The sequence below is a fragment of the Coturnix japonica genome, chromosome 2 (genome assembly GCF_001577835.2).
Source record: "Coturnix japonica isolate 7356 chromosome 2, Coturnix japonica 2.1, whole genome shotgun sequence".
Taxonomy (NCBI): domain Eukaryota; kingdom Metazoa; phylum Chordata; class Aves; order Galliformes; family Phasianidae; genus Coturnix; species Coturnix japonica.
The window spans coordinates 34,839,896-34,911,984 of NC_029517.1; the positions used below are offsets into that span (position 1 = coordinate 34,839,896).

The 72,089-nt window shown below is 38.4% G+C and overlaps 2 protein-coding genes across 4 annotated transcripts; one reads left to right on the forward strand and one right to left on the reverse strand.

Annotated features, from left to right (window-relative positions):
• Positions 1-7,840: 7,840 nt before the first annotated feature.
• NGLY1 (N-glycanase 1) lies at positions 7,841-25,686 on the reverse strand. The gene is made up of 12 exons (XM_015853973.2): positions 25,435-25,686; positions 25,097-25,211; positions 22,581-22,823; positions 19,317-19,476; positions 17,171-17,393; positions 16,290-16,411; positions 15,696-15,841; positions 15,354-15,464; positions 12,772-12,936; positions 11,402-11,590; positions 9,699-9,876; positions 7,841-9,191 (listed from the first exon to the last, which is right to left on the reverse strand). Exons 1-12 carry the CDS (start codon positions 25,656-25,658, stop codon positions 9,016-9,018), a joined length of 2,052 nt encoding a protein of 683 aa, XP_015709459.2. The 5' UTR covers positions 25,659-25,686; the 3' UTR covers positions 7,841-9,015.
• A 14-nt stretch (positions 25,687-25,700) lies between these two features.
• On the forward strand, positions 25,701-32,050 carry OXSM (3-oxoacyl-ACP synthase, mitochondrial). Of its 3 annotated transcripts, none has more exons than XM_015853975.1 (3): positions 25,701-25,809; positions 27,383-28,400; positions 31,457-32,050. In XM_015853975.1, exons 2-3 carry the CDS (start codon positions 27,418-27,420, stop codon positions 31,857-31,859), a joined length of 1,386 nt encoding a protein of 461 aa, XP_015709461.1. In that variant the 5' UTR covers positions 25,701-25,809; positions 27,383-27,417; the 3' UTR covers positions 31,860-32,050. The 3 variants fall into 3 exon arrangements, with proteins under 3 accessions (XP_015709461.1, XP_015709462.1, XP_015709463.1); XM_015853976.2 differs by lacking the exon at positions 25,701-25,809 and adding an exon at positions 25,846-25,990; XM_015853977.2 differs by lacking the exon at positions 25,701-25,809 and adding an exon at positions 26,074-26,188.
• Positions 32,051-72,089: the final 40,039 nt, after the last annotated feature.

Genomic DNA, 72,089 nt, shown 5'->3' on the forward strand with positions numbered 1-72,089 from the left:
ACAAAGTATGAAAAAAAGCCTGCATTTCTATTGTTTTACAATAACCACACTCCGCAGTGTTTTAAAACTCATTTAGCAAAGATCTACTTTGTTACATACTGTGTTCTTATATGACAAGAAACAGCTTTTTTCTCCCCCATGTACTATGTCTCATAGTAAACTCGTGCCAAAATTGTTACCATTCTGCTATAGAATTGTAATAGCAACTCACCTTTTGGAGTTAGTTGCTTTCCACTGAGCTTTGTTACCCCACATATGTTCTTCCGCTGAAACCTTTTATGTCAGAAAACCTTTGAAGAGTGGGAGTAGCTCTTTAAATTTATCTGGAAGCAGTGGGGTTTCCTTTTACAATTGGCTGTTGCTGCTCACGTAGGTTTTATTTCATGGTAGTAAATGCTAAGAATTCATCAGATTTTCATGAAAAGGTAAGACATACAACCCATAAATTTCCAACACAGTATCAACTTCTGTTTGTTCACCTTTAACATCTCTTCCAAAGTCAGAAAACACAATTTTCTCAATGTCTTTTCTAACATTTTTGGACACTTTATTTGATGTTGAGTGTCAGAATCCTACTTATCCTGTAGCAAGTTCTAAAAGATTAGCTCTTTACACAAAGGCATAGGTGCTCTTGCAGCTTCCCTGTGTACCTGCACCTTTAGAGACATACCATATACTCAACCGAATACGACATTTTTTTCTGCTGAGATTGTCTCTTCCTTGCAAATCTGAATGGGGAAGCAAGGAAGCTCCTAACATCTTAGTTTATTGAAAAGGTATTTGTTAGTTCCAAAGACATGCACATGGACACCTCAGGTTTGTTGCTTTTTATGTTCCCACTTATTATTTCCGATCACTCCTCTCAAAACGCTCTGAACTGAGTTCTCTGGGATGTAAGCAATGATGCTGGAGGAGCGCATTAACATAAGGACTGAAAAGGACAGCGAAATCACTTGAAGCCACACAGCAGCTAAAGTTTGAGAGATTACTTAGAGGTATTGTTCCTGGTGATATTCAATGCTCAAAATAGAACATAAAACAGTACAACTGTTCCCTGAAATAATTATGTATACGGACATATGGTGAAGCACAGTATAGTAGTAACAGCATCAGTTCTCAGAGCACCATAAAGACAGAGCACAGTTACAAGCATTAGAGACAGGTGTGTTAACCACCCCATGAGAACGCAGCACAAGCTACAACAATCAAACAGAACGCTAGGCACATACTTCAGCTCTCAGTTGCTTCACCAGACCAGTACAGCTGCTTTCAGCCACAAAACCAAATGGCTGTATGGCATAGCACAGCACACAGCCCTCCCAAGCCTCTCATTAGGATAAACACACTCCCACTGAGCACACATGCAAAAACACAGCACTCCCAAGCCTCTCTACAACTTCTGTTTAATGTTTAAATCTTCCCTGCTACTTTATGATTGCTTTTTAAATACTGCATTTCACAAGCAGGACAATCGCAGTATTGTCCTGCTTGTGAAATGCAGTATTTAATAAGTATTGTCATCCTGCCCTTGATCTGTGCTAGTCCCACGTTGTTCACGAGGGGCTGCCACACTATTGGTAAGGTAGGTTTCCCCCCAGGGTTTCTAACTGTGCCAGGACCAGGCCTTGCTTAACAGGTTCTGTAAGAGAGTAACATGAAGATGCAAGCAAGTGAAACTACTTTTTACATTCCCTCTAAATTAGCATGTTAATATGTTGGATGCTGTGCCTTGCATTTTCCCCCTGCAAGTGTTTGCAGTTTATAAAAAGCAGTAGTTAATCCTTCAAAAGGAGAGCAAAAAAAATTTCTTCCCAATTCCTTATGTGCTTGTATCATCCTACAGAGTTAAACTTCCAATTTCACAACATCAATATCCTTACAACAGAATTCCATAGCATAGCACGTAACAACATTCAATCCTCCATTTGGTTCTTTACATTTCTTTTGCAATTTTTACAGCTGTCCTTCCTGTAATTTTTGTATGAGATGCCAAGCAGAATATTCCTCATACAATCTGTTGTTTTAATCCTGTTGGGAATCTCACCGCCATGTTGAATTAAATACATTAACATGCTCAAACATAAGGTTCTTACCTTTCTGATCTTAACATCCTGCCCTTAGAAGGACAGCTGCTTCTCCTTCCTCCTGCCTTGTGGACCCCTTACATCACCTCCCTCACCTCTCAGATTTCTGACATTAGTCAACCTGCTGGTAACAGCAACAATACTAGGAACATCGGAGATAAGAGAGTGAAGGGCAGTTACTGAGGGTGATACTGAAATGGTACTAGCTGAGAATTCAGTTGTTATGTTGTGAATATCCTGTGGGTACAGAAGTGCTGCAGACAAAAAGCTGGACAGTCTCCAGCCACAAGAGTTTGCAAATTTGGAGGGAGACATTAAAAGAAACTCACTCAATAGACTATGTTACACTTATCCTCATGGCTTACTTTCTGATTGCCCAGAGAATAAACAACGGCTCCAAGTGAGCTGAAGAACGCATAGACACATTATGGGGTTGGGGTATCAGCTTGTGATACACAGGGGACGCGAGAGAAAGACAGAACATGGTGCTGGCATCTAAACATATTGTGATTCACTGAAAGTTGCCTTGATCTCTGTTGCAGAAGCTGCTTCCAAGGATGAAACCCGCTGAGTTAGAAGGGAAAGTTAAGAGGATTCTTAATCATGAAGACAGGAAGGGATGACACAGGAGGTAACTGATATCACACACTGATCAAGGAACATCTGAAACTGTGGAAAGGCTAACAGAAGTATTTGGCTAAATCTAAGATAGTCCAAAAGATGACTACACTGTAGGGCAAATTCATCTCACTACTAATGTAACGAATCCTGTGTCACAGAGCTGTTTTGCCTATTCTAATACGCATTAAATACAAAATCCACTGGTCAGTACTGTTAGTGGTGATTTTTGCTTGACTGACAAGTAACTCAGTTACTGGAGTGCCTGTTCCATACAACCTTTTAAGTAAAATGTTCTCTAGTTATGGAATTGATGTTGAATTCTTGGTGTACAACAGGGCCTAGCTGACTTCCACTGAATTCATCATCTACCAGTAACTCTAATCTTTAAATCAGATTCCTTTCTTTCCACATACCCAATCTTTGCATCACTGTTTCACTAGCACACATTCCCTCAATGCTCTGTTGGCAGATGGACTTTGTCTTATTCACTGAATATTTACAAAGAGCTGCATTTCCTCACAAGGTTGGTAATGAGTACAGTATGTGAAGTAAATACAATAAAATACCAAGTTTAGAAAAGCACATATAATCTGGCAAGTGCTGGTTTCTCTTCAGCGTCTGTTTCCTATCATGAATTTTGACTGTGTGAGCCAGAAAAGCATGCAGATCTTCCTGTGTCTTCTGAAGTTTATATATTGGGACTGAATGAACACCCATTCTTCATATCATTCTGTCATCCAAGAATCCATTTTCAGCAATAAACTAATGTACAGATATGAAGTACTGGTGACTAAAATTCTGGTGACAAAACTATGAAGTTGAAGAATATAGCCAGTTGGAGTAGCATCAAATAAACTCGCAGTATCCTATTCACTGAATGCAAACTCTGGGTTTTCATCCTTTTTAAAAAAAGGAAAATAAATGGATTTGTAGTAAAACAAAAAATTCTTCCCCTATCCCTCCCCGAAAAAAGAAAACCACCTCAAATATTGACTGCGAGTGAAAGAAATAACCAGTATCAGTAACAACATTGTCAGGGGCTGAGACAACTTCTTATGAAGGAAGTTCATGCTTAGTTCTGACAGTTGAGCAAAAAAATAATTTAATTAATTTGCATTCGTAAGGTTCCATTTTAAATCTTTTTAGAATGATTTGATTTATAAAGATTGAAACAATTGACTTTGCTTGTTAAGCAAGCATCAAATAAGAAAAATTTGGCATTTGTTTCTCAGCATTAAGTCGATCTTGCGTTTGTCTACCCTCAGGTATGAAACTTAAATCATAGGTCCCAACCCTTCCTGTTTGTACTGCTATATCAACTGCAGACTTTTTATGGAACTCCAGTTTGTTACTTTAATATTATTCTTTTGCCCATTTTCTTTGAAGCCATACTTGCTTATGGAAACCATAAGTATACTTCAGCAGGAACTCCTTACTTAAACAAGGGAACAAAACCACCTGAATCAGAAACAGTTTTTTGACATGCTTCTTACTACAAGAAAACAGAATACCTTCAGAATTCTTAATACAGTCCATCAAGAGGCACTTTCCTTTTGGCCAATGAAATTTTACATCTTTTGGCCAGTGCTGTACTTCATTTTGAATGTATCGTATATTTCACTAATGCTTTGGATAAAAGCAGCTGTATGGATACACACATTCTGTTCTATTACTTCATCTCTTTCTCTTCACAGGGGCAATGTAGAGGGAAGAGGCTGTAACCTCTTTCCATTCTGTACTTTGCTGCTCTTTCCATTAGCTCTAAGAGCCTGTTATCAACTGTTCCACCTACCTTACTAAGATTTTGCTCAAATGTTGTTCTTGGATGCCTTCATTTTCTTTTGCTGCTTTTCTTATAGTTGCTGCACAAGGAAGTCTGTATATTGTTATCTGAAGTGCATGTCTAAAATAATTCTGCTATTTCCTCCTGATTGTATCAATTCAGTTGCTAGCTGATTGTCTATGGGGGGTGGGGGTGGGAGGGAGAGTATGTTCCCCTGATACCAAGACATAGGAGTCGTACATTACATTACCACAACTCTAAAGATATGAAATAGCATATAGAATTTTGCAGTAAAAGGAACAAATTAACAGAATATGCTTTGAAATGCTACACTCAATAAAAAAAAATCATAGAATAACAAACACAGAATGGCCTGGGTTGAAAAGAACCACAAAGATCATCCAGTTTCAAACCCCCCTGATATGTGCAAGGTTGCCATCCAGAACAAGCTGCCCAGAGCCACATCCAGCCTGGCCTTGAATGCCTCCAGGGATGGGGCATCCACAAACTCCTTGGGCAACCTGTTCCAGTGTGTCACCACCCTACATATATGAATATATATGGCAGTACTATCTTCTATCCTTGTATAAGATATTTGGATGGTCATTGGCTATCCAGTGATTAGACCCAGTCCTTCCAGACTACGCCAGACATTCAACCACACTGAAATCTCATGCTCATTAAAAGTCGTGTCCTCTTAAGTGCATTTGTTACAATAGGTCACTAAATAATTTCTAAATACTTCTTTTTCCCCAAAAAGGACCTCACAAAGCATTTTCCATGATAAAAAAAGGAATGAATCTATATCAAGCAGGAGGATGCCGTTGCTAATTTTAAAATGATTTCTACAGCTTAGACTAATAAAAATAAGAAAACATTAAAAATAAATGGATATACCTTAAATCTTTTACTGCTTCTCAGAAATACTGTCCCCTATTCTGAGCACTTTTCTCAGTAACCTAAATATAAATGAGAAAATAGGAAAATGTCTCAGTGAAAAGGGTCACTAGCTTATGAGTAGTCCATTAAATTATTTTTCCTCATTAAATGTTATTAAGCTCTGCCATTTTTGTTGCTTTATGGGCACCATCCATTTTAATGACTATTGCTTTGGGTTTTTTTTTGCTGAGTTTGAGTATCTTTATCCATTTTGTTTCCTTGTAGCATAAAAAAAAATGAAGAAACTAACTTAGTTTTTGCAACTGCATGATAAAATATTGTGACAATCCTCCGAATAAATTAAAATCAAATTAAGATGCATTTTAAATTAGGTAGAAAATGAGTAGAAAAAAGACAGCGCTGCAGAATCTGAAGTAGGCTAATAAATGAAGCTAACAGCTTAACTACAAAACTTAGAAAAGGCAAAGTGCAGGAATCAACATAAAAATCTAAACAAGGGGAAGCAAACAAACAAACAAAATGCCCCTCTTATTCAGACAGAAGTCACATTTATACTTTTTGTTATTTCATAACACCTATACATATTGAACATAGATATTGAGGCTGCTTGACCTCGGTTTGTTATAATAGGAGCAAACCAGAGGTTTGAACCCACAGTGGGTACCAGAAGATTTATTTAAAATGTCTATATTTAATAAATGCTAAATTTTGACAAATACTAAGAATCCACAGTAATTTAACTGGCAGCATACTTTCATTTTTAGCTTAAGCATCTACAGGTAAAGAGACTGTGATAGACTAGAGTAGATAGAAACACAGATAAGAGGACAGAGATCCTGGTATCTCTGGGCACAATCTCTGCTCCCCCTTGGTGTTCCTTTGTTTTGGCTTGTTTTGTTCTAAGCTGCAAGAACTCTGTAAATGGGTGTTCCCAGCTGCTGGCAGCCATATGTGCTGCCTACCATCTGTTTTCATTCCACTGTGCTATGGAGACAAATATACTTTATTTTTAGTGTTCTACATTTCCTGATGTTACACACAGCGTGGTACAGACATAAGACATAATCCCTATTATGTGAAAAATCTGTGCAAAACTGATGAATAAAGGCAGTATCATGCAGGATCAGGTAACTTTCTTTACCTGCATCTTACTACAAATACATAATTTATAATCAAGATTATCTGCTTGATTCTTCTATATAAACCTGAGCTTTTTCCCTACACTGCCTATAAAGGGTTTCTGTAACGTTTTCAACATTTTCTGTCCGCCCTCCCAGCAGGTTCCTTGGTTATAGAAGATTACTCCTAAAATTTCTTGCGTTGCCAGCTAACGTTTGTTATTCTGCACACAGCATTCAGAGTTTGAACAGGATATGGAGAAACAAACATCTGTATGATCAACTGTAGAGAGACAACAGTACAATAAAACACGTTTGTTTAAAAGCTACATATGCCCTGACCAACATCACCCACAACTTAACTGGGATCATAGCATTGCCAGCTTAACTTAATACCCACACTTGTAGAGTACATTGCAGTACAGATCTCTCCACCACACACTATTGCAAATTCAGGATGCTGTAAATAATTAAGCAACTATAGCTGAAAGAAAGCAAAATATCACAGGAATTACCTCTGGTTTCAAAAACTAAAGTTATAATAATACTTCACTTGCAGTAAAATAAATACTAAAAGAAGATCTTACAAGTATGAAAAGTACTTATTGTTTAACTAGATTTATGGAGCTTAGTTTAATAATGAACATTACCTATTCTCCCGTTTGAGTGGATGACTGACTTCAATAAGTTATTTCAAGTTATTTCTCTTCCCCCAAAGATTCTGACCAAAACTGTGAAAAAATTACTTTCATGTTACTATTAAAATTATTCTGCCCTCTGTTTTCAAATTATCAAATGAAGTTAAGCTCCTTTGCAGTTCCTGATAGTCCTCTATTTTAAGAAATAAAATTAAGGAAATAATTTCTCATAATTATGAAACAGAAAGGTGAGAGGTTTTTTCTTACTACTTTCTTCCACTATAGCAGACTGTAATACTTACTTGTTTGGTTCCCAGTCAAAAATTTTCTGAGCTACCATTTAGCTGAGCCTAAAGCAAGAGAAGATCTGAATGGAAATGGGCATTAGTCAAGTATAGACCAACATCCCTCCATACATCCACCTTTCACTCAGTCCTTCTGTGTTAAGGGAGCAAGACTCCCTCTTTATTCCCCCATTAACTGTCAATTTGCATTCCAAAGAAAAGCATATAATCTATTGCCCATCATTCTATCACTCCCGAGCTGTTATAATCTACTATTTTAAGATGTCTACAGCATAACTTCAGTGCCTACATTCACTATGCATGTGCAGTTTTCTAATAGTACCCACACATTTTAATATACTTGATTTGTTTCAACACAAATGATTTTTGAGAATAGTTTCAAGTCAATACAGTGGTTGGAAGGGTCAGATTTAATAACAGAAAGAAATCAAAAAACCTTTAAAATCACACCGACCTTAGGGATATCATCCCTAATTTTCCACTTATTTTAAAATAAAACTATAGCTTAAACTTTGTATTATAGCCTTATAATAGAAGTAATCTTATATCTCCCAGTATCTCTCCTCAAATTCTCGATAAAAACTATCTAATCTGAACATTCACTCCATAGTTTATTCACAGCACTGCTACATCTGAAATCTCCTGGGTGGCAGTTTTATTATCCCCAAAGAAACTTAAACATTGTATACAGTAACAGAAAATCGTATACACTTTTACACCAAATTTGGGAACAGTATTCAAAGCACCTCAAGACAATGGCTTAAAAAACAACTTCAACACCTACACGCTACATAAATCTTTTTAAAGGTGCATAGATTTAAATTTATATTGTAAAACAGTATGTATAATGAATAATCTTTTTCATAGAAAAAAAATCTGATATTCATTTTTAAGTCTCGATTTCATATCACAAGCCAGGACAAAACCTTAGGTACATAATGAACATTTCTTTCAAAATTAGTCTATTATCATAACTCCAAACACTTTTAGGTATTAAACACAAGTTTAATACTTAGATGTATAACAAGATCATTTTAAGATCGCTTTCTTATTTCTCTTAATTTCAGCTAATTGTTACACAAAAACAGATTATTCCTTGAAAATATTTGTCTTCTATTAGTTTTTAAAATATTTTTAAAATCATCACAATGTTTTAATCAGAAAATGGAATTCACATTGTTTTTGCAAGAAGTAAATTTAAAAAAAACCAACAAAACGAATACCCCAATAACTAGTAAGCTAACCACAGAACTCCAAATTAAAACTGCTCTGTGCTCTTATGACCACATTTTGGTTACTAAGAAATGCTTTCCTTTCTTTAGTTAAAGGAAAGAGCATTAATTTAATGGTTCAATCCCTTAATTTTTAAGTTTCGAAGCAAAGAAGGCTTTCATTGTGATGGTTACCTACTCAGTACCCATGCAGTTTCCATTTGGCAAAATGGAAAGACTGAAACAGGAATAAGCTGTCTGCAGGATAGTCATGAACTGCCAACCAAGACCTTGGGTTGTTTCCACAGTACAGAGTCTTCAAGGAATCCAATGAAGTTCACCTTATTTCAGGTTCTCAGAGGTCAGCAAGTTTAATAATAATCTCCAAGCAATTTTCTCCACATCCTGTTAAGCTGTTTCTGAACAGCTGCGTGTGTTGCCATGCAGTTTTACCATCCCCTCCACTTAGAGTTGCTTCCAGTGTAACTTCTGTTGCACCGCAAAAATCCGAATAGGAGGTAAGATTTTTATCTGTTGGAAGAAAAAGATTAACAAAATAAGGGTCCACTCCAAACAGTACACAATGCTAGAACTCATATTAAAGGGGTAATGTGTCATGAATGTTCAAGAATCTGAGTCACCACTGTACAAATCAGTCTATCAGTAGCAGAAAAAAAAACCTAACAGCTGCAGAATTTTACTGTATTTTTCACATTCAGAGGATCTACTCAAGACTGACACCACCACATACAAATCTCTGTCCTTACTTGTAAAACACACAGCTTTTATTCACTGTGTTTTTGCTAATGCCACGAATCTGCAAAGTAGTATTGTGAAGATTACTAAAACTTGCTTTTGTTCCTTTTTCTATACCAATTCTGATTAAACAGCAGTTTTTTTTCACCTTGCTACAAAAGACTAAATTAGAAATATCAACATATGTTTACATTTCATTCTTAACAGTTGCCTAGTGTTCTCCCCATATAAACTACACCTTTGCAATTACACTTTTGCTGCATGATGTAATTTCACACTTACCTCCTACCACAATAACTTCTGCTGCGGGAGAGTAAAGTCTCCACTTGATTCTTCCACTATGAAATGTCTGACTGCTCGTCCTAATTGAAATGTTATCTATTTTTAGACCAACAGATTTGCATTCAAACTTCCAGCTGATGGAAGCAGAGGATGACCCCTCTTTTCTGGCTAAATAAACCTAAATAAAAACAAGACATAGTCACATGAAAAATTGAAATGATCAACACATATTTAATTAATCCCTGCAACAAGGTTATTCAATCTTAAGGATATGCTTTCATTCTTTATTAAGCTTTAAAACTGTTCACATTACTGCTTTTTATATGATTTCTTTCTAAATCATTAAGTCTATTCAGCAGTTAGGTAACTGTACACAATTCATAGCCCTTCACTAGGAACACTACTCTATTTCAACATTTTCATTAAAGCTCATTATTTAAACAAAAGCAGACTTCTGGCTTTTATATAAAACCATAGGTCCACAGTTTCATTTTTGTTGCTCAGTATTCTGGATTCTGCAGATGTGACTCCTTGCCACACGGCACTTCTCCAGTACCTTCAGCCTTTCTTCATAGGAGAGGTGCTCCAGCCCTCTGACCATCTTAGCGGCCCTCCTCTGGACCTGCTCCAAGAGCTCTGTGTCCTTCTTGTACTAGGGGCCCCAGGCCTGGACACAGTACTCCAGATGGGGCCTCACAGTAGCTGTGTAGAGGGGGACAATCACTACCTCCTCCCTGCTGGCCACCCCTCTTTTAATGCAGCCCAGAATAAACTTGGCCTTCTGGGCAGCAAGTGCACACTGCTGGCTCATGTCCAGCTTTTTGTCCACCAGGACCCCAAAAGTCCTTCTCTGTACGGCTGCTCTCAAGAGGTTCTCCTCCCAGTTTGTATAAATATCTGTTGTTATGTATAGACCCAGTACAGAAAACGTTAGAAGAGAATTATGCCTGTTGATCCATTTTTCATTACTAAAAACCAAACTATTCCTTAAGATAGACACACATTTGGCCAAAGACCCTTCAGGCCACTAGGATGAGAGAGGGAACACAACAATAACAAGCTGCAGTAGCTCAGAGGAATGTTCAGTTCACCATTGGTAGCTGTTGCTGAAAAAGCTTGTTAGTAAGTGACCTCTTCCTATTCTACAGGCGTCAACTCTTTTCTTCCTAGATTTAAGGCATATGATTCTTCTGCTGCTCAGTGTCCTAACAGATGGGAAAGAGTCTGGGCAGGGTATATGATAATCTGGCCGATAAGTTTTTTTGTGTTATTGCAGATGGAACCATAATGTTTAGGATGACAACTTCTTCCTTTGGCTGTGCATCAAAGAGATATGATACACACTATAAAGCTATTCCCCAAAGCAAGTGTTTATTTTTGTGGGTTTTTTTTTTTTTTTGAGACAAGTACTGCTTTTCACTAAAGCAGTATCACATGCTTGCCCAGAAGCATAAGAAGGAAACAAGTTTTTAAGATCTGATGCTCTAGCAGGGATTCTAACGCTCTGAAAGGCAAGCTAAATTTATTCACAATTTCTTAAATCATCTGGCAATCTTACCTGAAACTTTCCAGTAATAATTATGAGCATCCACTAAATTCTGTAGGCACCAGAGAGGTTTTGATGCCAAACACAGGCAAGGATTTTCTACTTTACTGAAACTGACATACTTCCATGGTAGATTTAACAGTTGATAAATCCTTACCATCTTCCAATCTGTTTCAACCTTTCTCCAAATAGACTCTGCCTTCCAAACACCTGTTCCCCAGCCACTTATTTGCTCATTATTATTGGAAATCCGTGTATAACTATCTTCCACAACATTGTAGATGAGGTGGAAAAGTTTAGAAGCCTTCTCTTTTTCAGAGGGAATAAAAACCACTTCTTTTCTCTCCTGAAAAAGACATAAAGATGAGCACGTTAATTTCCCAAAACATTTCAAGTAACATGATGTTACGTTTAATTAATGTACCACGTTTTCTCAGTTTTCATGTCAACTGAAAAAAGTCCCAAAAATCACATCATAGTTTTTCAAGAGTTTGCATAGATGCTTTTGTTACAGAAAACAGAGACCTCTGAACTACTTTCCTACAACAGACTTGCCACTTTCCCAGACAGGAGCAAAAATATTATTTTTAAAATAGTCACACAATTACTTTTGCAAGTAAATTATTAAGCAAAGAACATAAAATCTGCAAATTTAAGGGAAAAAAAAGTGTAACATGTTAGGACTAGAAAAAGTATTGAGTATATTTCTATTTCTTGTACAATCAACGACTATACGGTTATTCCAAATATCAAATGTAAAGTCTGTGACTGTCATATTCAGGTGCTTGTACATGTTAATGAATCAATTTCAGAAAAGCTAAGTTACAAACTCCATAACCACATACTTTTTAAAGTCTTCCCAAAAGCTTCCACCTGCCCTAAAACTTCCTAGCTCTGTTGCATCATAACTAATCAAAATGGATTATTTTATTAATTATAAAATGTAATACTTTAGCATGACTCAGTTATTCCCAAACATTGTTTGAATCAATGGACCACCACCAGTCCTCATCTTTCTAGTGTACCACTACTGAATTCTACTTAACTTGTCCCTAATGTTTTTACAGTTTTCACTGTTTGAACATAATTCTTAGTTCACCTACCCCTGACTCACAAAGCTTTATTCCTCTGCAGACTGTAGTCACAGAAATTCTAATTAGCTACCCATATGGGAAACTGTTGATCACAGCCTGAACCTCTGAATGACCACCTGAGGCAAGCAATGAGTCAGCTGCAGGAGTACAGGTGAAGGTAATTCAGCTGTGCTACCAGAAGGGGTGGAGCCTGGTTCCACCTTTCCTAGATCCCATTTTTACCTACTGAGGAAGGATCTCTTTCTCTGGAGATTGCTCCTTTGTGGAGTTTACTGTGAGCCTTCAACATCAGTGAGCATTTCCATTTATTATAGATTATCTTTCCATCATGATAATCTTTCTTAATGAAACATCTGTTTAAACCTCTGTTTACCTATTGATTGTACAACTGTACACTACCTTTAGGATGGTCACCAGTGGAAAAGTTAAATACCTCTGAACCAGTTTCACCTCTGGCTATTCTCCAAGCCATCGAACCTGATGTCCTTCCACCAAATTCTCCAGGTTTAGGTGTTTTAGGAGAAATGAACTCAGCAAGTTCCACAATTGTTCTTTCCAAGAGCTCTTTTTTTCTGCTTTCTGTCAAAGACTGTTGTTTCTGAAAATAAATATAAGAAAGAAATAAAAAGTTCAGAAAGAAACATGCATTCAATACAGCCCTAGAGTGACACCAGCAGGAAAAAAAGAAAAAAAAACAGGCCAACATTTGAAATTCAAAACTTTAATGCATGTGTGCCAGATACAACCAGTTCATCAACCAGTTATAACTATACAGTTATTTGACAACAGTATTTAGTGCTCGTTCTGTAAACTTCCATGAACTATGCAGATTTAATTCAGGCTTATGCTATGTTTGTAATATATTTGCTTGGATGATGAAAAACTTAATGTATTTTAAAGTTATTCATATCTATTCTGTACCTCAGAGAGAAAACAAGCATAGTTATTGGGTCACAATTTTCTAAAGGTGGAGTGATTTGGTTAGCAGTTGTCTTGATTTTGTGATTAAATCCAAACAAAAGATTCAGTTGGTCTGTGAAAGAATTAATTCACAGTGACTGATTCCATCAGAAAAACTATTACATACCTATTTTTGCAGGTATCAGAAAGCTGATTAAAACAAACAAACAAACAAAAAAACATTCTTCCAGGTAGATTAAACAAAATTTAGAGGAAAAGAAAGATAATTTTATAAGGATCTTTGACCACATCGATAAAACTAGGGGTGTCTTCAAACACAATTAAAAAAACCAATCATTAAGAGGCTAGGTTTTAGTCCCCATGGCTCTCACATCAACCATACAGAAATGGCAGGTGAAGCCTTTTTCCTTAACTGCAGGTACATTTGCACAATAATGGGAAGTTAAGTTCAAGACTGAGTACATTACACACGTATTTTCCACTTCAGTGACCATACAAGGCATGCATGCTGAGCCCATTAAGACCTGAAACCTGGTCAATAACTATTCTAGTCATCTCAAAAAGCAGTCCTGAGCCTTGAAATTTTTTGCTATTAGGGAACAGAAAAAAATTCATAGGCCCTCATTCCAGAAAACAGTGTAGAATTGGATGTAAGAATGAAAAGCAGACATAGAGAAATTATGAGAAACAATGCCAGTTACAGGGATTCCAGCTGCCAACCAGCAATTCTAACATAACTAATGAATGATGAGCGGTGACTCCAGAATTCCTTACTGAAACACTACATCTTCCTGAACCTGCCACTTGCCTAGGTATCTGGGTATCTGCTCACTCCAGCTCAAGAGGAAGTTTGATATTGCCTACCCTAAGTTATTAATTCCACTCCACTATTTTCTTTCAGCTGCTTTGAGAGAAGCCCAGTGTCAGGGGTAACCACCACTGATACTGTTGATACCACGGCAAGAATTGGCTGCTGCTTTACAGCTGTCCTAACAGTGTCTGGAAATTGCTGATGAAGAACACTGGTTTTACACAAGCAGGGTGTTTCCAAAGGCAAGCCACATACAACACAAGAATCACAGGAGTCTCTAAGAAGCAAAGTACAAGTATGCTTAATTGTTGTCACCACTCCTTCCTTCCATACTTCCCAACAGACTTTTGCATACAGCTGCTAACAGCAATAAGATACACATAATGCTCAGACTCAGAAATGAACACTGCTTATAACTGGGAAAATCTATAACTAAGTTTCCTATAAATGATGCTGTTGGCAGTACATTTGTGTACTGAAATGGATTCCAGGAACCCCATTATTCATTATCAAGGCTCAAACTTCCTGCTTTTGTTTCTTTTATCCTAAAAAGCTGCTGGGGAAAAAGAAAGCAAGTGGGAGGCAGAGTGCGAGTATCATTTAGCCTGGAGAAAGGGAGAGCAATTTATTCATCAAAATAAGAGCTCATCAAAAATGATTGACAAAGCTGTTCTAGTAGACCGATGAGAAAGCTTTAACAGTACTAGAGAGAAGGAAAGCATGCAGCATAGAAAATCTCAGACCGTTTTTTACTATGTGTGGAAAAGGAAACATAAGAGAAATCCAGGGGTGTTTGGGAAGCACATCTATATTTCTTCCTTGTACTCAGTTCTTAATGAAAATTTTATCTGAAACATCTTTATTGTTCAAAAAATGCACACATCAGCTCATGAGCCGCATCAATATAAACATGGATAGAATAATAAGACCAATAGACCAACATACACAGCACTATCTGTTGGAGATGCCAACACACATCTTTTACTGGAGTTCTCTAGACTTCTGAAAGTGAAACTGTGTAATCTAAGAGTGACATCAACAAGATAAGGAGAAGACCAGGAAATCCAGCCTATGAGACATTTGTACAGAATTTCCTCATTCCAACAATTCCCAGGAAGGAAGTGAGCGACACAAATTAAACAGTTAATGGTACAGGTAACATTATTGTATTTTCCATAAAGCAAGGACATTCCTAACAGGTTACAAAACAAACATCTTTGTTTAAGGATGCCATGATCTGGAAAGACACATTTCACTTGCAGAGGTCTATTTAAGCTACATACCTTTTTATTGATTGCATTAATTGTTTCACGCAGTTTAGCTTCACTGAGTGCTGTCCTTCTAGTGAGTACTTCTGGATGCTTACAGCTGTATCTCCACGTGACATCAACCACCTCAAACAAGACAAAGAAAACAGAGCAATCAAAATTCCCAAATATCTTGATTTAAAGAGCTTAACTATTCAAAGTACTTTCTTAGATCTAATAATTCTGGAAATCACGTTAAGATGGAATACTTCACACACTTGCCCCAGGGCAATGCGTTGGGATTTTTGTGAGGGGAGGGAGCAGGACTGGTTCGGTTTGGGTATTTTTTTGTTTGTTTCTTTAAATCACCACTCCCACCTCATCTTTGGAGAACGCAATTACGTAGGAAAGCTTCTTTCCCCATCCGATTTCATAGAGGAGAGGTTTATCGCAAACATTTTCACAGGGATCACAGTGAAGCCATCTTTTCTGAGACGCAGAATATACTTCAGTCCATACATGATCTATATAACAAAGGCCCAAAGTAGGCAGTGAGTTACAGGAATAGATCCTCTCTAATGGCCCAGAATAATGAAACTTTTCCTTACTTATGAAATAAACATAAAATATGAAATTATTATAATATATGAAATAATCATTAAATATAAAACAACATAAAATAAATAAATCTATATTCAGACAAGTTAGCAGAGCCTTTTCTTTCTGCATTAGGATCACATTCCCTTTGATTCAACAAGAGACTATCACTCTGAAGTCAGACATCTCTCCTTAGTTGCACAACTATATTTCACTTTATCACACAAGAGGGGAAACAGAATTTATATTCCTTTGTTAGCTAAACTACATAATTTTACACAGTGCCCGAAGCACTAACACAACCTTAGAGCCCAAACATTTTGTCTCATTTTGCATACACTTGTATTAAAATAATATGTTCTCTTATACCGTTACCTGTCCAATCCCTGACATATCTTGCTTCAAACCCCATAGCTCTACAACACAGTGTAAAACAGTTTGCCCACTCGCCACAGCGTCCACATCTGGTTTCCAGAAGTTTCTCTGGATTATTATACCTAGCGGAGGGAAAAAAAAAAAAAAAAAAAAAAAAAAAAGTAGAATAAAGGAAAACATATTTCATCTTTCAAAATATTTACATCATGACTGCCTTTGCAATGATTTAAACAGATTTTTGTGCCATTCAGTCCACAGAAGACAATGGAAATGATTGCTGCACTGCACAAAACTAGTATGAGCTGAATGCTACTTTCACTCTGACTCTGATGAATCTATCACCTGTTCATAGCAGCACTGAAATTAATCTGATTTTTTAGTTTTCTAGATTAACTCAGACTTAAGCTTAAAATATGACTATTGTATGGTGGCCCTTTTGATTGTTTGCAAAAGTACCTAGAAATAGAATATTTGCTCTCTTCTGCTACAAAGTCAGCAGAAGGTCTGTTTTTATCTTCTCTGGGAGATCACAAAAAACATGGAATATCATTTCTTGAGATACTTAAAAAAATAATAATATAGCAATATTGACATACTTTGCTTAGAAACTGAAATTATCATATTAACAGTAAAAAAAAAAAAATCAGGCATACATTCAGAACAAAGCCATGTAAATGAAAGCAATTCATTTTCTTTAAAAAAATTCTAAACTGAGAGATGCTGCTGTTTCATTAACCATCTGATCGCGGTACTTATAAAAGCTTTCCAATGTTTGATCCAACAACTTACCACTTATTCATAAGGTGCGTAAATACAAAGCCATTTCACAAAAGAAATGAAAAAAACAAACAAAAAAAACCCCGAGATCTATGTATGCTCACCTTGGAAATCTATTACTGAACTGACACTGGCTGCAGTAATGATTCTCCACTCTATCAGCATTCCACCTTAGATCATCATCAGTTGGTGACAGGTAGTCTCTTTTAATTTCAGTTTGACCACCACACCTGCGGCAAGGCAGGTTATCTACCCAATGAAAGAAGTCATTCTTAAACCAATTCAAGAGCTCCAACAACAAGAAGTCCTCCTGATTCACATGTTCACCTGTAGGATTTACACAAAGTGAGATAAAATGGTTTGCACGTTGCTTAAACACTTGAGAGAGAAAATTTAAGTGAAGACTGAATAATGGCAAACTATATTTCAGGAACAAAAGTCTGCACTCCCAGCTGCATTCCCTAGTTCTCACTACAGCTAGAGTGAGAACTGGGAAATTCTCAGAAGAACAAGTTGAATATACAGTGAAGCCAGGTGAATTTCCTCTCTCTAGGGCTATGGAAGAGTCACTACACTAACTCTTTATCTGCTCCTAAGTATTCTTTTCCTGTTCTTTGCTATTAAATTAGGAATAACAATTGCTTTGGATCTCAATCAGATACCAACAGCAATATAGCCAACCAGGTAAAATATAAGCTGTCTGCAGAATGCCTGTTCAAGTACCATAGAACATGCATACATGTTAGGTAAATAAAGATAAGCTCGTTTATAACCTCAGCAAGTGACAGCTTTGTCAGCTTACTCAAAATGACATGGCATGTCTCTATTTTTCTACTCTGATTCTACCGCATCAGACTCTTCCGTCTCTTTGTCCTGTGCTCACAACAGTGTCTTCTCACATATTGTTGCTCTTCTGTCATTTGGAAATGATCTCACTCTACCTGAAGTTATAAAATTCGGCCTTCTAAAAGAAGAGATCCATCATTTTAACTCTTCAGTCTTTAAATGTATATCCTGCTCTACTGTTCAAAGCACATCCTCTTCCTCCTCAGAATCATAAACATTAAAGCAAGTCTTCCTATTAACTCCACCATCTAGGTGGCCATGCTGCAATCATATATACTAATATGTGATTACTTTATGTACTAGTTTGCTGACAGATCACACTTATGAAGACAAAAAGTATTTGAGAAAAACACAGTTTAAAGAAAGTTGTACCAAATTTGTGCACTCTTCTTTCTCAGGACAGTGAGGAAGGAATAGACGAGATGCATATATTTTATCTAAATTCAATTCATATCTTTTGAAGTACTCTGCCTACCACAGAACACTATGGACTCCTAACTTCATTAAACACACATTGCCAAGAGAAGATCATCTGCTAATCAAAACCAAAAAAACTGAGACTTTGGACTGACTTTAATTAAGTAACAATGGAAATTTTACTACATTACTGCTTTCAAAATGTAGACTTATGTTTTCAAACTTCCCTCTAAGAACAGAAGATTTTGAGTGCAGCCTACATGCTCTTTTCACGGACAGCAAAATATAAGCCAGAATACACCTATGCAAATTCAACCACTATTATATCAGTATTCTTCTCTTTGCCTGTAGATAGGTCCTTCATGAAAAGACCACAAAGAAAGAATGACAAATATGATGTACATGAACAGAGAACAACTCTCTCTGCTGTCCAGCTATTTTCAACTGCATAATTTGAACAATCTCATTCATTTTAGCATTTGCAAGAATAGTGTTTCTTCTCATATCAGATCGTGTTTTGGAAAGGTCAAAAGCAAGATCTCACTACCATGATTTTAAACAGAGAAGCAGTATCTTGGAATTTTTTCTGAATTTGGAATTGTAGGACTGACAGAAAAGCAAAACTGACATTTCAAAATGATAACTATAAATGAGAAAAGGCTCATTTCCCTCTTGTATTTATTTCACTCTCGATGCTCATTCGTCTGCCATAGCTTGCTGCTAATTCAGAAATCAAGACTTCAAATTTTCTACATGCAAGTAGTTAGTAATGGATGGATGAATAAAAGCAATCAGAAAAATAAAATCAGTAGTAAAATATATGAAAAGAACAGAAAATTTGAAAATTAGTAATGAGGAAGAGAGCAATTGTAACACAGAAATATCATTTGGAATCTGCATATATATGACTTGATATCCACACCTAAAGAATGGTAGATGAGTAGAGCAGAAAGAATATTTCTACTTCCATATACATTGCAACATTACCTTTGTCCAGTCTTGTAGCCTGTGCTAGCTTTTTCTGAGCCTTCTCTTTCAATTGCTGGAGAGGAATCAAAGCTAGTGCTTTCTGCTGAAGAGAAGTATTTTCATACGCTAAGATAAGATGCTCACATTTGCTTTGAAGTGTTGTCAAGATATCTGCAGCCTGCAAAAGGATTTTCAGTTACTAAATGTCTTATAAGCCTCCACACCCTTAACCAGAAGAACCAAGCTTCTACATCTAGCTCAAATCAGTCACAATCCTATACTCACAGTTGCATTATTTTTATCCTTAGTACACAATGTAGTCAGAACAAAGAGGAATGTTTAAAAGACAACTCTGCTGACAAATTTCTGAACTTTCTTTAACACATCCTCTCCCTCCCACCCCACTTTGCATACCTTAAAGTGTAAAAATCACAAAACCACAGTTGCAGGGGTTCAAAGGAACCTCAAGAAATTGAGCCCAATCCCCTGCTAAAGCAGTTTCCCTACAATAGGTCACACAGGCAGGTGTCCAGATGGGCCCCGAGTATCTCTCCATAGAAGGAGACTCCACAACCTCTCTGGGCAGCCTGTTCCAGTGCTCTGTCATCCTTTTCAAAAAGAAGTTATTCCACATGTTTGTATGGAAATTCCAATGTTCAAGTTTTAGATCGCTGCTCCTTGTTCTTTCACTGCAAACCACTGCAAATAGCCTGGCCTCATCCATTTGCTTCCAACCTCCCTTTAGATATTTATAAACATCAATCGTATCCCCACCCCACAACCCCACCCTCAGTTTTCTTTTCCCCAGGCTGAACTGACCCAAGTTACTCAGCCTCTCCCATTCTCTAGCAACAGATCATACTTCAGCCTTTAGTTTTATTAACCTTATTAACTAGCTTCTTTGCGTCATCAAAAATTCCATTATCTCTTGAGATACAATATAGCAAGAATCCCATGAATCACAGGTGCAACACATAAGAAATAAAAATGCTTTCACTAAAAAGATTGTTCTAAATCTCTAATATCAGACAAAATTGCATACAATAATATAACAGCTCACTGAAAAAACAAAACACCTCTTCCTGTGCACACAAAAATCACCAAGGCAAAGCCAGAAGGTATCTTGCAGACTTCATTCTACATAGCACAGCATATAGATCAAAACTGAACAGGCTCAGAGCGTTATTATTATAAGCCCTTGAAAAAAAACTCAGCAGTAATACAGATTTCTAATGGAGTACAACTGTTGTACCACTTATCTCTGAACTGCAATGCGTTTTGGTCCCACAGCTCATGCTGAATCACAAGAAACCCAGAAAAAAGCACTGACTACAGCAAGTCTCTCCAGAAGTTTCATAAAATTTTCCTACCACTATTACAAAATTGGATAAAGTAGTAAACATAAGAAGCAGAAGTGAAATACCAAAAGTAAAGTACATCCAATCATTCTATCTACTTATTTGAATCCATGTGGTATCATTTCCCTGCCACAAATCTTTAGATAGGTAAGAAACAGCATGTCACAGTTCAGCGTCCAACAACATACTAATAATTTCATTTAAAATAGACACACTCTGCTTTGAAGGATGCTTTAGAAGTAAGCTTATGGAAGAATTCATCTTGCACCAACTTATTTAAGAACAACGTCACAATGGTTCTAAGGGAGGAAGCTTCAGAGTTAAACCAAAGCACCCTTCAACATTCAAACAGTATAACTGCTTCATTTTCTAAAGTAATGGGAGGTCTTAAGAGTCACAGAATCACAGAATGATCCGGGTTGGAAGGGACCTCAAGGATCATGTAGTTCCAACCCCCCTGCCTGGCAGGGCCACCAAACATACACATTTACTAGATCAGGTTTCCCAGGGCCCCATCCAACCTGGTCTTGAACACCTCCAAGGACGGGGCATCCACAACCTCCCTGGGCAGCCTGTTCTAGGGCCTAACCACTCTCCTAGTGAAGAACTTCCTCCTAACATCCAACCTAAATCTTCCCTCTTAAGGGAAGACTCTTAAGAGTCTTCTCCCTTCAGGCCAAGATAACTTCAGCTGAAAGGAGGACTCTGCCTCTTCATCACCAGAGAACTTCATCTCAGCTTAACTAAATATAAAATGTATTTGCCTTGCTAAATTACTGTCTCTCCCTTACAGCCTACACACGCAGGTCATGATGTGTGAACTGAGATGTCAACAATAATAAACATATGCTGTAGTTTAACTCAGCAGGTGGCTGAGAACCACCCAGATCTCCCTTCCCAGTAGGATGCAGGTGAGAATTGAAATAAAAAAAACAAACAACAAAGCACAATTTGTGAGTTGAGATAAAACCATTCACTAAGATCGAGAAAAAGAAAAGGATAATTATGACAAACACGTGTGTGTATATATATGTGTGTGTCATATATGTCATACATATATATATAAGCATATATAAGAAGTGATACACAAGCAATAGTTCACCACTGACTGACACCCAACTAGCCCCCCAAGCTGTGGAAGAGTGAGATGAACCCTCACCCCCTTCAAAACTCTCTTTCTTCATTATATCACATGGCATATAATATCCTTTTGGCCAGTTTTAAGCCAGCTGCCCTGATTCTGCACCCTCCCAGTCCATTGATATTATGAGCTGAGAAATTGGAACAGCTTGGCTCTGTACAACACTGCTTAGCAAAACCTAAAAACACTGATGTGCTATCAACATTGTTTTTCTCCGCAAACCGAAACACAGCATCACATCAGACACTCCAAAGGAAACAGTCCCAGATAAAATGGAGAAAACATGCAAATTAGTTCTTTTGTTGGCTTCCACACAAATACCACAGATTTAGCCTCCCTATGCCTCTTTGCTCCCCCGTATTGCTCTTTCCAATACAAATCAGCTACTTCTCATGATGACGTGATCAATATTGTATAGTCCAATTGGGGTTGGACTCGATCTCTAGAGGTCTCTTCCAACCCCTACAATTCCGTGATTCTGTGTAATAAAACACGCCTATGTACATATTCAACAAAATCTTTTGCTAATGTTCTATTTATGGCATGCCTCGTGTTAAAGATTTAAAAGAACAACCAACCAACCACTAACCTAACCTCCTTCTCAAAGCAATGTTAGCTATGAGGTCAGACCAATTTGCTCAAGGCTTTTATCCAGTCAGTTCATGATAAAAAAAATCACATTTTTGGAGACTATACAACCTGAGCAATCTGTTCCAATAGTTGACTCCTTTAATCTTTACATTCAAAACTGGTGCTTCTCTAAAGTATTCAGGCAGTAATTACCATTTTGAGAGACTGCAGAAGTGATGTTTCTGGCTGCTGACGGTCAGGGGCAGGAACAGGGCCAGCAGGTCTTGAAGGCTGACGTGCACTTGTCTGAGCACTGGCTACAGTTTCAGAAGATCCTGATCTGTGGACTTGATTCGATTCGTTCAGCCTGCTACTCCTCTCTACAGCAATTAAATCTCTGATTTTACGTAGTTGCTCCATCGATGCCTCCTTAGGGAAAACCATGTGAGTTTCTCCCTGAAATTTGGGCAAATTAATACAGCAGTTAACACGGGTCTAAGCATCCAACAGATACAGATACCAGTGACTAACAGCTATATCATTTAAAAGAAGTTAGCCTACTAAGGCTCCACAGGACTCCACCTTCAGAATGGGTTCCTTACAGCAGAAACTTGTAGATCCTTCAAAGCAGAAGCTATAAAATCAAGTACCTACAGTCACCCTAAAGGAAAAGCAGTCACAATAACACTGTGTTATATTTCACTTAAATAAGCAACTTATTTTGCAAACTAACACACAGACAACAAAAGCACAGTCTGGCAGAGCAAGCAGCAACAGAAATAAAAAGAAAACCAAACAGTTCTCACAGCACAGCAGTGAAATGCCACACAACACAAGAGGACAGCCTACGTTTGGAGAAGCAGCCCTGTATAATTATCTTCTATACTCATATTTAAGTTTTCAGATGGGAAATATTTTTCTTATTAGAGCTGTACTCAGCTGGAGGGCTGGGTTCCTATCTTTGATTGCAACGTGATTACTGCTAACTATAACCAAAAAAAGCCAACAGTAATTAGGATGGAATCGGTAGCAGTACACTTAACATGTACTAATAGGTTACTAAAAACAAAAAGACCCTGAAACGCTCATAGTTTTAAAAGTTTCGGTTTCTGAGGCTACAGCACTTCTATTTGTTAAGCCAAGTAACATTTTTACCAACACTGTTACCTTAGGTCACCCATCACTGTAGATGCAGCGCTTTACTTTAAGGCACAGAATCACCACAAAACTAAATGGATGGTACCAACCCAGAAGTCCTCTTTTATCTTTCCCCTTTTAATTAAGTTAGCTCACCAGACAGACAAAAGAAGGAACAATTGTAGCTATTGAAGTTGAAGAAAAGTTTGTTAACTCCAGCCTTAGCTGGCACTATAACCAGAATACTGAGCCAATACACTCTTAAAGATCTGACAGAAGAGGAAGTAGCATTTTACAACAGGCCTGAAAATGACTAAGCTATTACTTCTTGAGTGCTTCACTCCCTGCTTGCCTAAAACACCTTGTTTCAGAGTAATCTCCCATGAATCAGTCTGCAAATAAACCTACAGACCATTTCTTCCTCTGAAGTCACTAATTATTTCCGCAAGCATTTATTTAGTTCCTAAAATTAGGATAAATAATGGACTTCACCAGCATTGAAGACAGAGGTGTCTCACGATAACCGGACCTACATCACAATGTATGTTACCCACACACCATTGCAGCATGACACAAACAAAATAAAGCAAAGCTAGAGCAAGATCCTTGCACCATTAAGCAAATGTTGTTTCTTTCCCCCCAGCACTGCTGTAAATACAAAGCTTGATATTGGCTCAACAAGCTTTGGCATTAAAATATATTACGACAAAGACCATTCCAACATGCAAACCAATCTTTGAAATGCATCTTTAGGACTGCAACAGAATCAATATTCACTTGAGACAACATTAAGAAGCAGTTTCACAGTCATTTAACCATGTAAGTCCCACCATCCCGCTACTTTAATAATCTGCTGCCCTTCGCAGCTGTCACAACAACACTAGTTCTTGTGCAGCTGCACTGTGAACTGGCTACAAACTAACCCCCCTTCCAGAACAACGTAACAGAATCACAGAATGACCCGGGTTGGAAGGGACTTCAAGGATCATGTAGTTCCAACCCCTTTGCCTGACAGGGCCACCAAACATACACGTTTACTAGATCAGGTTGCCCAGGGCCCCGTCCAACCTGGTCTTGAACACCTCCAAGGACGGGGCATCCACAACCTCCCTGGGCAGCCTGTTCTAGGGCCTAACCACTCTCCTAGTGAAGAACTTCCCCCTAACATCCAACCTAAATCTCCCCTCTTTTAACTTAAAACCATTTCCCCGTGTCCTGCTATTGTCAGCCCTTTCGAAGAGTTTACTCCCCTCCTGGGAGTAAGTTCCCTTCAGGTATTGAAAGGCTGCAATGCGGTCACCCCGCAACCTTCTCTTCTCCAGGCTGAACAAGCCCAACTCCCTCAGCCTGTCCTCATAGGGGAGGTGCTCCAGCCCCCTGATCATCTTTGTGGCCCTCCTCTGGACCCTTTCCAAAATCTCTATGTCTTTTTTACACTCCACACCTGGACACAGTACTCCAGATGGGGCCTCACAAGAGCTGAGTAGAGAAGGACAATCACCTATTGTCTATAAATTACTACAGGCACAAACAACTTTAAATCTTATTTCACAAAGCAATGGAGGAGCCAGAAATGAGCAGGTTCCACTCACCTCTTGAAATCCCATTTCGAACAAACACTCAACTGCTCCCCTGACGGGCAACAACCTCGTGGAAAACGCTGGATTTCCATTTCGAATCGACCTGTATTTTTCTTCATAAGGATTCCTGAAGAAACCGAAAGCTTTAATTGAGTTTGCAAATCACAGAAGCACTGAGAAGCGGGCACCTACACTACGCGGCGTTAGTCGTTTGCAAGCTACTTTATAAAGCGTTTAGTTTCATCCACACCCTATAGGCGACATACGACAGAATTTAGACACCAGTGACGGCCCCCACCGCGACAGGGCGCTTATGGGGGATGGGGGGAAGAGGACGGGACGCCGCTCACCGCAAGATATTGTCCGCGTAGGTGAGGAGCAGCCGAGAGGCCTCCAGGAAGGTGTCCCGTGCGTTCTTGCACAGCTCTCTGACGGCAGGGGAGCTCGGCGATGAGGACAGACCCGCAGAGCCCGCCATGGCTCCAGCTCCTGCCCTGAGCTGCACCAGGCGAGCGCCGCAATGCGCCGGCGCAATCCCAGCGGTGAAGTCGTGGCCTGGTGGGAGGGGACACATCAGTGGCAGCACATCGTCGAGTCACCGATTAGCTCCTTCCGCCGATCGTGACGTTGGGGATCGACTAGGAAGCCGGCACACGTCCTCCCCCCTGTCCCTCCATAGTGGAACGGGGGAGGGAGGAGGAGCCAAGCATAGCTGAGCGGCCGAGGTACCGCGAGGGATCGGCGGGAGGGAGGGAGGGAGGGCGTTTCGCTGACCTAAATCCCACGTCGAATATTGGAAATGGGCAGGGGTGTAAAGAGCGCTTTGGCTGGAGACAAGTCATTACTTCTGAAGAGAGTCAAATCCCTTCTGCTTCCTTGTGTTGGATGCATGTAACTGGGACCAAGGTGGGCACAGCGCTGCCTCGTGCTGCTCAGCCTGCTCCTTGCACCCAGTGTGTCCTGCACTGAAGTGAAGTGCTGCTCTCACTTGGCATCACGGGCAGTTCCCGTGGTGTTACATCCAGGGGAGCTGGGAGTGCTGCAGGCCGTGTGTTACCTGGCTTCTGACAGCAGTCAGTCCATAGCCAGACTGCAGGGTATGGCGTAAGTGCTATGGCAGTGTTGAAAAGCAGAGCAGTGTTAGTATGTCATTTGTCTGCATAATCGTTATGTTTCTATGAGATTATAAGTGTAAACCTCACAAGGTAGGCATGTCAGTCTGCACAACTGAAAAATGATTGCAATCGAAAATGATGTTGTTATATTTTTTTTCCCCTTCAGTTTACAGGCCTTTCAAAGCGCTGCTGTGGTACACCCATTAGAAGTACTGTTCCCACCCTACTCTAAATACCCTTAGGCTGATGAAGCGTGGGTGGACATAGGGTGGTGAGGAGACCTGTCCAAGGTGCCTGGTTGTGTTAGTGTCAGGAAGAGATCCAGCCCCTAACCTGTGGCCTAACAGTGCTGTTACGTTGTTTCCTATCCAACTCTGGCTGACATAAGGGTTAATACTATGGCATCCTTAGCACGATAATGCTGGGACATTTTCAGGTCTCTCTGAGAAGGATGAAGTAGTGTATATTTATTCTTGGTATCTCCAGACAGCTGGTAGTTAAAGCTCTGAGGCAAGTTTGCAGCAAAACCAGTGAGAGCCTTGCAGCCCACAGAGGTGACATGTACTACTCCTGATGACAGACACAGGAATTACGTCCCTTCCTGCAGTGTTCACACTAGGGTGCTGTGTAAAGAGCGGCTTATTAACTCGGCAAGATCAGACTTGGTGTGTGTTGTAGTTTGAAGAGTTAATCATGAGATACTTCTCCCTCACCTCAGGAGAAGAGGAGGGAAGGAAGAGTGCAAAAACGTGATTGAGATAGAATAAAGTAATTTATTAAAAGAAATAAGAGATAATACAGAATAATTAAGCAAATCGAAATGAATAAAACATAGAATCAGAAGAAAGCGAGCAAGACCAACTTTTTATAGGCAGACTCTCCACTGGATACCTACTGGAAAAAACAAGAGATCTTTTCTCCCATCACTCAGAATCAGAAAATTGTGTGGAGGATCCTGAGAAATGTGGTACATCCAGTGTGTCTTCTTCTTGGAGAGTTAAAATTCACATGAGGCTGCTAGAGAAACCAGGAAACACAGCTCCACAGTGCACTGTGCCTCTGCACCCAACAGCCTGTTGCATGATGTCATGATATGGAATACTGATAAAACCAGGACAGAACGTTTCTCACATTGTCTGTTCTATTGTTTTGTTTGTGTCTTGTTTCTTTCTCCCCCCTGCAGCTACAGGAATGTGCACGGATTGATTGGTTCCCACCATGTTCTCACAGTGCTCGCAGGAACTGTTGAAGACTGCAAATCTTCATCTCCGGAGTCTGAATCTGAATCTGCTTTTAAGAAATCACAAGAGAGCTTTCAGCAAGTCACTGCCTGCATGTCGAAGGAAAGTAGTTGTTACGGGTATTGGCCTGGTGTCTCCTCTTGGTGTGGGGACTCAGCTTGTGTGGAAGCGCCTTCTCCAAGGAGACAGTGGGATTGCATCACTAGATGGGGAAGAATATTCAGGCATCCCATGTAGAGTGGCTGCCTGTGTGCCACGGGGAGATGAGGAGGGCCATTTCAAAGAAGAGAGCTTTGTTTCAAAGTCAGAAATCAAGTCTATGAGTTCTGCTACTGTCATGGCCATCGGTGCAGCAGAACTAGCAATAAAGGACTCTGGCTGGTCTCCACAGTCTGAACAGGACCATTTAAGAGCTGGTGTGGCAATTGGAATGGGAATGGTTCCACTGGAAGAGATTTCTGATACAGCTTCTTTATTTAAAACCAAGGGTTATAGCAAAGTCAGTCCGTTCTTTGTCCCAAAGATTTTAGTCAATATGGCAGCAGGTCAGATCAGCATTAAATACCAACTGAAAGGGCCAAATCATGCAGTGTCAACTGCTTGTACAACAGGTGCGCATGCTATTGGAGACTCCTTTCGATTTATCGCCTTGGGTGATGCTGATATCATGTTGGCTGGAGGGACTGAGGCTTGCATTAGTCCTTTGTCCTTGGCTGGATTTGCAAGAGCTCGGGCACTAAGCACTGGTTTTAATGCAAGCCCTAAAATGGCGTGTCGGCCATTTGATTCAAAGAGAGAAGGGTTTGTAATGGGAGAGGGTGCTGCAGTGCTGATCTTGGAGGAGTATGGACATGCTGTACAGAGAGATGCTAGGATCTATGCAGAAGTTTTAGGTTATGGACTGTCGGGTGATGCTTGCCACATAACAGCACCTAATCCGGAGGGAGATGGTGCATTCAGGTAAGATCTATATGTTGATTACAACAGCTGCCTCATGTATTAATTATAAAGGCTACATATATTTCTCTTGCTTTATACATTTCCTAGAGAAATGCTGTTCAGTATTGAATTAATATTCCAAAAGCTGAGAAAATGAATTTTACCAGGTCTTAGTAAAGTGTTCCACAATGTTCCTTTTTTAAAAGAAATTGGATGAAGGTCAGTTCTTGCGAGAATCAACCTTTTTGTTGATGCAAGTCTTCTCTATGTGGAAACATTTTATATTTGGTGCCTTCAGCTATTCACATAAATGAGTCCCAATGGAAACCTTTTGTTTATCACAAGACCTTGTGAAACTACAGAAAGTTTTGAGGTTCTCCTTCACCCTTTGTTGTAGAGAAAAGAAACCTCACTGCAAAAGTAGGCCACATCATTTGTTACGTTCTTGAAGGGGAATAACATTCCTTAAGAAATACCACGTGATAAGAGCACTTGGAGGATCTAATTTATTATAATATGCTTGGAAGATTTTACTAGAGTAATTACTGTTAATGTTTGTAGCATTAATTGTGATTATTGGAGTTTAGGAAAGTCTGTGACTTTTGGTAGGGAAAGTATTTAGACTGTATGGCTCTGCTACAGTCATGATTGAATACTTAATTCTGGTTAAGTGTTGGTGAAACTGCATAGCAGAAAGGCATGATTTGGTAAGATGGTAAAGCTTCATTAGTGTTAATCTCATGAGAAGTAGTTAACAAGTAGATAGTAGTTTACTCACCCTTATCACTGGACTAATTATCAGTTGAGTTAGATATACATGTATTGTTTGCAAGCTTTATGTAGGCCAGATGTTACTGCACGTTTGGGAATATGCAGTAGTTTGTGTTTCTCTGGATGTACGTGAATATTCAATAACAAAATTCCATCACTCACTGTGCAAATAGATCAAGCAGAAGCTTATGTATTATCTATTGTAAAGCTGACTTTGTATCTTTATTAGATAAACAAATTTTTCGGGAGGTGTAATATACCAGATTTCCCTCTGTACTATTTGATTCATAGCTTATTGTTCTACACACTTCAGTGGGAATTGAGTAATCATGAGTTTCTTACCTGTGATTTTCAGACTTGTGTTTACCCTTGAGATGATACAGCAATATTTTGTAATAGACTTTTTGCATATTTTATGATTGCAATAGCATATAAATTGAATTCACAGTGGGAAGTAGCTGAAAGTTAATCTTACTATCTCCAAAATATGGTGCATTTCTACCCTTGAGATGAGATAATATATTTTAATACAATTTCCATTCTGATATTTGGTTTTTGCAGCTGTGTGCGAATCAAATCTGAAATGTACATGCATTTGATTTGCCGTGTCAGAAAATTTCAGGGGATTGTGTATTTTGTCCTCTTCTAATAGCTGCTTCAGTTGGAGATTAAGACATGTTGGAATGAACCTAACAGGACAGGAAAAGCAAGGCCAGACTCAGAAGTGTGTCTATGAAGTGTGTTCTACACAATAATCTGTTATCTCCTTGAGTAATTATGTTCCTTGCAGCTTTAATGTATCTTTTCCCTCAGTGTAGATCAGTAATCGTTTTTGTCTGAATGTTGGCTTACTGTCTAGTGACAGTGAGAATCACCGAACTGCAGCCTAAGATAACATGGATGCTTTTGGGAGTTGAAGGCTATAATGGAAAGATTTCCATTTCTCTGGGAGCTTTTGCTGTCTTTTGTCTTGATCTTCCATTTTACTTTCTTAGTTTTCATGAGTTTCAAGTGCTAGTGATCCTTTGCAAGGAGGGTTATGTGATTGGTCACCTTTCGGTGACAAACTGTGGTAAAAATCCACTATGGAGCTGTATCTTCCTATAGATTTAATAAAATAGCATAGTTTATCCAGGCAATTCTAGTACACAGGTAATTAGGAGCTAGAATGGGACATGTGGAATTGGAGTGCACGAGTGTGATATTCAGTAACTACCATTTTGATATACAGGAATTAGACTATCACCTTGCTACTCTAGGGAAAGAAAGTGGATGATACCTTCTCACCTCTAAAAAGCATGCAGAAGTAACTCACAAGGAGTACAACTTTATTTCTTTCATCTCCAAATATTTTCTTTGGATAGAGCGTTTTCATTCCAATTCCCTTTATTCTAAATATAATAGAATCATAGAATTACTCAGGTTGGAAAAGACCTCGAAGATCATCAAGTCCAACCGCAGCCTAACCATAGTACCCTAACTCTAACAACCCTCTGCTAAATCACATCCCTGAGCAACACATCCAAAGGGCTCTTAAACACATCCAGGCATGGCGACTCAACCACCTGCCTGGGGAGCCTATTCCAGTACTTGACTACCCTTTCTGTAAAGAAGTGTTTCCTAACGTCCAACCTAAACTTACCTTGGTGCAGCTTGAGGCCGTTTCCCCTTGTCATGTCACTTGCCACCAATGAGAATAGACTTGACCCGCTCTCACTGTAAGCACCTTTCAGATACTGGAAGAGGGCAATAAGGTCTCCCCTCAGCCTCCTTTTCCCCAGACTAATGATAAATAAAAGGTCAAAACTGGGGAATCTTCCTTAACAGAGCTGAATGCTTCATTAGTATCAGCTACACTAGAGAAACTTCACTGAAAGGAATCTTTATTTTTGTAATAATTTCAGATAGTTATTCCTTTCAAATGTTTCACAGTTTTGCTTTGAAGAGGAACCTTGACCTACTAATGCCATCTGCAGAGATGGTTTTGTCTTCTTTCTTTCAGCTTGTATTTTTCTCAACTGTAGAATTTAACCAAGTAAGTTTTAGTAGGAAATCTGATTGTGTAGTGGGCCTCACCACTGTTGTCTTTCTCAAATGGCTAGATGCAGATGTTCGTTTAGTTAGGTGAACCCCATCTCTTCTCACATCTGTAGTAAAGTATGTCATGCAGATTTATACATCTGCTAAACAGCTTCCAACAGTCTGTACTTTTGCTTTTGGTTTGAACGCATGACAAAAACATAATGGGAAATTCAGCATTCTGGTGTTGTTTTTTTTTTGTTTGTTTGTTTGCTTTTTTTCCTTAGGTGTATGTCTGCAGCAATAAAAGATTCTGGAATCAAGCCTGAAGATATAACATATGTCAATGCACATGCAACTTCTACTCCTTTAGGAGATGCTGCTGAGAATCAAGCAATCAAGAAACTTTTTAAAAATCACTCACGTAATATTGCAGTTTCCTCTACTAAAGGAGCAACGGGACATCTTTTGGGAGCCGCAGGAGCTATTGAAGCAGCTTTTACTGCGCTGTCCTGTTACCATGCAATTTTGCCACCTACTTTAAACTTAGAAAAAACAGAGCCAGAGTTTGATCTTAATTATGTTCCATTAAAAGCTCAGGAGTGGAAAACTGAAAAACGGCGTGTTGCGCTTACAAATTCATTTGGCTTTGGTGGTACTAATGCAACTTTGTGCTTTGCAAGTGTTTAACTTGTGCTGTGCATCTTGTGAGGAACGGCATTCAATTTTCTGTACCGCCATCTTTGCTATATAGTATAATCATTTCTCAGCTTTGAGACTTGATATGTAACTTTATTCGCTCCAACATTTACATCAATAATTCCTTCAAAAAGAGGGAATTTCTTTTACTCGTTTTAATAAAAATAAAGATCTACTTTTCATGTGGTAAAGAAGTTTTTATTTCTGCTCAAAAAGAAGACTTGTAGCAAGTAATCTGAATAGCACTGTTTTGTGAGGAGGAAAGTGATAAATTCCATATTTCAGTGTAATGATACATTTATAATTACCGAGTCTTCACTAGTCTCCATCACTTTTGAGGCCAAATGATTATCCTCTTGTGAACTCTGACTTGACTTGCTTATTGACTGAAAGGCAGGTTTTTTTCTTCATGTCTTCTCCTTCTGTTTGTCTAAATTTGTTTCCTGTGATATTCTTTCCAGCACTCAGGATGGTATGCCATCTGGCTGTGCATATGGACATGAGTTCTATGTAGTAAAGGGAAAAAGTGGACATTCATGCCTTTGGCAGGCTCTTATATCTCATCTTGTCTTACCTTGTCCAATCTCACATAATTTTGAATAGATTTTGAATAAATTAATTGTGAATGCAGAAGTGCAGTTATGCCAGTTCTCTTTGAAGATGAGACATTTCAGTCTTCCATCTCCCTGCTCACTTTCCCACTGGCTAGTGATATCACCTTAGTGCTTTTACCAGCCTTTGTGTTGTGATGGAGGGAAAAAAAATGATACAAGTATATAAAAGTCATTGAAATGCAGGTTAAATAGTGGAGTTTGATAATTAAGCTGGATAGGAAAATTATGACTGCTGTTTCTTAACCAGCTTATTTTTTTGGTATTAAAAAAAAAAAAAACGAAAGAAAAGTATTTTGATACTCTTTTCTTCTTTAATTACACAGAATTCAAGTTATCATCACCCAATTTCTAAGTTTGTTAACCTCTGCAATAGATGAAATATATGCACAATTAAGGGAGAACCTACTGTGTGTCAACCTCATAAAGTGTTCATTTAGAAAACAAGTAAAAAAGCCTACTACTGAAACAACGAGGCACATACATGTGATGATTAAGAGGTCTCTAATAAAGAAGTTGCATTTTACTGAAAGTTTTATAAGCATACTGTAATCTATGCAACTGTAGCAATCCATTGATCAACTGCTTGATCAATGGATCAAATTTTACTTAATTAGAATGGATTTTTTTTTTTTTTCCCTAAAATTTGGTACAGAAATTACTTGGAAACATTTACACAAAAGGAGTGTTGCCTAACAAGTTAGGACCATACAGCTGTTACTTGATGACTTACTGTATAGTGGTAAAAGATTTATGACATTGCTCCCATTATCTGTTGCATTTCTAATTCTGTTTTTTCCACCATCAAAAGGCATTTCAAATATTGTAGACTTGCACACATTCTTCCACATAGGTGATACTCAGGAGATTGTAACATAGGTTGATAAGATTTCTCACAGTGGATCATTTCTTATTTGATTTTTGTTTTCATTTCCATGTGTTGAATTGCTTCACAAGTGATGTTGAGCAACAATAGGAGTGAGTGGAAAATGTTAAGTCACTGCTTGAACCAGAGACTGAGCACCTGGTAAGAAGGCATGGCCAACCCAGGGGAGTTCAGGTACAAGCAGTGCACCTGAGTGACCAGAAGGGGTGGATCCTGGCTGCACCCCCTCCCAGACCTCATTTAAGGGTTGGCAGTGGAGGTAAGGGTGTTTTATCTGGAGACCCCTGACTACCTGAGGATCTTCTGGGCCTTCAGAAGGTAAGTAGTTTCTTATTTTAGTGCCTGCTGCTGTTGTATCTGAGCAGATCCTCACTTGCTGTAGCCTGGGGTCTTGCTGCTCTGCTATCTTCTAATGCAATGGGAAGAACAAGTAAATGTAACACGTGGCCTGTGTATCTTCCATGCGCTATGAGGACAAAAATAATAGATGACAATGTATTTTGTTATAAAATTTTACACAAAGATAGTGAGATAGATATTCAAGTATTTTAGTACGTGTTTAAAAATAATTACACGGCAAAGATTCTTGAGCAATATAGTTGTTCTACTAAAATAGCAAAATAGAGCTAACTAGAATAATAATCAAACTTACTGATGGTCGTTTAGGTTATCTAATGTAAAGAAAACGTAAAGATGGATTTGATTGTTCCTTGTAGCGCCAGTCAGCATCTTAGTCAGATACTGTCTTGATAGCGCAAATATATGTGAAGTTGACATCCTTATAGCTGTTTGACTTTATTAAAAGAATTTTCATGAGTGTTATGTTAGCCTTAAACCCTTATGTGGGGAAGCAGATTGGCTTGCTGGATTTAAATGGCACATAAAGTAGCTATATCACAGGTAAATTTCATTCTGGACAGAGATTGCTAATGGGCTATTATGAGGTTTAGCTATACTCTAAAACCTCATTATTTATAGTAATGGTCTTGATGATGTGAAACAGCATAAATTTAGCATTTGCTGTCTTCACTGGGTAGAAGGAGAATGATGAGAAAAATACAGACAGAAAACAATTAAGACTTTCAGAAGCTGAGCTGGCACAGGGCAATGCAGTTCAAACCAGATTGATGTGAAATAAGCCTGAAAAAAAAAATGTTACCGAAGGGAAAATGAAAAAGCATACTGCCAGGAGAGCTGGGGAGTTTGCTGTGGGGAAAAGCATCTAGAAAACCTCTCAGCTTACGGTAATTAATAGCAGCGGTACAGTGAATGAAAATCTGGATTGTATGCAATATTAAAAGGCACAATATAAAATTCATTGTTACTCTCTGCAAATTACATGCAAAAAGAAATTAATTTAAGGAAGTCAGCCTCTAAGAGCAAGCTAGCAACAGGATTGTGAATTTGGAGGAAATCATGTAGTTTCTTCTGGAGATGATATTTTTTTCAGGCTTCTGTAAGCAGGGGTGGAATTTGGGAAGACTAAACACTGCTGCATTAGTGAGGACCTGAAGTGCAGTCTAGCTAAATGTCTACTCTTGCTACATAGCTACAGATCTGTAATTAGTATTGTGACAGAGAGAAATGCTTCACTTTCCCTCAGCTAGCAGAGATCATGGCCTCAGGAGTACTGGATGTGAACACTTGTGTGCCAGCCACAGAAAGACAGATGATACTACTGCTTAGAAAAATAAAACAAATTGGAATGACTAGAAGGATGATCTTTCACCACACTTAATCTCATTGCAATTTAATTATTTGCTGGAGGTAACCTTTGAAATATGAAAGCTCTGTGGTGATAGTTATCTTTCATAGTCTGACCATGGATAATTTTAAGAAGCCTAGGTGAAATGGCAGTGTGCCTTCTAATCAAGATTGAATAAAAAAAAATGTAAGTCCCAAAGTTGAATCCTGTCAGTCTGAATTTTGTACAAGTTTCATTTTTAAGTACTTTTTTGGAGTAGTCTCTTTTTTTTCCACGTATCCCGCTGAGCTGAGCAGGGACTATTTACTGCTAATTACTGCTTTATTATGATAGCTACCCACATAAGAGGAAAATAGATCTGTCTCTGTTGCTGAACTATGAAACAGGCAAATTGAATAACATGATAAAACAGAAAGCTTTCCCTTAAAATGTACACTTAATAATGAATAATGGCCCAGGATTTGGCCTTTTAAGCTTGGTGTCAATAGTAGACAGGCCAGCAAAGCCTGGAAAAGCTAGAAATGGCCTTGTTATGATGCCAGCTAGCTCTCTCAGAGCTTGTAGGTGTGTATCACCACGGCCTATGTACAGTTTAAAATGTTCCTCCTGATCCTTCACTGAGGTTGAGTCTGCCTCACTGTACAAATTGGCATGTTTTCCTGCCTATCAGCTGATGATTGTTTGCCTTTTTCTAGCATGGAAGCTTTAAATGTAATTTGAATGGCTTTTTTTAAATGATAAGTCATGGATCAACTTGAAAACTCACAGGGTGATTGCTGACCACTCTTTATCTATGACCCATCCCACCCTACCTAACAGCCACAGATGGGACAGAATCATGTTGAAGTTTGCAGAGCACTTTGTGTTGAGTCTCTTGGCTTTCTCAGAGCATTTGAGGTGGCCAAAGGTGAAACCTGCCTTTTAGCTTTGGGACCAGTTATGGAATAGGAAATCAGCTGGCACAAAAAGCTCCAAAAGCTTGCTCCTATTTCCTTGTAAAGTAAATTGTCTTTCCTTTTGTCTTCAGGTATGTTTTCATGAAATACATTTTCTGACACAGGAAAAGAAAAAAAAACATGATAAAATATGTAAGAAGCGTTACTGTCTTGTCTGGAGTAACTACTCTTGATTTGGTAACAGTCTGGGACCAAACTCATTAGTTAGCTTTCATAATGCAGGGAACTGAAAATGATAAATCCATTTTCCATATTTAATACTATAGTGAAAACATTCTCTCCTTCTAGATATTTCTATCAAGATCAGAGCCTCTTCAGTTTGATTAGCATAGATTGCTTTGTCTATGATTATAAATCTGTATATATCACATTTTAGGGACAAATCTTTAATTGGCTTGTTTTTTGAGAAGATGGGCTCCCATTATATTTCTAAAGCTAGCATCAGCAACAGAAAAACTGAATGAAGGCAGTTTAATAAACTAAGCGAAATGAACAGCAGTTACGTCTTGGGCAGTAGATGCCTCTCCAACTTTTTTAACAATGGAGATCAATGTTAACTTGGCAGCAGAGCATTTTTCTACCTGCAGTTATAGAAACGTGAAGAAATGTGCTAGTATCAATTGCTTATAGTCAGTACCTTCGTGTAGAAGGCACAATAATTTTAGTATGACAGCTCATATACATGAATACCAACTGGTACCATATAAGGGTATAGCAATACTAGGCCTTTGAAAAAATAGGTTAAAAGAAGTCTCGCTAAACAGTAATAAGAGGGATTTAGAGAGTAGCTTGTATTCATAAGGAGCAAAAGAAAGGTAAAATAGGAACTGTAGTTACATAGGTTGTTCTGAAAGTAATACCTCCTATTTATTTCCAGGGAAACTACAATGATTACAAAGAGCAAAATAACAGTATTTGATAGAGAAAATTTTCAGCTACAGAACACTTTTTTTCAGCACAGTCACCACTGTTACCCATGCACTTTCTCCAGTGATGAACAAGAGCCTGCATGCCATGCTTATAAAAATCTGCACTGTCGGAGGTGATGAGCTGTCACAACTCCTGAAATGCACTATCTGCTGCCCTACTATGCTCCCATCGTCTGTTTGGCCTCCATAAACGTTCAGCAAGTGTCAGTGAATGTCAGTGGGTGCCATTTTTTTCCATGTAGAGGAACTGAATTCTGCACTTTTGTTTCATCCATGCTTCTGTGTCAGGTGCTGCTTTGTCAGACTTCCTCTCTGCTGCCATCTGTCACATAGCAACAAAATGGAGTGGAATACTGGTGGGAAGGTTCCACCTCTACTGCCCTAACAATAATATCTGCCTCTGACTTCATGGGCCAACATCATAAAATGGGAGGCATTACTTTTGGAGCAGCCTTCATAAGATTTTATTTTATTTTTTTTTTTCATGTGGGTCTTGTTTGTTTGGAATGTGATAAAGCAGATCAGATGTTAAATGACCGGACATCTGTAAGTTAATTGTTATTTTGTTGTTTTGCTTCTTTGTTATCATCAGGATGTTGGTGCTCTCTTATTTTTATGAGCAGTGACTATTTTCATAATGATGGACTATTTTCTGGAGTTCACAATGCCATCAAAAATTCTCTGGGCTAAAAAAAGGAAGGCATAGAAGTTATTCTGGAATCAACACAGCAGTTAATTCTCATAATGTTTTTTGGAAGAAAGAAAAAGAGAAGCAGCTGTGTTTCTGACTGAAGGCTTGATATGGAATACTTGTAGAATATAAGTTCTGAAAGAATTGCAGGAAAGAATATGTCTGCCATTAACATTTTTAGAAGCCATTAGGATTTCTGGTTTTCCCTGATGACTGTTTTCCTGGGAAAATGGCTTGTCTGGGGGCTTACTTGCACTTTGATATCATCTGTATTTACTGTGAAACTTTTTGAATGCTCTCTTGAATCATCTAGGAATTCCCTGAGAATATAATAATTTAGTGGTGGTCATGGACAAATATTGCTTCTTTGGTTCACAGTGAGCATCATAACCTGGAAAACAGCTTCTGGAGCAAGGTTTATCTCAATGTTGCCCTTTTGCCAGCTCATGTTTATGTTATTAAAAAAAAATACAGCCTTGGCACACATCCCAGTGATAAGTGTTGTCTCAACTGTGTCTGTTGGGATATCAGCATCTAGAATGACTCATCTTGGAGAGAGAATTGCCTGGAGAGGCTGTGGATGCTCCAGAGTCTCTGGAGGTGTTCAGGACCAGGCTGGATGGGGCCCTGGGCAACCTGGTCTAGTACCTGTTCTGGAGGCTGGTGGCTCTGCCTGTGGCAGAGTGTTGGAGCCTGATGATCATTGGGGTCCCCTCCAATCCAAGCCATTCTATGATTCTTTTGTGTGGGAAAATATAGACAACAGCTATGCTGGGGCTGGGAGGTAGTGAGGACACTGTAATCATGAATTCCACGCTCATTCACTCAGCTGGGTGGACAAGCTTGTGCTGGGCAGTGGGAGAGGGAATTAAAATATATATATATGTTAAAAATATGGAGCTAGCTAGGAAGAGACGTTTTTTATCAGGTATAAAAACTAAAGTGGAGTATAAGACATAAAGTTTGAAGGACATGTAGTATGGAAGGACCTCCAGAAACAGAAGGAGATAAGTAAGTGGTAATCAGAAAATTAGTTCAGTGCTTATTACTTAAATAGTAAGTATAAAATCATATAATCATAAAATAGCCTAGGTTGGAAGGGACCTTAAATAGGCCCTAACCCACCTGTGCACAAGTTTGCCGCCCACTAGATTAGGCTGTTCAGGGCCCCAGTTAACCTGACCTTGAATGCCTCCAGAGATGTGGCATTTGTAGCTTCACTGGGCAACCTATTCTAGTGCTTTACCACCCTCTGAGTTAATTTCTTCCTAACAGCTGACCTAAATTTCCTCTCTTTTAGTTAAAAGCATTCCCCTTTGTCCTATCATTATTGGACTGTAAAAAGTTGGTCATCTTTGTGCTTATAAGCTTCCTTCAAGTATTGGAAGACTGAAATGAGGTCTCCATGAAGCATCTCTTCTCTAAGCCCATCTCCCTCAAACTTTTTTCATAGTATGTGTGCTCCAGCCCTTTGATCATCTTCATGGCTCTCTTCTGGACTTGCAACAGTTCTGCATCCTTCTTGCACTGGGAGCCCCAGGCCTGGACAATCACCTCCCTCACTCTGCTGGCCACCCCTTTTTTGATGTAGCCCAGGATGCAGTTGACCTTCTGGGTTCTGGTTCAGGTCCAGCTCTTCCTCCATCAGTACCCCCAGGTCCTTTCCTGACAGGCTGCTCTGAAGTAATTATCTGTCTGTAGGCATATTTGTAATCACACTGACCCAAGTACAGCATCTTGCACTTGACCTTGTTGAGCCTTGTTAGGTTCAGGTGTGCCTTGCATCTCTTCAGGTTCCTCTGGATAGCAGCTTTTCCTTCTATTGCAGCAACTGCACCACTCATCTTGGTGCCCTCTGCAAATGTGCTGAGGGTGCATTTGATCCCATCATTGATAAAGGTGTCAAAAGGTGTTGGTCCCAAAACAAACCCACTTGCAACCAGTCTCCACCTGGACACAGTGCCATTGAGAACATCTCTCTGACTATAACTATCCTACCAATTCTTTATTCACTGAATAGTCCTGCCTTAATCCTTATTTCAACTACACAGAGATAAAAAAAAGTACATGGAAAGATATGAAGCACATGTTCATCAGAACAAGATGATGTCTGTGAGCTGCAAATTTGCCAGTTGCAGAAGAATTTCAGTGCTTTTTGGTGTATGCTAGTACATAATGTGGAACTAAAGTCATGTTCCTTGTTCCTAACAGGCCCAGCTTAACATTATTGTCTCCATTGTACAGAGGTAAGATTTGTGAGTGACTGAGAGTCCGAAAGGATTGGCTTGAATTGGGAATATAATTCCGGAAGTATTGTTCTCTAGCTTGTGTGTGGTTTGTTAGGGCCCACCATCTGCCCTGTCAGCTTTTCTGAATAGAAGCTCATTGCCTGGAACTTGAAAGTGGTTTATAAGGATATACAATGCATTTCTTAATTTTGATTAAATTGAGTCTGATCTACAGCTTATAAGTAAATGTTTTTTATACTTTTATTTTGAGCATATTCCTAATTTAACTGCTAAGTGGAGGATGTTACCAATTTATACTGTTTGTGTCAGAAGGAAGGAACAAGAAGGAATTGTCTGTGCTTGTTCAGGAAATATCTCCTTCTGTTTGGAAAAGGAGGAGAATGAGAACCTCTGTTGTAGTTACAAGTAAGCTTTTGTCAGTGAGTTTTCTGAGCTAGAGTAAGCAAATTTCTCATAGTGCATGTCCTTCCTGGCAGAGCACATGGGAGTGGAATTTGTGGATATATCATTTGTATCTTATTTCTTTCAATAACTGAGAGAGGAAATGACCTTTACTTGGAGGATTCAGATGAATTTAGAAGTTGTTAAAAAGCCAGAATTGCCAGGAAAAGCAGATTCTTGAGACTGTTATACAGGGAGTTTAGCACTGCAGCAAAGTCAAGGAGAAGCAGTTCTTCTATGCACAGCTGCTTTACAAGCATCCGCAATTCAACAATATAAGGTAAAAGGAGAACGTGGGACATCTTTGTTCTGTGTTAGGCAGCTTGGATGTGTGTGGAAGACAGTGTTCAGAATAACAATTGTTCAAGCCCTTGAAAATAAGTGGAACACGCTCCCTCAGAGGCAATTTTAATATCCGACAAACTAGGTGAAGTTGCTGCTGAACGCATTTTGGATCCTCTCCAATGTCATCTTTATTGCAAGAGAGAATAATTTGGCTTCTATTCAATTAATTAGTGCCTGTTCCTCCTCAGCCCAGCAGTGAGGGTGCTGGTGGCAGTGGTTGCATCTTGAATGCGAATGTCAGTCAGTTGGGAAATGGGCTGTCACAAAAGATCCCACTCCCTTGGGACATGGTGCTTGAAATAATTCAGTGTTCTAAAGACCTTAGCTCAGAGGTTACTGGCTCTGAGTCGAGTTCATTTGCCAACACACCCATCTGTACTAGTGTGTTATGGAACCCAGTCCTACATGGGGCTGAATCAGTCTGTGCCTGGGGGTGCCGTGGAGGAGATTTTGGAAGAGGATTTCTGGAGAAGTTTACTGTCTTTTGGAATTAATTATAGCAGGTTTCCTGATGAAACTTTAAAAGTCCTCCATTTAAAAATGGTGTGCTTGTTTTTCTGGCCACGCTGAGTTTAACAAATTCCAGAGACATTTGTCACCGCTATTTGCCCTTCAAAAGATGGGCAGACCCAGATGGGTGTTGTCTGTGACACCTGGAGACAAAAGAGTGTGTCAGAACAGCTTCAATTACCTAAAAGCTGTTCCTTATGCCCCGTGATGCCTGAAGAGCCCCTCCTACAGACAATACTGTAAAATATTCCCACTGATTTCAGTTATGAAGGGTATTAAGCATTTTCAGTCACCAACTACTCAGTCCTGTGAGAGGAAGTGAGAGACCAGTTTGAAACTGTTTCTTTGTTAAATCGCTATTTCTGTCCTGAATGTTACCGTTTGTCATTTGCAATGAATGATAATGGCGGACTGGTGCAGAGCCATCAGACTACAGAAGAACCCATTCTGAAACCGGCCAAAAATGGTGAGCACGTGTCTGATGAAAACAGTCACTGATGCTCTATCAGAATTAGGTTGTACCAAGAGCAGCTTTGCTTGGGGACAGCTTGCCTTCATCTCAGAAGGGAGACCCTGCGCTATCGTCACGTGGCGTTGCCTCTCGAGCAGAAAATCGTGAGCGAAATGAGGGTGAACACACGGTGGCAGCCGAATCTCAGTTATCCGATGAGCTCTGTGTGCTCGCAGTCAGCTCAATGGTTGCCCTTAGTCATCGCTTTCCTTCTGTAAACCACTAGTGTACGATCTCTTACTGAGGAAAAGGAAAATAAAATCTAAATACAGTTCTTCCAACCCCTACTTTTTCCCTTCTAAAGCTTACCTGGCTTTCTCTGTGAGTATAAAACCAAGTTTGGACCTACTTACTTAAGTGAAATCTTTGACAGAACAAGTAGTAAAACCAGGATGTTACAATGTCTGGTGGGAGAAGGAATTAAATAACAGCAAAGAGGGGACATTCTATTGTTCCTGAGCAGCATTCACTCAAAGCATTTGCTTGAAGGAAGGAACCACATTATTCAAGTAAATGAAGTAATTGGAATAAGTTTTAGTACCTGAGTGTCTTTGTGATCCATGTGGAGGATCTCTCTGACCTACCTTACCTGCCCTAAGTGAATGATAATGTTTGGAGACACATTTTGGGGATAGCTCAGTATTTGTTGTGATTCAGCTTTCTTGTTTCAGGCCTTCATAAGTACTTCAGGACCACTTATTTCCCCACCATAAATTACAAGTGAATCAAGGCAGCTGGAGTCTTCCCGCACTGAACTATGTATTAAATGTGATTAAACCATGAATTCTGCTTGTTTCCTTCATCCTCTGGTTCCATCTTCATGAGCCCCTGCTCTGCATGGAGTAGTGCTCAAAGCAGGAAGAAAGTGAGGTATTTTTTTGTTGTTGTACTTCAAAAGTAAATTCTAAACTATATGTATAGGGAAATGATGATATTTACTGCTGTGCTATGTTGCAGCCAGGCCTGGCTATCACAGCCAATTTCTGGAACCAGAATCTGGGCTGTATGACTCAGAGATACCACCACCTGAAGTGCTGCTGACCTGGAGCGTTCTTCTCCCAGAAAGGCCACAGATGATGACTGTGCCCTCTCATAGATTGTCTGTATATGGAAGTGTACTAAGACTAGGTGAACACCTGCAGGTTAAATTGCAGTTGGAGATGGTGCCATGCAAACAGCCAGTGCTTTGCAAAACCTGCATGTAAGCTGATCAGCCTAGGAAGACTTTGGATATGTTTCTGTCCTTTGTGGTGTAATCCTACCTTTGCTAAATTGCAAAACTGCTGCTCCCTTCAGTGGAAATAAGGCTAATGGTCTGCTGAAGAGCTCCTGTCCTTTCTCAGAAACCTGCCTGTTGCTGTTATTGATGTGTGCAAATGTCACTGTTTGCACAGTGGTTTGCATTTCCCAGAGAAAAAAAAATCAATCACCTGAGAAAGTAAACCTTTTTTTTTTTTCTCTCTGTATTTCTGGAAGACATAACCCAAATCACTCCACTTTGTGCTGATACAGGTAACAGTAAAATCAGGACATAGCAACAGCTTTTTTATTGACTGTAAGCTCTATCTAATCCTTTGAATGTGGATACATGGCTATGTGTCAGGCCCCTGAGGGTGCTCCTGTGTCCATGTCCCACAAAACCATTTAAGCTTAGTCCCAGCACCTGGACAGAGAATCATAGAATGGCCTGGGTTGAAAAGGACCTCAAAGATAATGTAATTTCAACCTCCCTACCACAGGTGGGGTTGCCAACCACTAGGCCAGGCTGCCCAGAGCCACATCCAGCCTGGGTATGTGACATGTGGTACGTGACTTGAGTATATACATGTCTACCGTTCTATCCCTGGCCTTTCTTGCAGTGCTGTTTGAGTATCCTGCATTGGTGGGAGATCTAGCCTTTGGCTGACGATTGCTGGATGGTTGATGGGATATTTTACTGATCCAAAAAACTATTAGATGTGGTCTGAGATACAAAATCCTTGCTATAGAAGAGTCTAGCTTTGCTATACATGCAAATAAGATCAATTACAAAAATGTAGTAGAATTCCATATTGATTGCAGTTTCAAAGAATCTTAGTAAATACGGAAAGAGCTGCTCTTAGTCCTAATCACTGTTCAGTTATTGTCTCTAAATCTTTGGGTAGACTGCATCAAGTAAGGTGTTAGCAGCTGTAGCAGTTTCTACATTTCCTTAATAATAAAATAAGTTAATTTTGGTTACTGCTGAAGGATACAGAACAAGGTCAGGATTATTGCAGTAGATGCTGAACACGTACTGTATTTTTTTCCAAGATCTAAGCAAGCGCTGCTGTTCAGATAGCTCTTCAAAAGCTGTGATAGAGATGATCTTAACAGTCCTATTGACTTTTTGTTTTTTTGAAGTAACCAACTCTCAAAAACAAAATACCAGCAAGCACTTTACATTTTCTGTCTCATCCTGAAGAGTAGCACTAAAACTTAAAATACTGAGTATTTCTCACTAATAGACATTCAAGACATTCAAACACTTGGTTTTTGCTTGTGTCTAGATTCTAAATTCATGAGAACTTAAAATATATACATTGTATAATGTCTCTGGTATTACAGGTACTTGTCTGTATGTTTTTCCATTATTACGAAATACGCAGGGTTAGGGTTTGCAAGTCAACAACAAAATAATTAAACTGTTCAGTATCTGTTTAAACAGAAACACAATCTGAAACAGATGGAGGTTTTCAAGACCGTTTGTGATGGATTCTCTTTGCTTTTTAGAGGGCAGATACTTAATTTATTTGCCAGATACACAAATCAGGAATACTCGTCAGAGTAAACAATGCTAACTGTTCTATTCTTATTCAAAAAGCCAGGCAAATAAAGAGGTGAATGAGCTGTTAGTAGTGATGAAGATTGAGAGGCAAAGTACTGATTAACTTTTTAATTCCTTTAGACTTCTTTTTCTTGGATGCATTTTCTCTTCAATACATTTTCCTAAAATCAAGTAATTGCTTTGTGATAGCTAGCCTGCTGTTGAGAGAAAACACAACTTTATGTGCTGAACTTAAGATTGAATGCTGCAGGGATGATTACAGAGGGATGCAAGTAGGGTGAAGCTTTACAAGCTGGTCTCCAGAGGTTTCTACCGATTGGTATCGTCCAGACCTTCAAGGTATACAGGAGACTACTGCAGTGTGACACAAGTTCTTTCTTTCCTCTAAGTATGCTTTCCTCTAAGTATTCAGCTCTTAGCTTAATACTTCTAGTTAGAACAGGCATGGGAACAACTAAAGACTGAAATAACTGGAAAACTCCAGCCTGTTTTAGGACACTTAGGGAAATATATCTGGAATAAAATTTGGTCTATTGTAAATTTATTAAGTGCAAATAAAAAATAATGTTATTGAATAAGAAAGCTGGAGAAGGGATCTTTATCAGGGAGTGCAGTGCTAGAACAAGGGGTAGTGACTTTAAACTAAAAAAAAAAAAGGTAAATTTAGATTAGACATTAGGAAGAAATTCTTCACTATGAAGATGGTGAGGCACTGGAACAGGTTGCTCAGAAAGATGATGCCCCATTACTGAATGTTTTCAAGGCCAGGTTAGATGGGGCTTTGAGCAGTCCTATACAGTGAACGGTGTCCCTGCCCAGCGCAGAGGGATTGAAGCTGGGTGATCTTTAATGTCCTTTTGATCTCAAACCATTCTACAATCCTATTGTTATAAATTCAACAAAGTTTATGTAAAAACTTGTATGCAAACTATTTTTCTATTTTTTTCTTTCAACATACCAACACTTGCAAGGTAATTCTTAACCGACATGTTTTCATGTAGTCCACACAAATGAGGCGTATATGTTAGAAGTGAGATCTCTTACACCTACCCTCCATTTCTTTTTCATTCTGACATAGTTGCAAAGTGCCACATCTATACACTTCTTGTGCACCTCAGGGGACAACGACTCCACTGCAGTCCTGGACAGCTTGTTCCAATGCCTCACCATTCTTCTGGAGAGAAAGTTTTTCCTAATGTCCAACCTGAACCTCTCTTGGCACAGCTTGAGGATATTCTCTCTCATCCTTTCAACATTATATGTTGAATAGTTAGAAAGTTAAAAGTGGAGTCTCTGACTGTCTGGCTCCACTTAGTTTTTGTGAATTTGGTCACAGTAAGCTAATTTCTGATTAGAACGTTCTCCTAGAGTAGAACTTTAGAAGTCACATTTTAGTTGAGCTCTTCTTAGACATCTGATGATGGGATACATCAAGGAGGGGAACAATAACAGTTACAGTGGGAGCAAGAGAGTGATTTATTATCCTGTGCATCCAAATTTGAATCTTAAAAGGGTCCATTCAAAATTGTTTTTAATCCCAAGCAACAACCCATGTCTTTTTACTATCAGATATTGCTGCGCACTCACTGTGGTTCAAGTCCTCTTATTCTGTAGTACTAATGCTTTTTTCTCTTCCATTATCTGAGGTGTTTGGTTTTTTTCCCCTTTATATCCCTAAGCATTTATTTTACAGTAATCACAGGAACAAATATTTCATATGAAAGGAATCAGAAGCTATTAGGACTATCTAGTGATACTACTATAAAAACACTAAGTGAATTAGCAGCATATAAAACATCTACCAAATACTAGCAGACTGTAATTACTTTGTAGAATAATCCAACATTAATGGCTGTGATTAATGTATTAGATCAACTGTTTACTGTCCTGATCTCTGGTCATAGCCTTTAAACATTATCACTGCTGTTATTCTACCATTTAATGATGATGTATTTCAAAATTAGACATGAAGTAATTCTTTAAACTGCACACTCCAGCTAAGAGCTGGATGTAGGAACAACAGAAGAAGTAAGAGAGTTCCTTGACTTGTTTCTGTCACTATTCTGAATTTTTTCTTTGTATGTGATGCTTTCATAAACATTTGTTCATGAGGTTCAGTTTTCACTGTCTTGTTAAAGATGTGTTTTAACAAGGGACTTATTGAAAGAGAATTTTTCTCAACTCCATCATCTCAAAAGTGGATCCGACAGATGGAAGAGCAACAAAAGGCAAGCCAAGTATCTTGAGCGATACCAGGGGACTCATTGAAGAGCAGCATTTGAAGACAATAGCTCAAATGCTTAATCATGACACACCTTGAAAACAAGAAATTAAATACATTGCAAAAGACAAATAGTGGCTTTTGCTTCCATAGGTCTGCCTGGAAATCTTATGGAATCCTTGCTCCCCTTATGAAAAATATTTTCATATTTTCATGGGTCGTGAAGCAGAGACCAAAAGTTATTCTAGGACTGAAGACATTGAAGACTTAGGTGTGATACAAGTTTGTCTTTCTTATGTAAAGATCTAGATCTAGACAAAGATGGAACAAGGGTAATAATGTAGGAATCTGATTATGGATTGGGAGAAGTTTCAGATCTCCAAGGAATTCCTCCAGAAGTAGTTTTATAATGGCTAACAGCCAGGCCAGAGGTGAGGCTGGTTCGTCAATGATTAATTTTCAGAGGGGAGGCTGAAATACACATGCGTTTATGCAGAGCTTTAGGACCCATGTACTTTTCTTAAGGTGAAAATGAGAAAGTGACATTTTGAAGTATCTTTTGTAGAAAATAGTTTATGTGAGGAATGATGTTTGCACAGGGATCCTTGAAGATATATGTGCATAAAAAAAGGATTTCTTTCCTGTGATTATTAAATGTATTTGGATGGCACAAGCTCTAGAAGCTAAACTGTCTGAAAAAAAAGATGGAATATAGAAAATATATAGCGTGTTTGGAGGCATACATTTCCCTTAGACCCATGCAGCACATCTCTGCCAATTATTGCGCAATGGTGTTGCTTGTTTAAAACCAAATAATTCATTGTAAAACAAACAAAAGACTGAGATCTTAGATCTGCTGATCTTGGTGTAAGCTTTCCTGATGAAATTTCCAAAAGCTAATGTTACCCTCCTATCAATTTTGAGCAGATAATTCAACAGATGGTATTTATCTACGAGGACTTAATGTCAGAAGCTTCATGTTCTGCTTTTTCTCTTTGTGCAGTAGATGAAATATTTTTTTATTTTTTAGCAGGCTTACCTGAAAACATAAAGCAAAATCTGTTTTATATTGACTTTATTCATTTTCCGTAACTTTGAGAGGAAAATAAAAATGAAATAGAGGAGAAAGATCAGAAAATCAATATAAGGCCACAGAAGATCAAAAGCTGGATCATAAAAATGAAGCAAAATCAGGTGAATTGTTGCCCCTGTCTCCAATAGTATTTTCCTTTCTGAACCAATGCTACCTTTTACCTAATTTTTTTTAATAGCTTTTATTTTGATATATCAAACTAGATAGAATCCTGCTATAATGAATAAGATCAATATGACAGCATCACCATACCATTATTAATAATATTACAATTGCTATATTTTAATCATGAATTGATTTGAACTGTCGAGTTAATTAAAAGCAATAACTACATTCTAATATTGGTAAAAGACTATAAGTTCAAGTGCCTGGCATTTGGTTTCTACAAAACTGAAATATTCAATAGGAAAACACTGTTAGGCTGAGGCATACCAATTTCACACCTGAGAAAGTATTTTGAGTGCTTTAGTTAGTCTGCCTGAAGTGCTGTTGTACACTGCGTAAGTGTATTTTCCCCTACTTCTCCATGGTATGGCATCTCCTTCTGTACAGAATAAATCATAACTTGCTCCAATGTTTAGCGAGTACACATATCAGGGGAGTCACAACTGCAGCATTCCCAGGAAATACTCAAGTCAGAAGGTCCAGGAAAAGAGGGATGTCAGCTTCACCACCCAGAAGGCATCACTCTATGTGCCTTTAAGACCAGAGCCCCTGACTGTGTAGTTTGACACCCTCAGTTTTGGAGGGAGGGAAGAACTGGACATTCTTTAAGATCTGGAAGTTCTTCACAATCTTACTGAGAATGGAGATGGGAAGAATTGCTGACTGATCAGATTTTCCTAGTGGAAGAGAAATTTTGGTTTTGGAATGACTATTTTATAATATTGTCAAGAAAAAGAATTTTATTTTGGAAATAAAACATTGACATAGTATCTTGACCTTCCTGTATTGATTGCTATCTCATTCTGCTTTCTATTGCACACATTCTGCTTGTACTCTCTGCTCAGACGTTAGTAGCCATCTCTCTGCACTTGGACAAGATACTCCTTTTGGCTCACGAATGAACAACAGACTTTATCAAAGATGTCTCATGATACTGTGCTGGCTGGATGCTTGTGGAACCCTTTATGCCTCTACCCTTTCTGGCATTTTCAAAATCTTGGAACATTGAATCTTATAATTCCTTTGTCATTTGTCTTCATTCTTGTGGCTTTTGCTATGTTAGGGTGAAAAAAGAAGCCTTTCAGCCTATCTCCAAATAAAGTATTGAATAATTCAGTTCACTCTTTCCACTGGCTCTGTCATAGGTTTCTTGGTCATCTGGACTAACTTTATTGATTTGAGAAGGTGTGTTTAACAGGCTTTTTATAGAGTTGTTAGGAATTTTTAAGGATCTGAGTAAAGAATATGCTGTTTATGCAACCTGGCGATATTAACGAAATTGCCAGAATTTCAACAGTGTATTTTTAGGTGAGGATGAATGGCAGAGGAACAAAGTCAATTTATTTTTGTTTTTACTGGAAAATACAGTGCACGTGGCACTGCACTTAAATTTGGAGAAGCAGTTCAACTCCCAGCTATAAACTGGAATTCATCTCTTACTTCCCAGAAATCCTGACTCAAGCAGGAACTGCAGAAATTGAACTGGATTTTTCTCACCCCAGTCTGTAACTCCTTCCTGCTAGCAAATGCTCATCTTACTCTATATGAGTTTGGTATGAGTTCTGAGATTCAGTCTTGAAGCATACCTGTATGCAGATACCTTAAGAATGACTGTAAGGTTTTAGTATTGACTCAGGCAGAACAGAAATGCATCTCTAAACCTTGAAAGGGGTTGCAGTGGAAACTGGCTTCTCCTTATGCTCCTGTTCTCATACAGTATGCAACAAGCCTTTAACAACATTATTTCCAATATGTATAAAGTTAGCATATATGTCTGAAATATATTTGACAGAGGTCTTGTTAACATGGAATGAAATCCATGGGTTGGTGCCTGATGGTTAAATCTCATTGTATGCACATCTGTTCTGTTTTCAGGGAAAGGTTAGTTGATCTCTGGAGTCTATCATAGAAACATAGTACATGTCTGTGAATCTTAAATAACCAGAGATTGAAAATGTTTGGCTCGTGAACAGTGATTGGAAAATGTACTGCCTCTGTCAATTTGTTTCTATCTTTGGAAAGCTGTGAAAAATCAGAGTTGTGCATCACTTCAGCTTTATCTATGTCATGCTGTGCTGTTTGGTTTTATTTCCAAGGAAATGTAGCAGTGTCTTGTGAACCACTGGGTCTGGAGATTAAGGATCTGTTTTTCAGGCAGCAGAGGTTTGACTGTGTGTTAACGCTCATTTTATTTGAGGTAAATGCAACTGTTTTCATAAGTTTGGTAATTTCCATTTAGAGGAATTCCAGATAAACAAATTTTCAGATTAAGTAGAACTAAGCTTCTCAGACTGCTTTAATCACAGGTTTTTAACTCTTGTTCTCTGGGTAACTGGAAGCTAAATGTCACAACTCACAGCTTTTTCAGTATCACAGAAACTCTGATGTGGTGTGCTCAGTGCAAAGAGTTGAGAATTTTGTTCTCCTTTATTTTTGTATGCTTTGACATAATCAGCGTCATGTCTTATAGAAGTCTGTATTTTTTTTAACATCTCTAGGTCAATTTTCACTGTTTTAAACCTGAAGCAGAACTTGTTTGAACTTATTTCTGTAAATTGCACTTGAGCTTGACTATGCTCTGCTCAGACTCATGGAAATTCATTTAAGGGCCAAACAAGCAAGATGGCACTACATCAGAGCACTATGAAACTTGTCCTACCCACAGATGTAATCTGAGCAGCTCCTGAGAAATGAATAGGAATGGAGTTTTCCTAGGAGCAGCCATGGAGAGATGCTCCCTTCCAGAAATAGGAAACTCTGCTAGCTCTCTTCCTTCCTCTTTCCATCCCTGAGGGAGAGGAGAAAGCAAATGAGTTTGGGAAGCTCCTTTTTTCCCAAAATAAAATTGTTGGTGTTTGTTGAGAGGGAAGATCTGAGAAACTTCCTTCCCTTGTTCCTGAAAGGAAAGCTTTGGCATCTGCTTAGTGGTGGCAACTAAGCAGGGCTTGTTCTGATGAAGTGAAGGACAGAGGCACATCTTTGTAGTAATGCTGCAAGCTCCATGTTAGGTGTGATGGTGGTGCAGTTGATCAGCCACTCCTTCCCTCCAGCTGTGACCTGGCAGCAATGGGAAAACCTAAAGCAGCACCTTCAAGTGAACACTAAGGCTCAAGCTTTAGATTCAGGTAATTCAGGAAAAACAGCAATGATGTACACAGATATGTGACGTTGCAGGTAAATGTTTTCTTCTGCTAGGGAGCTCCGTTCACTTCTGGTAGAAGGCAAGTTACCAAGTTGCTTGGTAGCAACTGGAATATCATTTTCCAGCTTCACTGCTAGTGCAAAGTCTAGTTTTGTTTGGATATGATACGGAGTGACTTTTTTTTGCAAACTGAAACATCAAGGGGGTGGATGAATCATCACATTTACCTGAGAAGGAATGATTTATTGTAGGACATATCTCCTTTCTTAAAATACGGACATTCAGAAAGCTTGAGAGAAGAGAGTAATTCTACTTTCCTCTGTCTCCCAGTGGTAGAGATGGCTTGTCAGAGTAGAGATTATCTAGAACCCGAATGCTCCTTTTCCTGTTTTATAACTTGATTCAGAAGTACAAGGAGGAAATATTCTCATTGATTCATATAGAGGCGGTTCTAGTTCATATTAAACAAATAAATGTTCTTTGGGCGGAAGAAAGATTATGACGACTTCTGTGTCTTCATAGCTGAGCCTATGCTAAAGGACATATTGAGCTCTGTTTTTTGTTTCTGTGGGCATGCAATATTCACCACAAAACAGTTTGTACACAGGAATATGAAAATCTCTTAATGTAAGTGTGGAAGAAGGCAGGAGAAATATGAAAGATGCATGAACTAAAATTCATATTAAAAAACGTAAGTTTGTTAAACACTAAACATGGAAACAATAATTGAAATTACCTTTTGGATCAGGAAAATAATTGTCTTCTGATTTTGTTTTTATTAGAGAGCTTCTTTTTAATATAAAAGATGATTAGCATGATTTTTAATTATGTCTTGTTTTTCACACCTTCCATCATTAATTCAAAATGCTGAGTTCAAATCTTTACGGGATTTTTGCAGATGATTCACAGGATCTGGCCTTGATAGATGATTATATAGTTTTGAACACTTGCTTGTGTTTATATTTTCTGTTAATTAGTATGCAAATGCACTTGCACACTATGTTAAAAGACCCCCAGTAGGGTCTTCAAAATCAGTTTTAAGCTCAGAAAAGCTCCAGAATTGAACTTTGCATTAGAAATAAACAATGAAATAATCGAATACTGTCTTTTTTTCATCCATCAGGACACAGGATAGGCAGTGCTTATTTAGGACAGATTAATTTCACTTCAATTTAGCTGCCTACCAATTAGGCATGTTACTCAAGCCAGATGTCTAATTAGCTTCTGTAGTGTGAGGAGAAAGACTATGGATGGTTATTCTTCCTGCTCATCTCCAAAGACTGTCTTGGGATGTAGTGAATCCTCTCTGGACGTGCTTTCATCTTTTCAGTGAGAGCAGAGAGTCTGCGTGACTACATTTAAATGTATTTTACATGGCTGAACTTAGGTGATGTTTATCCTACCCTTAACAGACCAGCTATCAGTGTTGTATTACTGTCTCAGTGTTCACTATGCAGTGCTGGTTTTTCCTGTATGTTGTGTAACATCCTATTCAAGCCCAGCTCTGAAGGTAGAATTATTCATTTCCTCTGACCTTTTCTACACAATTGTCAGTATATTATCTGTGAGCTTCGCAGATATGAACTATTCTTACAGCCACCTTGTGTGATAAGGATATACTATTACCCCATTTACAGGCAACCTTTATTTTGGCATTTCCTTGGATTTTGAATATATGATCTGGCAACTTCAATAGTGTACCTTTTAATTTAGATTCTTTATGTAACAAAACAAAAGCAAAAACAAACTAAGCCACTATGTGGTATTTCATTGACTCAACAATCTGGTGATAACCCAGATGACTTCTTTCTTTGCCACTCCTTGTCAGGGAAGGCTTCTCTGCCTGTCAGGGAAGGCTTCTTTGAAACCAGTGCTTATTGCAAGAATCTCTAAGGGCTACTGTCAGTTTGGAAGAAGTATCTGAGCTCCCGGCAGTCACTCAGCTTGTATTGCAGCTGTCCCTTAAGATCTGAGTGGGAGTACTTCTGATTTTTTTTTCCACTTTTATCCAGATTTTCAGTCATTAATCTACAGACTTTAGGGTACAACGTAGTATGCTAGTAAGGAAAATATTTCAGTACCCGCAGCAAAGTTAGGAGCAAACAGCTAATACTGAACTCCTTTTCAGGCTCCCACAGAGAAGTCTTGAAGCATAGAAGTGAAGGGAATGGCTCAGCAGCCACCCCCAAAATCCTACTTAATCTAAGAGGGTTTACTGCATGGCAGCTTTGGTTGGTCTGTGAGACTGCAAATTAAGCATCTGTTAAATTATAGAGGAATTACTTTTATACATGAATGGCTCTTCAGAAAGAAAATTGCAGCCATAACTGGATGTTCTTGCTCTTCTGTAAGATTTTGGAGATCCTCTATTATCAAAGTTACCAACTTCGCAGAGACTTCATGTTATGGCTTTTTCCAGGCTGCTCTCATACACATTTCTGAAACAGATGCTGGAATGGGAGCATGGCACTTAAAAAGCAATTCCTTCAGTTTGAAAGTGCTGTCAGCTGTAAGGGGGTCATTTTTGTTAGTTTAGAAAAGTTAAAAACTTTAAAAACACAGTAAAGATCTTTTATGCTAACTGATAACAAGTATTAGGTCCAAACATATTCTGTCCCTCATTGGCAGTCTTTTTCCAAACCCTATGATCTTCGCATCCACATCTGACATACTTTATCCTATTTCAATCAGCGAGAGAGTTTCTGTTTTGGTGTTTTTTGTTTGGTGGTGATTGTTGTATTTTGGCTTTCTAACCCCACTGAGTTTTTTCTCAAAAACTTATGCTGAAGAAGATGTTTCATATGGAAAACTTTATCCTGAACAGTAAGAGCGATATGCAACTGAAAAAAGAGTCTTATTATAGGAGATAATAGGCAAGAACTCATATTAAGTCTGCTAAGTCAGGCAGTTGCTTCAGAAATGCACACGGCAAATTAATATCCATTGTGAACATCGTGGTTCTTTAAAAGTGTCACTGTATGTGTCTGCACAGATGAAAGCATTTCTTTATAACACCCCTACAAAACCTGTATTGCTGACAGAACAGCAGTCTTGAAATTCACACAAAGATTGATCTTTTCCCCTGTATCTGTTTTGTAATGAATGACGATAAATGGCGAGGGTTACAAAGCTTTGTATCTTAAGGCTGTACAAACCTGGCCTCTAATTCCATGAATGAGGACATCGAAATGAATCAGTTTTGCACCTACTATTTATTTTTTTCTGGACATAAGCTTTTGATATGGATTGATGAAACTGCTTGCTTGCTTTTGCATTCCACTTTTCCCACAATAATGCATGCAACCTCTACTTAGAAGATGTTCTGAGTGAGGTCAGAGAGACATAATGTTCCTGTCTCCTTCAGGATGCAGTTTAATGTGTCTCTGCCTCTGGAAAATGTAGTAAGGCTTACAGTTTGTAAAATGGGTAAGTAAATATAGTCAGACAGAACACACAATCTCTGAAAGTGAAGGGTAAGACCAGTAATTTTTCAAAAGGTGTGTATTAAAAGAAAGAAGCCAAGGCCTTCATTTTGCACCCTGAACAGGTCTAGATGAAGTTTGGATGTAATTGCATACAGTTTTTGGAGAAAACACGATCATTTTCACCTCCCAGTGTTAATGCACGTAGTTATACTTCTAACTAGCATAATCACAGCTGATTTTTCTTGTCACTCATTTGCATGCCTGGGAGGCTTAGGCAATTATCTCAGGAAATAGACCAAAGAAATAGGGACTGTTTTCTTCTTACGTAAACAGACAAAGCTCTTTGATATGTAAGTAGTTTCCTTTTCTGTGATGAACTGCATACCCATTTTATGTGAACACATAATCATGCATTAAATATGTATTCATTCTGCTGTTTTAGTTTCATATAATTTTTTATACATTTGGATGTGTAGTATTTGAAAATCACTTCTTCCAAATTACAATATAGGTTTATTTTTTAGTTTAGGAAACATAAGAAATATGTTGAATTATATCTATTTAATAAAACAAAAAGGCATAATGTAAAGAACTCCTGAACATGTTTGGTTGTCAGTCTTTTATGGAACCAGTCTTAGCTGCTTTGAGCTAATTAAGACACCAAGAATTAATTGCACCTTGCACAAGGATCAACTGTCTTGAAGGAAATTGTCCTTCTGCTTCAAAAGCAGGGAAAATTTTCCCCATTTTCTTTGGAAAAAACATTTCCTTGATCCCTTTCCCTTGCTAAAGGATCCTAAGAACTGTGTAATGAACTTGGTGTTGTGGATGACAGTAAGGGTGTATACTGCATTTAATCTTTGAGCACAATTGGATTTTGGCTTATTTTGTACTTTTTCAAGGATACATTTAAATGTAGAATTCTAGAGAAAGCGATGAGAGAAAGTGGGGCCTTTTTCTTTTCTTACCCTTGAAATTTTATTCCTTAGTCATGAAACTGTGTAAACTCAGAGGATAGGTGGAACAATCTCCTCTAGTTTATTTCAGTGTTTTATGTGCAACAGTTCAGATTATCAAATTACTATTATCAAAGCTGCCAGATTATAGATGAACACAATTCCACCAGTGGCTTTTTTGATCTTAGTGCTTACAATATCAACAGTGTTTAGGATCTGAACATCATAATTACACATTACCTGTGCTTGTACTACCATTCAAGACAGAAAAAAATACTAAGACCAGTTACTGAACTGAACTGCTATGAATCCAGCTATGTAAAAGAATCTGGTAGGTCAGGCTGCTCAAATAGTCAAAATTAATCTATTATGACCTTGATCTTTTTGTTGTTTCTTGAAAGTGTACAAGTGTACCCACCAGTACAATACAAAAATATATTTTGCATATAACCACAATATTATGAACAAGCAATTCTCACCTAGCAAAGACCAAGGTCACTGGGAATTTATACCCCTGCAGAAGACAAGTAAGAAAGGATCTTCATAGTAATTAACATCATGACACAATGTCTGCGACTGACAATTCTGCACAAAGAATACTGTGCTTAGTTAAAGGCAGTGAGGAACTTAAACATCCCTTACACCGGCAAAGAGATGCATAAAGAGTAGGATGTGTATGAAGATTTCTATCCTTATCTTGTTAAAAATCATTTTCAAAAAGCAGATATGTTTGTATAAGTCCAGCTAAATTAATTTAACTTTCTTCCTAAGGAAGGATGAACCTGTCGCGGTCACACCAAGGGAAGTTTAGAGAAACACTGAAACTGTGTATGTATCCTGGCAACATTTCTGAGAAGCTTTTTTTAATGTCAAGCTGAGTAATGGTAACTAATATCACTGGCAAGAACAGGAAGGGGAACTTAGAAGGTGTATTTTGTGAAGATTCTTGTAGATATCCTAGTCAAGAAAAGAGATGAATGCCTTTGTTAGAAATTCTACTTGAGAAAAGCTGACTCTGTCAGGAATCAGTAAGTACAGTATTATATATAGTGGTAATTATCAGGTGCAAAGAGAAATCTCTTCAATAATTACTTTCTTTAGAAATGTTTTTAGCTCATACTAGAAGATAAATAGTCCTTCAATGATTTCTCTAGCATAACACACATATGCACAGAAATCACCCTGATGTCAGAAATAACGTAAGTTACATAAGTTATTTTAAAACACCAAGGCTATTTGGGGTTATGTTGGAAGCAGCTTTGAGAAAATAATCATGGAAGAAAGAGCAGTCGTACATTTTAATGGAAGACAGCTAGGTAACATATTGCTTCCTACAGCTGGTCAGTGGGAGATCTGATGAATATAAGTGATTCATACTTCTTTTTTATGTACAATTTGTAAGACATTTGCCTTCAACAGTCCAAGATCTTTGATACTTAGAATACATGTTATTGTTCACCTACATCTGTCACTGAGATACAGTTTTTGGACTAATACTCAACTGTCAGTCTGAAATATGCACAGATGTGATATGATGTGATGCCTAAAGACTACTGGAAAAATATATACTTTGTATAAAAATCAGCATGTACTCAAGCAGCTCAACTAGCATTAGATGTAAAATTGGCATGTCTCTCTGAAGAGTTCTTGTATACACGTAGCTCTGACATCAAATATTATCTTTACTTCTTGAACCTCCTTGCAGGTGTGCTCTTTTCCACATCTGTTACCATCCCTTCTTTCCACCTTACTTCCTTATTTAATACTTTTGTCAGTGTTATACCAATCTTATTGTTTATAATGAATCGGAAACACATTGGTCACCGTTGGAAGTAAGTGGGGCAAGAACTGCTGTCTGAAACAGAAATGTTCAGTGGGTAGTTAGAAGGCCACTTGGAAGTAACTCTGTCATGTACAGCTTCTGTTCTTCCCTTTCTCACTTTCTTATTCTCTCCCTGCCTTTTCTTGGGAATGTAATTCAAGAGCTGACACCACAGAAGAATGGTAGATTTACAAAGCTAAGTGTGAATTGCTGCCATTGTATAAAAGCATTGCATAGCAACTTTCTTAAATCAGGTGAGGTATTGATTACTTTCCTGAAGGGCCTAATTGAATCTGATAACTCAACAGAGCATGCAATTTTTTGAAACACTGCCTCAAGAACTGTATTATCTAAAAGAGGCATTAGATGGATGAAGCAGTCAACATTTTTGTCAATAGCTCAAAGAACTGAGAATGTACTTAAAAGCTGTTTGTTAAATCATCTTTTTGCCTTTCTGTGCAGAAAAGATATGTGTTGTGTAAACTTATAAAAATGTTAGGTAAGCATGTTAAAAAGTGCTCTTATTTTCCTTAACTGCCTATATTTTTCTTAACCTTCTCTCTTTTAAAAATAGCCTGTTCTCTCTAACATTTGCAAAAGACTCATGTAGAAATCTATGTAAAATCAGGACTCCTGATTTAGCGGTTGCACTTTACACCTGAGCTTAAGGCTAAGAATATTTCTGAATGCTCTACTGAATATGCCCAGGAAAAACTGGCATGGTGTATATACAGCATCTGATTTGAAAATAGCCAACTAACTTTCCAAACTCCTGAGGGAAGTTTAGGTAACAAGTGTACTAAAGTACAACAAAAACAAAACAAAAAAAACCCAAACCCAGATATATTTTATAAATGTGAATCTGAGCACTGAATCCTCTTAATAGATTTCTAGACCCTTCACTAGTCAGCAAGGAGTGATGGCTCAGAAAACAGACTCTATTCTTCTTTTCTTATATTCTGCTCTCCATTCTGATCATGCTCATGTTGGCCCTTTTGACAGTAAGCCTGTCTGCCACCCTGTCCAGCATGCTCCTTCCATGGAAGCAGTGTGATTGCATCCAGTGTAGGGCTGCTTACAGGGCATATTTAGAATTCAAGCTGTCAGCTTTGATTTCTTGATAATCAGGACTGAGCCTTTCTTATTAGTGGAAAGAATAGAATAGAATAGAATAGAATAGAATAGAATAGAATAGAATAGAATAGAATAGAATAGAATAGAATAGAATAGCTCTGTTGGAAGGGACCTTCAAGAACCATCTAGACCAACTTCCTGACCACTTCAGGGCTAGCCAGGTAGTAATGTATGTTAATAAGAGCATTATCTAAATGCCTTTTGAGCACTGATGGGCATGGGGCATCAACCACCTCTATGCCTATTCCAAGACAGTTTGATATGCCTGTTACTGTTGGCTGTAACAGATCTCTATATAAAAAAGTAGGTTCTGCTTTGAGTCCAGTTTGAAGATACGGTGACTGGTTCTTGTTCCTGCAGGCTATTCTAATAAATGGAATATTTGGAGAGGGAGTCCATGTGACTTTGGTTACATAGCACCTGCCCACTAATTTCTGCAGAACACTAAAGAACTTAACCCCTTACCATAATATATCTCGTTTGAAGTAAGTTTTGAAACACTGACCTTTTAGACGTCTGCATTATGTTTTTAATTTTATAACTTTTTTTTTTTTTTTTACTTTGTCTATTATAATGAATCATAGAATAAAATTGGAACATAAGTTTGCTTAATAAGGTCCTGTTATTGTCTTGATTAAATATTCATAAACTGTCTTGAACCACTTCCAAATTACACCAGTCTGAAATGAAAATAATATTGTCCTTAATGTGATTTTTCTCCACATTTTTGTCTTGTTTTGTCCTTTCTCAAGGTTGTGAAGCCTAAGATAGGGCTTGTTGGAGCTCCATCGCCAAAAGGGCACAGGAAATATTTTCAAATACTTGTCTGTTTTTTGATTTGTGTCTTTAAAACTACTTCAGAGGAAGAAAAATAAAAAAGAAATTACCCAGTAGTACAGAACATAGCCTCTGTCTGATTTAGCAGTTCTATTACCTTTGTGATTCATGGCTAATTCATGTGAAAAAAAATTAGCTTATATATTACTATTAGGAAATTAACATTTCATGAATTTAATAAATGCCCTCATGGCTACTTTGAAATCTAATTCCCTGGTCTAAAATGTCACCAATGTCTCCTTGTTTTAGGTAAACCAATTTATTTCAATTTAGTAGTGCTGGAGGAATAGGTTAGCTGAGATTCATTTTGAGTAGAGTCACTGCCCTTTTCCTTCACCCTCTGTCCCCTTGATAGATCTAAAATACTATAATATTAGAATGATGCAGCAAAAAGCTCTGTTAACCGACTTCACATAGTCGAGAATGACAGCTTCTTAGGAATAAGCTTATTAGATATACATGGAAAAGTTAATTTATAATATTATATATTGCCAGTGGTCATATTCTAATGACTTGAGTATACACAGCCAGTGGTCATATTCTAATAACTTAAGCATATGATCATTGTACCACTTTCTATGACATAATATAATTTTCTTAAATGCCTTTGGCAGTGTTCATTTCAGGCTCTGCACTGGTAATATTAGACGCTTTATTCAATTGTGGCAAATATGTTATTTTCTCTCTACCTCAGATTCAAATTTACTCATTTTATGGATAAAATAATAATGTCTTTAGCTGTTAAGTTACTGCATTTGAATGCAAAGCTTGTTTTCTCTGTGCATCAGAAAGTTTTTGCAGTCTGTGCTCAGCCTGAAGTAAGATTCCTCCTCCCGCAAAGATTTGCACAGTGATGTGGATTTATGGACTTCTCCATGTCAAAGTTCTGCTCCTGCCCATCTCTGGTTTGGTTTTGGTATGGCCAATATCGTAATTAATAATTTTTTTTTTCTTTTTTTCCTTTTAATTAAGGGGATTTTTAAAAAAAATTTGATGGTCAAACTTCAAGACCCAACTAAGACCCATTGTGTTGATGCCTGTGTCTACCTGCAATTGAATTGACTTTCACTACAGCAGCCCATACACTGCTGTGTTCTTCAGTTGTAGGTAGAACAGTATTGATATCACACTGGTGTTTTGCCCATTGTTGAGATGTGCTGGCACAGCATCAAGGCTCTCTCCAAACCTCCCAGAGTCAGTAATCTGGGGCAGACAAGGGATGGGGAGGAGATGTCATGAGGGCAGCTAACTTAAATGCACCAGATATACTTCATACCATATGATGTCATATTCCTCAATAAAAGCTGAGGAAAGAGAATATCTGTCCTCCTGAATGACAGCCACATACAAGGTCCTGCTTCCCAAGGAGTGGCCAAACATCTGTTGCTGATGGGAAACAGAAAATAATTGTTTTCTGTTGTTCTTTGTTTCAGCAAGCCTTTTTTGTTTCTATCGTATTTTCTGTCCCCTCTTCCTTTGAGTATTGTGACTGAGGGAGTGGCATGGAGGAGTTTAGCTGGCCACTGGTTTGAAACCACTGCAGCTGACATTTTACACCTAAAACCATTAGCTCCAGGTGCCATTGCCAAGTCACAGTCCAGTTCTTCTGAACTGATGTGCCCGAGGAGAGCTGCAGGTGCTGAGTTGGTGCCTGCTGGCTTGCTGCTCATTGCTGTGTCTCGGAGTTTCTCATCGCTCACCAGCTCCCATGGTAGAGGCTGTCTCTCTGCGGTTGGTCCTCCTGTCTGGGTTTCCTGATAGCAGCAGAGGCCTAGAAGGGAGGTAAGATCAGTTTCTGAAACAGCTTGACCCTGATTCACTGTGACATAAATCTGCATACTAATATATGATTCATAGGTAAAGTAAGATACTAATATACTTACATACTAATGTAAGATTCATACTAATACTAATACTTACATACTAATGTAAGATTCATAGTTTGCATTTACAAAGATCTTCTTGCATTATTGATAGAGAGCTTCTTTTGAAAGGAAGAACTTTCCTTGACAATTCCTTCCACAAAAACTTCATGCTTTTGGATCTGCAATTTTCCGTGGTAGTTGTTTTTTTATACAGGAATCCCTTCCCAGCTGAATTTCCAGGTCTAAATGATCTTTGAACTAGGCAGAAGATACTAACAGATAATCACAGCTGGTGACAGGTCTTACTGTCTTACTGTCTTTCATTTCTGTGCCACCACAAAGTATGCTTTGCTCTCTGATGCTGCCTCAGTGCTTACTGTGCAAGTGGCCAGAAGATTCAGAGCCCAAGAATCTCATTTATGACTCCCTAATTATCTTAAACATTATTTTGCAACTTAATTGCATGTTTATCACCTGTTTATTTTTATCAGAGTAAGAGATATTCCAGCTCTAATTTTGGGCCATACGTATATTTGCATATATAAAGATATGTGAGCCCCCCAGAAGCATATATTTGTTAAAAATAAAATTTCCCAAGTAAAAAGAGTTCTGAAAACAACTTCAAATGCTCAGAAACCTCAACTGTTGGACTCTATAGTCAAAGTTCTAAAAGTCTTATAACTCTATGATGTAAACATCTGATTATCAAAGAGCAAGAAAGATGTTCAAGTGGCCTGGGATTGCAGTTCTGATAATAGATAGCTTGAGTTCAAAATTAGAGTAAATGCACTTTAAACCTGTCCCATTTCAACTGGGATTTCAGTAAAGTTGATAATTAGTTTCTAGACTTTGCAGACAGGTTACTACCTAAGTTAATTTTGTTGATTTATTGTCTTCCGCAAATGACTCTTAATTCTAGACGATTGCTTTGATATTAAATTTAGCAGCATAATTGGTATATTCTTGAGTTAATGTTGGTCATAATTAAGTCGTGGTAGTATTTCCCTATTTTATCTTATTTTTATCGTAATTGTTTCAACATTTTCAATAACATTCATGCAAAGAAACAAAATCAGATTTCTTTCAGTAAGTAATTTGGATATTAAATCCTCTAAGACTAGCTCTGCTTTGTTAATACTTGATTCATACACAAAACAATATATTACGATTGCTAAGACTATGTTGGTTTTAAATTTGATGTTTTAGCTGTATGAGGAAAGGTTTAGGAATACAGTTTTAGGCAGACTTTTACTGTGCTTGGAGCAGAGCCTTTGAGCTCAGTAGGGGAATGGCTACACTGTGTGGGGAGGGCTCTCAGCTCTCCACCATTAGCAGTACTGATTTTGGACAGTGCTTGAGACCATGCACTGCATTGCACTGAAGTTTATGTCTTATCGTTGACTTTGTTCTTGTGTCCTCTCAGGCCTTGGCTAGGCTTGCTTTGGCCTCCTCCATTTCATCTGTTTCGGGGAAATATCAATATCAGAAAAAACAACACCACAAAGCAGTTCAAGCTGCTTAGCTGTGTAGGTTAATAGAGAAGACATGAACTGTGACTGTGATCTTACAGAGTTTATTCTTCATTTCTTTGTGAATGCACTTTCTGCTTCCACTGCAGCTGTGAATAAATCATTTTCCACTACTAAATACCTCTTTTGCATTTCGGTATTCTGATATTTCTTTCTTTCCACATCCCTAGCGGTGACTTGTTCTCATGTCTCTTCTGGTTTGTCATTCTGCTCCATTGGCAGGATGTTAAGACTCTTATTCAGAGACGAGAAACTACTTGCATATCCCACTGATTTTAATGAAAACATATTTAGATTATTCCAGGCTAGATGGTGCCTGGCTGCTTCTAGAAAATACTTTCTCTTTGTTATCCATTCACGGTTTTTGTTCAAATGCAATTCGATTGCTGTGTGCTTTTTGGAAAGAATATCTGCTTTTCCAAAATAAGCTTAACGTTGTTGAATATTTAAAGATATGTTTAATTTTCCAGCTGGAAAGGGATTTTGTCAACTGATTAGAAATCTTGAAATCTGCAAAAGCTGCAAAGGTAGAAAACAGTAATGAAAAAAAAAGGTACCAGAAAATCCTGTTAATTATTTTTCTGGAGTCTATTTAATCTTAGAGCTTGCTCTGCCTGAACTTTAACAGTTTGGAAAGCCTTTTCATTAAACAACCCCAGGAGACTCTGCATTCTTTCTAAAACTGCAGAACCGTGAAAGAAAGATTTGTCTGTATCCTTGATTGATCTGCAGTGCTGTTGAGTTATTACATGCTAAATGTGTGCAGTTCAAGGCACGGTTACTCCTTGATAGGAAAGAAATTCAGACACAGTGAGTATGTGAATACTTAAGTCTGCTGTTCCTTTACATATGCTGCTTGAATTGGCATCTGCAATATCTGTTGTTTGTTTGTGGGTTGGTTTTTTTTTGTTGTTTTTTTTTTTTTTGTTGTTTTTTGCAATAGGGCATGTTTATAAATGTGCTAATTTCTAACTCCTCAGAAACATTCTATCCTTTACCATCTTCCTTTGGCAGCTTTCTGCTGGTTTTTCTTCTGATGTAATGCAACTTTAAATGCTGCCTCTGATTATTTTCCTCTTATAGGAGCAGGCCTTGTTATACCTTTGATGAACTATGGGAGTTCCATTACTCTATGGTCTAGCTGCTTATCAGTCATATTCTCAAGTTTCCTGTTGCTTGTGTGGCACAGCTGGGATAACTAGACTTAATACGTTTCAGGTCTGCAGCAAAGTAATGTTACATAGCTAAGCAAAAATGGCTTAGAAGTCTTCAAGGGATTTTTTGTTTGTTTGTTTGTTTTTCAAAACTCCTTATCTAATAGAACTTGCATGGGCTTTAAGTTTTTCAGTTAATTCATTAGTTAATTAATTTACAACAAAGAAGATACATTAATAGCTCTTTTCAGAGAGCTGAAAGTGTTTTACTGTTGTGGAACAATAATGAAGGCATCTGTAAACTTGCTTTTGTTTTCCTCTATTGTCAGGAGAAGAGCCTGGGAGAAAAGTATCTTAGAACCATAGAATGGCTTGGGTTGTAAAACACTTTAAAGCCCATCCAACTCCAACCCCTGCTATGGGCAGGGCTTCCACCCTGCCATGTCAGGCTGCCCAGGGCCCCATCCAACCTGGCCTTGAGGCCTCATCGCCCTCTGAGTAAAGAATTTCTTCCTGATACGGGATTTTTTTCATACTTAGTCCATGTAAAGAGTAAGTTTCCCTCCTGCTTCTAAGATCCTCTCAAATAATATTGCCAATTAAACAATTTTCTAGTACGTACATGTGTGTATTCTGTTCATTACTTACCATTCCTTGATTAAAGTGTCATCAACACAACATTTTGTTCTGTGAGCTGAATAGAGGTAACAGTGGGTATATGAATATCTCTTTGGAGAGGCATGGCTGGTCCTGTGGCATAGGCTGCTCTCTGAGCTGGGCTTCTCCTGGTTGCACACTGGCCAAGGAAGGGCAAGAAGCTTCTGGGCTGGGAACTTGAGGTATCTCTGTCTCTTTGATGCAGAGTAAGAAAGAAAGTATGATTTTAAAGCTTTCATAGTATGTATTCTCTCTTACTTCATCATTATGTCATCATTATGTTTATAGGTTATCTACGTAATATTGTTCCCTGCATTCTGAGATCTTCTTTTTTCATAGTCATAAGCTTTTCAAAGACCAAGTGTTGGTGCACTTAACTCTGTTTTTTTTGTGACTTCAAGATTTGGCTTTGAGGATTCTGTCTTGCTTTTTATTGTCTGGTTTTTAATATACAGTTAGGAAAGGATTCTTTTTTCCTGAAGAAACAGCTGAGCTCTGCAGCTCCCAGAGTACAGTAATACAGCAAACTGAGGGAGCTTTAGAAGTGCATGCTTCTTTTAATAATTGAGCACTTTTCCAGCAAAGGACCAGAAAGATGATTTATCATTTCCCATGGAGAGGGAGGTCCTGGAGCATCTCCCATGTGAGGAAAGGCTGAGTAACCTGGGTCTGTTCAGCCTGGGGAAAAGGAGACCAAAAGAGGAATCTGATTAATGTTTGTAAATATCTAGAGGAAGGTGGGGAAGGCAAATAGATGAGGCCAGGCTCTTGTCAGAGGTTATAGTGATAGGACAAGAAGCACTGGCCTAAAACTTAAACACAGGATGTTCCATAAAAACACACAGAATAACTTATTTAGGGTGTGGGTGAGAGAGCACTGGAACAGGCTGCCCAGAGAGTATCCTATGGAGATACTTACGACCCATCTGGATGCCCGCCTGTGTAACTGTCAAACGGTTTATGGGCTGATTTGGCCCAGTTGCAATGTGGGATATTGATAACTAAAAATCATAAAACCATGACAGTAACCTATTGTATAGAACCTGCTTTAGCTGGGGGGTTGGAGTCGATGATCTATTGAGGTCCCTTTCATCCCATGCGACTCTGTGATTCTGTGATTCATTTCACTACAATCGAAAGGAAATGTGCAAGCTGTAAAGCAAAAAACTGCAAAACAGGCAATCTATGTTAACATAAATTACAAAAGCAGTGAACTGTAGCTAATTAAGAATAGCCTGGATATTGTGACTCAGAAAGCAATTAGAATATATGATAACTTCAGTTTATTAGTGGCTGCAGTTGAACCTAAGATATTTTCAAAACACTTTATATCTTGCAGTAGTGAAACTGGACCTAAGACCTCATGTGCAAATTAACTCATCCACTGCATTGAATTTACATCTCAAAGTCAGTGCAGGACTGCTCTTCCCTTACCAGGACACAGGCTTACCAAACCTCAATTTATTTCCTTCAGAACTGTAGCATCTAAAACCATGATTCTGTCATAAGATGGCTTCTGCATCCGTTCAAAGCACAGTGATCACTACCAGATCTCTCACCTAATTCTTGCTTGTACATACAAGAGAGCTCTTTCTTTCTGTCTTACCCTGAAATTTTGCTGCTGCTGTTTCACTTGTGGTTTTCCTTGAAGCTGTTGTGAAATGATATAAATGAAAGATAGAGTTAGTTGGAAAACTGTGAAGAAAATATTTGCAAACATTTGCCCAAAATATGTTTGGCTTTTCCTAAGTGATGATACTGGTGGGTGTGTTCAGGAGGTGAAATCATAAGGAAGGAGGAAAAAGAAGTTGGGACACAGGTGGCTTTTTCATTTTTATTTTTGGTTTCTATTTTCCTGTGGATAAGAATTTGATCCAAGAACGTGTGAAAAATAATTCATGTAGGGTAAATTAAATAACTGAAATTTCTCTATGTGAAAACTTGGATGAAAAGGCCTTTTTTTTTGGAGCATCATCCTAATGCTCTGCTGGAAGTAGGATGGAGCCGTTTAGTTGGCCTGGCATATACTTACAACTATTAATTAAAACTGCCTAATATTCTTATAACTGAGACCATTTTATTGCTTCCCACGTGCATTGTCTAACATTGTGACAAAATGTAATGTTCTTATTTGCATACCTAAATAGCTTTTTTTTTTTTTTAATAGGTGCAGTAAGAAACATGAGTGCACCAGTAAACTTCCATGCAGTTACAAGCCAGCTTTACAGCAGACACAGCTGACTGATTCTCCCTGATGCTCAAAAATGGAAAGAGAAAGAAGTGATTAAAGAGGGCAGTATATGTGTTCGAGGCTGCTGAAGGTACTATAGTTATTTTAGTGTAATCAAAAGTGTTTGCCTGGGACCTGGGTATCTTAGAAACTACCCTAGTGGGACAACTATGAAAAGAAATTTCATTCCCATTTGGTGGAGAATGGTTTTAGCTGCATTACAGAGATGATCCCGCTGCCTTCTAATGTCAATCCCAGATACCAGCTCTGTACATCACAGCTATTGTACTCAAGTGTGATCAACCGAACAATCATATTTATGTACAGTATGCACAGAAAATATTTAGATGTTGTTGCAGTGGGATTGCCAGGTCATGGTCTGAACCAATGGTTAAGCACCAGGTGAGAAGCTGTGGCTAACCCAGGGAGCTCAGGGACAAGCAATACACCTGAATGGCTGGAAGGGTGGAGCTTGGATCCCTCCTCACCCACATTTAAGGGTTAACAGCTGGATAGAGATTGAGCTTCTCTTGGGACATCATTGATCTTTGAAAGGAGTCATCCAGTTTTCCTTCTTAACCTGCTAATTCTCTGTAGGGTTTGTATCCCTCTAGAAGGCATTGTCATTGCCTTCTTTTGCCATACAGGTGTCTATTATAAGAGCTGAGTTTTTGCAGGCTGAGTTGTTATCTTTGGTAGAATGACACAACTTCTGTGTGAGACAAATTATATCTGTTAAGCTTAAGTACTGCTGCTGGGCTGGACTTGTGACCTTCAGCTGCTTGGCAAAGTGAGTGCAGTGTTCATCTGTAGCTAACATTGCTTAGTTGTATTTATTTTCTTTAGAGCAATAGGAATTTCTTTTAGAATTATTGGAGGCTCTACTTATCCAGCACACTGTTTCAAGCTACAAAGTATGGCTTTTATCTATATACATTTTATTATTATTTTTTTAATTCACAGGACTAGAATTACTGTTTTTTGATGCAAAAATGTGTCATAAGGCACTTTTATAGAACTGGGTATTATAATACTGATAAAGAATGAATAAAGCATGCTTTGATGTCATTCTAATAAATCATGTGTTGTGTGTTAGGCTATTCAATATATGCATCAGATGTTTTCTGAGAACCTGTGGAAAGAAATACATTCTGTATTTGTATCCAGCTAGTGTATGTCTTAGGAATATTTCTTATTGAATTTTAATCCAGGTGTATAGGATACATGACTGAGTTTTCCATATATGAAATAGTCATACAGAGTGAAACTGCCTCCTGGGCAGAGCAAGTAAGCAGTAATATGTATCTACAAATCATACGAATAAAATGTGCTTGAAGGGCTCTTAATACTGCTTTTCTTTTCTCATTCCATTTCAGCTTCCAAACTTCTGTCTTTACAATAGCAGAGACTGGAATTATTGCTACTGGGGTGTGAGATGAATGTTAACAATCACCTTCCTCCTGAGATACTTATTTAACAAAAGCAGGCTGCAATAAGTAGTTCTGTTAGTTCATAATGATTTTATTGATTTCATGGACTACTGCACAAGTACGATACAATCAAACATCCTTGCACCATGCGGACTCACCTCCACTTCTTAATTTTTTTTCATAAGCTTATTTGACTTCAAATTTATTTTGTTCTCTTCTGGTGGGCTTGTTTATTTGTTTTTATTTTTAAATATGAGCATTTATTATTATGAGAGCTTTGGGTTCTGCATGCTCTGTCCTAACCTGACTCAGGTTCAGATGGGACAGATGCACGCTACTGAACGTGGAAATAAGTTGCCAAGCTGGGATCTGGGGCTAAAGTGAGTGCACCCAGATTCCTCAGCACTGAGTACCACTGGCAGCTGTGGCTACTCATGGAGCCATGGTACATTTCTACGTTCACAGACTCATAGAGGCTGGAAGGGGCCTATGGAGATCATCTGGTTCAACCTCACCTGGGTAAAGCAGATTCTCTCTGTAGCTGTGATGCCAGACCAACACCTTCTGGACTAACTGCAGGTACCTGTGCAGGTGATGGACTTAAGGAACAGTAATATCTGTAGTACCCCTACCTCCTCATTTTTCTTTTCTAGTTGAAAATTGCTCATAGGAGCAACCTCATGTAGGCTTACAACACTGGGAAAATAGTATAAAGGAGACTTTTGGAGGAATTATCCTAAGACCCAGCATCTGGTCTCTCGAAGGCCTAATTTTGCAACATGGGGACCATAAGTTTTTTGGACTTTCAAAGTTAAGACTGCCTTTTCCAGTAAGACAGTCTGCAGTGACATAAACATTAGAGGAAAGAAGATGTGAGTCCACTGCTGAAATGTGCTAAACCAAAGTGAGTGCTGCTGCTGAAGTAGAGGCCAAGCTGTAGTGTCAGAAGACTAGGATTTTAGCAGATCTAGTGATTTGATGTGCAATGTCCCACATTAACTTCTCATGGTTGAATGCCTTGCCATGTATCTGAAAGTCCGCATGTTGAGTAGCATTTGGGCTCCATGTGGAAGCAAAAAGAAAGAGAAAAGCAGGAAGTGTATGGAGAGGTTAGTTACCTATTTTGATATTGATATTTCTGGTATGAAATGATGATTTAAAGTAATATATTTTAATTTCCTTCCTTTTTCTTTTGTGAAAAATAGACCTTTACACACATGAAGAAACTGAGATTTTTTGTTCGGAGCCTTGTCTGAAAGCGAAGCAAACGCACTGTCCGTGTACAGGTTCCTATTGGTCGTTGAATGGTTGTTCATAAAATGTGCTTTACTTTTTTGGAGATCCGAGCGAAATTATGGTTTCCTTGCAAAATCTCTACCTTGGTGATCAACTTTGAGGAGATACCTGAATGTTGGATGGGCTTGTATGACTGCAAAAAGGGGAAGAATTTGTGTTTATATGGCAGGAACATGGAATTAGATGTCTTAGCTGTTCATGCTGTTCTTATAGTTAGACATATTAAAAAAAAAAACAAAAATGTTTTAAGATGCAAATTAGATGCCTTTATTATGACAGAGCCTCCTGAAGGAATACATTTGGGTTAGGAATCACACAAAGGAAGTCTGGCAAGAACTTTCTAGGGCACCTTGTTCCATTTCATCTACTCTAGCAAGTGATTCCCCAAAGTGGCAGAAATCTCTCATCAAACTCTTTTGTATTGCAAAGGCCCGCTTTGTCTTGACAAGGAACAACTTTACTGAAACTGCACTTGTGCATTTTTGCCTTGAAAATTGTGTCCTGATGCTGCCAAATCCATCAGGTGAAGGTTATGGCAACATTACTTGGCCTTTACCCCAAGCAGGAGGACAGGCATAGCTGCACTGGAACAAAATCCAGATAACCTGCAATGCCATCCTTGGGTTGCTAGGTTTCCGGGAAGACGTGCTGTTGTCCATTTGGGCAGAACATAAACAGGCTTAATGAGTACAGAACTGGCAAGAGCCAATACTTCTTCTCAGTGTGAGTTCTGTTTATGAGCAACTACCTGAGAACTTTTTAAAAACTGTTTATTCATGAGAAATCATGAAGAGAATACAGGTGAACTTTCTGGAAGCCTGCACTTTGCCATGAGATTATTAATAAGCTTTGTTTCCTGGGCAGCTGTTTCTCTTCCATGGTGAGTAGGTAAGCAATGCTGCTCAGTGCAAATAACAGAGAGTCAGAATTGCTATATGTCCTGAGCTTTGGCTTCACTGACTCTTATGGGCAAAGTGGCAGAGTTCAGCTCTTGTCTTCCCTCCCTGCTCCTCCAGTGAGTTGAAGGAATAAAGGATGGTAAAAATCTAAATTTTCAGAGAGTTTATTGGGCTGTAAATCCACTCTTTCATCACAGGAAAATCTAGATGTTACTGCTGAAACTCGGGGTGTCAGTACAATAAATAAAATGGTAGGAAGCCCATTGCATATGACACTGAGCAGTAGAGATGCATTCCCATGCTCTTAAAGGACTAATCAGAGTACTCAGTTCTAGGCCAGACCGTGGTTCTCCTGGATGACACTAGCCCCTTCACCTCCACCGGAGGTTTAAGAATTGGAGTACGTTCAGGAAATAATCCAAAGATTGGAGCAAAGAGGTCAATAACTACAGTTTAGTTTCAGTTGAGCTCAGTGGTCCTTTATAGTCCATGCATGTCTGTGTCAGGTTGTGAGCTTAAAGTTATTTTCTTTCTAAAGAAAAGAAGGGTGGCTGTGATAATGAGAGAAAGACTGGGCACATCTATCCTCTCCCTGCTATCATGAGACCAAAAGGATAACTGAAGTTTAGAGTAGAAGTTCAAAGTTAAGATACTCAGAAGCATTTTTTTTAGATTATTCCATTCAAATTATGAAGAAGCCATGAGAAGAGAGGGGAAGTAGGTATCAGACCTCAAATAGGCACTGAAATACTATATCAAACAAATGAAAAGAGATGATTTTCCCTCTAGGGATATAGCAATACTGCATAATATACCTGTTTGTAAGGAAAAATCCTGCACAGCAAGTTGGTGTCATTAGTCATAAACAATCTGAATACAGCTCTCCTTCAGCTACCAAGCTTGGGCAGCCTCAATAGGCTGAAACACTATTCCATTTTTTAAGTTATATTCTAAAACTGGTTCCACCCCTCTCTCAAAAGCTTTTTGTTTTGTTTTGTTTGTTTTTTAAGTGACCTATAACTTGCCATTTGTAATTTCTAATTATACTCTTACAGTCTCTGGTGCCTGTACTTTCAGTATTGCTCTGTCTGGTACTCTCACGGATCTTCACCACCAGTCGCTCTTCTTCCTCACCAGGCTTTAAAATGTAAATTCTAAATAGCACGGTTATTATGTTTGCTCAGCTTAGTCCCTGTACAAAAATAATGGCTTGTTAGGACATATGGTTATACAGCAATACCATTGCTTTGCTAACAAAATTGTTTTATGATGGAACACATTAGATTGTCAGAGGATGCAATTACTGCCAAGACTAAGATGGGTCCAGAGAAGTCATAAATATGTAAGAATCAAGGCTATTTAGAGGTGTCATTAATAACTATAAGTTTGGAAAATCTGTCAAGTAATGTAGATGGATAACTAATTTCACTGGTTAAGCAAAAATTGGTTGGAATGTGGCCTAGTATTAGAATGCAAAGATTATCCCCTGAGAGAAGCAATTAATAGCAACCCCTGGGAGAGCTCAGTAACATTTTCTGAACATAACTTGGCTCAGGCTGCTGCCTTCTGGTGGCACCTGTAGGGCAGTTCAGCTGAAGTCCTGCCAGATCTCACCCATTGCTTGGAGGTGTGAGAGCAAGCAGGAGGCAGGCTGCAGACACCTGACTCCAAAAAAGAAAGAGCTGCAGGGATGCTTAACTTGTATGTTATGGAATGATATGGGAAA

What these genes read in the sequence shown, in the direction of transcription:
- NGLY1 (XM_015853973.2), bottom strand. Translation starts at nt 25,658, where the DNA reads ATGTGTCCCCTCCCACCAGGCCACGACTTCACCGCTGGGATTGCGCCG. An exon ending in GGCTACAAGACTGGACAAAG is followed by an intron (nt 17,394 to 19,316) that starts GTAATGTTGCAA and finishes TAAATCCTACAG; the next exon opens with GTGAACATGTGAATCAGGAG. An exon ending in TTCAGTAATAGATTTCCAAG is followed by an intron (nt 16,412 to 17,170) that starts GTGAGCATACAT and finishes TCCCTCCGCTAG; the next exon opens with GTATAATAATCCAGAGAAAC.
- OXSM (XM_015853975.1), top strand. Translation starts at nt 27,418, where the DNA reads ATGTTCTCACAGTGCTCGCAGGAACTGTTGAAGACTGCAAATCTTCAT. An exon ending in GAGGGAGATGGTGCATTCAG is followed by an intron (nt 28,401 to 31,456) that starts GTAAGATCTATA and finishes TTTTTTCCTTAG; the next exon opens with GTGTATGTCTGCAGCAATAA.